The sequence below is a fragment of the Vitis vinifera genome, chromosome 19, assembly GCF_030704535.1.
Source record: "Vitis vinifera cultivar Pinot Noir 40024 chromosome 19, ASM3070453v1".
Classification (NCBI taxonomy): domain Eukaryota; kingdom Viridiplantae; phylum Streptophyta; class Magnoliopsida; order Vitales; family Vitaceae; genus Vitis; species Vitis vinifera.
This window is the reverse complement of record NC_081823.1, coordinates 7916206-7980000: the sequence shown is the minus strand read 5'-3', so window position 1 is coordinate 7980000 and position 63795 is coordinate 7916206. Positions and strand designations below refer to the sequence as shown.

Sequence of the window (63795 nt, the reverse complement as noted above, 5' to 3'; positions counted from 1 at the left end):
TATTTGAAGATGTTTAAAAATATATTTTTTCTTAAATTTTACAACAATACAGGAGTTTTAATAATAGACGATTGAGATGTGATGATTTTATCATTCTCCTAATATGCTTGATGTCGAAGGTTATATAAATTTATATGATTGAGCATGCCTAGATATGGTGGACTCAAATTTTATGCAACACCACCCCTTCATGGATAATTAACCATGGTTTTAAAATTTTGATCGGATTAGCTGGTCTGACCGTCCGCTGGTCATGGTTCCAGTCTGATCCAGTCAATTAGCTCGGAAATAAGTTAAATCGGAATCGAACCGGTTGAACCAACGGTCCGACCAACGAACCGGACGGTTCAATTAATTTTTTTTTTTTTTAATATTTACAATATCAAAACGACGCCGTTTTGGAGGATATAAAATGTAATACCCCAAAATTTAATCTAGGGGCAAACTAGTAATTTATAAAGTAATTAAGTCATTAATTAAATTCATTAAAGGTGAAAGAGTCTTTTTACAATTAGAAATCTTAGGTATAAATTGGACTTTTCCTTTTGTCTTCTTCATTCAAAAAACCCTATCAACCAAAAGTAGAGAATTGGAGATCATAGTGATTACTACTCAAAAAGTGTTATTCCATAGTTTGTAATTAACTCTTTTAAACACTTTTGAGTAGTAGTTATCACCTTTTAACCCAATTAACATATTAAGGACCCTTGCAATCAATTCTAATCAAATTGTGTTAAGTTTTGGTGTTTTGATAGCTTTTTTATCACCAAAGCAATCCGAGTTTGAGGAGAGTTCTTTGGAATCCATGGCAAGGCAATGGAAAGCTCAGAAACATGAAGAACCGAAGCTTTGAAGTCCTTTGCCATAAGCAAATCCAGAATGCAAGGAGTATGGGATACGCACGCTTTCAACCAAGATTGAGTTCTGGTCAGTCTTCCCTACAAAAGATGTCCGGACAGAGCATCCGAACACACCATCGGAGGGTGGTGGAATGTGGGCTGTGGCAGGCTGTCAGAATGACGTAGCAAGGCTTGTGCACTTTAGTCAATGATCCGGACAACATATCCGGATAGGATATGCTATCGTCCGGGTGTGATGATCGCAAGTATCGTGTGCTTCTCCCTGAGGGAGTCCGGATAGGGGAGCGCGCCACGAGTCCTCTTGGGGAATCCGGATGGAGTTGCTTCGGATAGCGATGCGCGCTCCGTGTCATCAAGGGGAGGGGTCCCTACACCTTGCACACGCAGACGGTCCCCCTTGCGACGTTCCATCTTCTTCGGGTATCTCACATTCGGAATTCTGTCCGGGCGACGTTCCACCTTCTCCGGATATTTCACATCCAGCACCTTCTCCGGATATTTCACATCCGGCGCCTGACGCCAGATGGGAGAGGAGGGCGTTTCAATTTCCCCGATCAGACATATCCGAATCCTCTGATAGCGCTTACCCAGAGAGTTTCACAACCATTTTGCACAGTGTCGCGATGTTCTCCTGAAGCTTCTCGATATGTGCGACCGACATTTTGAGACATTTTTCTTTAGATATTTGATTTCAAAATTCCCAAAGTCTCTTTCTAACCCACCTATCATAGGATTCCTTAGTCTTTAAGTAAGAACAAAGGGTGAATAACCCCTTATATATAGTTTTGTAATTTTCTTTACAAATCATCTCGGGAGCTTGTTCTCAGAGATCAATCCTTTGTACAGTTTTGCAAGGAAGTAAAATACAGAGCCTTTGCTCTGCCTTACCTTCTCGTTTTGATTGTATTGTATATTATTTACTTTTTCTTTTTAGCCAACCAAACTCTGAGGATTTTTCCTCAGAGAATAAGAGGCTAGGCTCTTCATCTCTTGGAGTGAAGAAAGCCGGGTAAGTTTCCACATGCATAAATTGGAAGTTTTGTTGTTTTAGTTTTTAATGAAGAGAAAGTGTGACCCGTTAATAGTTTTTATCTTTTTAGTTAACTTAAAACGCCTTTAAATCACCTGGGCCAACACTTGGTAAGGCAAGTGTTCTTCGTCCATTGAGATGCACTAGTTTATCTCTTGCGAGCCTTTGGGAGGTGGTTTGAAGGTAGGATTTTCTAGAATAGCCAACACTTGGTAAGCTTTTGGACTCTAAGGAGACATCCATTAGTTATCTCTTGCGAGCTTTTGACGGGTAATCCAAGGTTAAAGATCACCTTGAATGGCAAATGCTAGGTGAGAGGCACGAGCCATTGCAAGATGTATCAGTGAGAGGGATTTAGTGTTTGAACCCATTAATGGGGAGCATCTGTACCACACCGGTTGGAGAATGAACTATATGTTAATTCTCTAATGCAAGGAAAAGAAACAAGTGATCGGAACTCCCTTTTTGTATGAGGAATCTGAGCCTAGTGATCTAAAACTCCAAGAAACACTTTTCTTTGTAAGTAAAATCAGTTACTATTTTTGGTTAGTTTAAAACCAAACCTTTTTCATTCAAACATCTTTATGTTTTCTTTTAAAGCTAACCTTGAAATGAAAAGGCACCAATTCAACTTTGAATTGATATCAATTGTGGAGTGAAAACCCATCCCAGTGAACGATCCTAGAGCCACTATGCTATAGTAGCTTTGTCTTTGCTACCCTAGTTCATGGTGTAATAGGTTATAAATTTTGTTGATTACTCCTTTCTGAGGACCAAAATCAAGGGACACTAGCTGGACATGAATCAAATGGCACCACTGTCAGGGACCATTGAGAGGATATGAATCAACTGAGACACCAATTGGGAATGAATCACATAGGGTTCAAGGGTTATAGATTCAGAGTTGAAGTTCAGGTTTTTTTTTCCAAGTAAGATTCTAACTTTAAATTAATATATTATATTCGTTAATTAGTTCTGAACACGCTAGTTATTCTTTCAAAAAAAAATTAATCTAGATTAGGGTTAGTTTATTTTTTTAATTCATTTTAATATCAAAATATTAGAAATTTAGGATTATTGGTGGTTTTTATTGTTAGAAATTGGGAAATCTTAGGTTTTAAAAAAAATTATTCTCTAGAAGATTTCGATTTAGGCTAGGGTTAACTTATATAAAACTTTTAGGTCAAAATATTGAAATTAGAAATATAGATTATTCTAATGATGAAAATAGGGAAATTCAAAATTTCTTAGATGAATAGATCTAAGTAATGATTTTTTTTAAAAAAATAATAATAAATGAGTAAATAAATATATTGTTATATGTGGCTAAAGGGATTAGAAATATTAGGGAAAAAAAAAAAAGAAAGAAAGAGAACGCATGTGCACTAGAGGAAGTGTACGGATGGTGTTTGGCGGTTAATATATATATATATTATGTTAGCAATAATGGAGAATTGTTAGGGATACAGTTTATGTTTACTGAAAAAAAAAAAAAAACTGAAAGTGAGAGAATAGAAGTTATCAATATTATTATACTAATGATGAGTGTAAGTTAACAAGTAGCATAAAATTTAATTAGTAGAATAAATTGTAGTTTAATTAAATTATGTTGTGTCCTAAGAAATAAATTGAAAATAAAATTCAAGTTTTATATGAATTAGAAATTTATTAATTTTTCTAAAATAGGAATAGATTAAATTATCTTTCATAATTAAAAACATTAATTTGAATACCTAAAATTTTAGGATTGTTAAACCTATAATTTTAGATAAATGTAATGGCTATTTCTCTTATACTTTGTTAGGTGAAGAGTAGATTTTCCAGAATTATTTTTCTTCCAAGTTTTTGAGGACTTCTTTTGAGGTAAGGAAAATTAATACAAATTTTGTAAAAGAAAATATATATTTAAATGTGTAATTGTTAATTTTGCTTTTAAGCATGGATCAAATATATTTTTGTATGGAAAAATGTGTTATAACATTTATTTTGTTTATATCGAAATACTTGGGAATTTTCTGCATTTGTAAGTTAGAATAAATAAAATAAAGAATTTGACTCTAGTTTGTTTAGCCCTTGTCAACGGGATATAATAGTTGACCTTTACATTTTCGTGGTGGGAAATGTAATTGATTTGAACCCCACCTTCTAGGGGTTTGGTTAAAGGTTACTAGTACTAGTAGTGTTTGGTTCCGTCCACCTTAAAAGGAACATTTGAAGCTAGCCACCTATTTGTAAAGTCCCACTTAAATGGACACTATTTGTTATTTGATAACCAGAGTGAAGACAATTGAAATGTATTTGATTTGAAATGGATATGAAATGATTTTGATATATAGGAAAATGTTTGGTTAAACACCTTAAAATGTATTAGCATATTTGTACTCAAATGTTCTTATGAAAATGATTTTACACTAAATCTCCTATTTGTAAGCATAATTGAAACTATTTGATCTATGAAACTATATTAATATTCTTTATTGGGCTTTGAGCTCATTCTCCTTTGTTGATTACTTTTCAGGTACCCTTAATTTGGGCGAGGAGTGATGGCTAGGTTGGGGAATGGTCATCATTAGGATTTTGCTTAGAATGTTATTTTCGGACATTGTTAGCTTATAAGTTTATATTCATTTGGATTATTTGGTTTTTGGAAGTTATTTAGATATTGAACTTGTAAATTTTTTTTATGATAGTTTGAAGTTGAGATTTGGAGATTATGAAAGTTTTGTTAGCACTTGAATTGTTTGAGTTTGCAATTTATTTGAATAATGGATTTTGGTTTATGTGTTTAGTTTTAAAGTTAAGTTTTGAATATTTTAGAATTTTGTTCTACTACCCTAAACAGGTATTTGGTAATTGGTAACTTCTAGTTACAAGATAATTATTTGGGTAAGGTTACACTTTAACCCTTCGGATTTGAGGTGTGAAATGACCGTCACGCCCTTGGAGTGGGTCTTGGGGTGTGACAGTGTGGTATCAAAGCACCAAGTTATGATCTTGATGAGAACTTGTTTAGTTTACCTTTGGAAATAGATGAGTGACACATTAGTTTAAGTTTCAACTTCATCTAGTATGATTCCTTTTATTCCTTAAATTTTTAATTTGCTTATTTGGCTTCTTAGTGACTAATTTAGTTATACGTATTGCTTTATAGGACACCATGCCACCAAGGAGACTTGCATCTTCCCAAAATAGTCAGCCTAATGATGATATACCTTCTCCACTTGAGGCTTTGCCCACTATGAGTATTGAAGGTCTTTATAGATATTTAGGGACTTTGGCTGGCTTGGTTGAGCGTCAGGCTAGAGCTACTGGAAGTAATGGTTAAGGACAATCCTCATCTACTAGAGGTAGCTCCTTTGATGACTTTAAGAAGTAGGGTCTCCCTTACTTTTCTAGTCCTTTAGATCCAACTGAGGCAAAGACTTAGATTATGAAGATACAAAAATTCTTTGATGTCATTGATTGTTCTGATGTGCAAAAAGCCTCTTATACAGCATTTATGTTAGACAAAGAGGCAGACCATTGATGGCGTATGACTAATAGGCTTTTGGAGGATCAGGGGCCTATTGTTTGGAGTCAGTTTAGAGAGGCTTTTTATAAGAAGTACTTTCCTGACAGTGTTCGACGACAAAAGGTGGGATAGTTTGTCCGTTTGGAATACAGAAATTTGATGGTGGCCTAGTATGAGGCTAAGTTTACTGAACTATCACGTTTTGTCCCACAGTTGATTGCTATAGAGGAGAAAAAAGCATTAAAGTTTCAAGATGCACTGAAGCCTTATCTGAAGAATAAGATATCAATTATGAAGCTTAGTGTTTATTCACAGGTGGTAGACAAAGCCCTTATTGCAGAGAAGGATAATGAAAAGCTTCACCAGTATAGGGAACAACAAAGGAAGTGGAATAGAAATGATGGTGCTCATGGTAACCAAGCACAGAAAAAGTCTGCTCTAAGTAGAAATCAGAATAAAGGAAAAGCAGCACAAAATTTAGATGGGATTTGTCCTACTTATGGTAAGAAGCATGGGGGTAGGCCATACTTCAGAGAGACAGAGGCTTGCTTTAGGTGTGGAAAATAGGGACATATGGTTCGGGATTGTCTAAAGAATAAGAAGTTTGCATTTGGGAAGCCTAAGGAGGAGAATAAAAATGATAGACAGAAACCTAGGGCTCAAGGGCGGGTATTTACTATGACTCATAGAAATGCCCAGGCTACTTCTGATGTGGTAATAGGTACTCTTCGAATTCATACCTTATTTTCTAGAGCCTTGATTGATCCTGGTTCAACGCACTTTTTTGTTTCCGTATTTTTTGCTGGTTTGTTGGGTATGTTGATTGATAACATGGACTTTGATTTATTTGTTGCTACTCCTTTGGAGATTTTGTTGTGGTTAATAAAATACTTAGAGATTGTAGTGTGATGATTGGGTATAGAGAGATAACATTTGACTTAGTACTTTTTGACCTCGAGGATTTTGATGTGATTTTGGGGATGGATTGGTTAGCTTCATACCATGCATCTATTGATTGTTTTAGGAAAAGAGTGACGTTTAGCATTCCTGGTTAGGCTGATTTTAGTTTTGAGGGGAAGCATGTGAACAAACCATTGCATATGATCTCAACCTTGCGAGCTAGTTCTTTGCTCAGGAAAGGTTGTCAAGGCTTTTTGGCTTATGTTATGAATGGGAAAAATGATTTAAAGTTGGAAGACATACCCATTATAAGGGACCATCTTGATGTCTTTCCAAAGGATCTACCTGGCTTGGCACTAGAGAGAGAGATGGAGTTCACCATTGCTTTGGCACCAAGGACAACTCCTATCTCTAAGACCCCTTACAGGAAAATACCTATGGAGCTTAAGGAGTTGAAGATTCAACTTCAGGAGTTGTTAGATAAGGGCTTCATTAGGCCTAGTATTTCACCTTGGGGAGCTCCTATTTTATTTGTAAAGAAGAATGATGGATCTATGAGACTCTGCATTGATTATAGAGAGTTGAATAATGTGACGGTGAGGAACAAGTATCCCCTTCGTCGGATTGATGATTTGTTTAATCAACTTTAGGGTGCATGTGTGTTCTCTAATATTGATCTTCGGTTTGGTTATCATCGGTTAAGGATTAGAAGTGAAGATGTATCCAAAACTGCTTTTCAAACTAGATATGGGCATTTTGAGTTTTTGCTTATGCTTTTTGGTTTGACTAAGGCACCTACTACTTTTATGGACTTAATGAACAGGGTATTCAAGCCCTATTTAGATTAGTTTGTGGTGGTTTTTATATATGATATTTTGGTGTACTTAAGGAGTAGGGGGGAGCATGAGCGCCATTTGAGTTTTGTATTGCAGACTCTCAGAGATAAGCAATTGTATGTTAAATTAAAGAAGTGTGAGTTCTGGTTAAACAAAGTCTCTTTCCTTGGGCATGTGGTGACCAAGGATGGCATCTTTATTAACCTTGGAAAGGTAAATGTTGTGTCAAATTAGAGGAGACATAATACTGTGATCGAAATTCGAAGTTTCCTAGGACTGGCTGGTTATTATAGGCAGTTTGTTGAGGGGTTCTCTAAGATCGCCCTACCTCTGACCAGATTGACTCAGAAAAGGGTTAAGTTTGAGTGGTTTAATGATTGTGAACATAGTTTCCAAGAGTTAAAGAATAGATTAATGACAACTCCTATTTTAACTATCCCTTCAAGCTTAGGAGGGTTTGTGGTGTATAGTGATGTCTCTCGTCAGGGTTTGGGTTGTGTTCTTATGGAACATGGGAAATTTGTAGTTTATGCTTCTAGACAGTTGAAGCCTTATGAACGAAATTATCCTACTCATGAATTGGAGTTAGCTATAGTGGTTTTTGCACTTAAGATCTGGAGACATTTTCTTTTTGGTGAAACTTGTGAGATATTCACAGATCATAAGAGTTTGAAGTATTTATTTTCCCAAAAGGAATTGAACATGAGACAGAGAAGGTGGATTGAACTACTTAAAGACTATGACTGCATTATTCAGTATCACCCAGGGAAGGCGAATGTTGTGGCTAACGCCTTGAGCAAGAAATCTGTTGGTTCCTTAGCAGCTATTAGAGGTTGTCGGAGGCAATTATTGGAATATTTGAGGAGTTTACAACTCCATATAAGGGTTTTGGACTCTAGAGCTCTTGTGGAAAACTTTAGAGTGCAACCAGACTTGGTTGGGAAAATTAAGACCCTATAAAAGAATGATATGCAATTAGTGCAGCTTATGGAGGAAGTTAAGAGGGGTAGTAAGCCTGACTTTGTCTGATCAGATGATGGGATTTTGAGATTTGTGACTAGACTTTGTGTCCCAAATTATGGAGATTTAAGGAGAGAGCTATTGGAAGAAGCTCATTGTTCTAAGTTTGCAATCCACCCAAGAGGGATGAAGATGTATAGAGATTTGAAGCAAAATTATTGGTGGCCAAGTATGAAGTGGGATATTGCAAGATTTGTGACTCAGTGTTTGGTGTGCCAATAGGTGAAAGCTGAGCATCAATGACCAGCAGGATCATTACAACCACTTTCTATTCCTGAATGGAAATGGGAACATATTACCATGGACTTTGTAACAGGGTTGCCAAGAACCTTAGGGGGTAATAATGCTATTTGGGTAATTGTGGATCAATTGACAAAGTTTGCTCATTTTCTGCCTATGAAAGTAAATTTTTCTATGGATCGTTTGGCTTCTCTTTATATTAAGGAGATTGTGAGAATGCATGGTGTACCTGTTTCTATAGTACTTGACAAAGATCCTCATTTCACTTCTAGATTTTGGCATAGTTTACAAAAACCATTAGGTACTAAGTTGAGTTTTAGTACTACTTTTCATCCGCAGACTGATGGTCAATCAGAGAGGGTAATTCAGGTCTTGGAAGATTTGTTGAGAGCTTATGCTTTAGACCTAAAAGGTAATTGGGATGATTATTTGCCCCTAGTGGAGTTTGCCTATAATAATAGCTTTCAAGCTACCATTGGGATGACACCTTTTGAGGCTTTATATGGTAGGAGATGTTGGTTTCCTGTTTGTTGGGATGATGTTGGAGAGAAGAAACTTTTGGGGCCTGAACTTGTGCAGTTGACTGTTGAAAAGGTCTCTTTAATTAAAGAAATATTGAAAACAGCACAAAGTAGACAGAAAAGTTATGCTGATAATCGCAGACGAGATTTGGAGTTTGAGGTGGGTGATCATGTTTTCTTGAAAGTTTCACCTATGAAGTCTATAATGAGATTTGGAAGAAAAGGGAAATACGGTCCTCGTTTTGTGAGACCATTTAAGGTATTAGAAAGAGTAGGCAATTTGGCTTATAAAGTGGCCTTGCCCCCAAGTCTATCTAAGATTCATAATGTATTCCATGTTTCGACTTTGAGGAAATATATTTATGATCCTTCTCATGTTGTGGAGTTGGAGCCTATTCAAATTTCTAAGGACTTGACCTATGAAGAGGTGCCCGTTCAGATTATGGATGTGATGGACAAGGTACTATGTCATGCTGTTGTCAAGTTAGTAAAAATCCAATGGAGCAATCACAATATTCGAGAAGCCACTTGGGTATTAGAAGAGGAGATAAGAAAAAAGCACCCACATCTTTTTCAAGACCCAAGTATGTCAAGTTTAGAGGACTAAACTTTTTTAAGGAAGGGAGGATGTAACACCCCAAAATTTAATCTAGGGGCAAACTAGTAATTTATAAAGTAATTAAGTAATTAATTAAATTCATTAAAGTGAAAGAGTCCTTTTACAATTAAAAATCCTAGGTATAAATTGGACTTTTTCTCTTGTTTTCTTCATTTAGAAAACTCTATCAACCAGAAGTAGAGAGTTGGAGATCATAGGGCTCAAGGGTTAGAGATTCAGAGTTGAAGTTCAAGTTTTTTTTCCTGGTAAGATTCTAACCCTAAATTAATATATTATATTCGTTATTTATATTTGAACACGCTAGTTATTCTTTGAATTTTTTTTTATTTAGATTAGGGTTAGTTTATTTTTTTAATTCGTTTTAATATCAAAATATTGGAAATTTAGGATTATTGCTGGTTTTATTGTCAGAAATTGGGAAATCTTAAGTTAAAAAAAAAATGATTATCTAGAAGATCTCGATTCAGGTTAAGGTTGACCTATTTAAAACTTTTAGGTCAAAATATTGAAATTAGGAATATAAATTGTTCTATTGATGAAAATAGGGAAATTCAAAATTTCTTAGATGAATAGATCTAAGTAATGATTTTTTTTAAAAAAAAATATAAAAATAAATGAGCACATAAATATATTGTTATATGTGGCTTAAGGGATTAGAAAATATTAGGGCAAAAAAGAAAGAAAGAAAAAGAACGTGTGTGCACTAGAGGAAGTTTTTTTTTAAAAAAAAAAAAGAAGAATGTGTGCTTGTGGAAGATGGAGAATGGTGAAAAGAAAAAAATATATAGTAATATTAATAATAAAGGAAGATGTGTACGGATGGTGTTTGGTGGTTAATATATATATATTATGTTAGCAATAATGGAGAATTGTTGGGGATACAATTTATGTTTAGTGAAAAAAAAAAACTGAAAGTGAGAGAATAGAAGTTATCAATATTATATACTAATGATGAGTGCAAGTTAATAAGTAGCATAAAATTTAATTAGTAGAATAAATTGTAATTTAATTAAATTATGTTATGTCCTAAGAAATAAATTGAAAATAAAATTTAAGTTTTATATGAATTAGATTTATTAATTTTTTTAAAATAAAAATAGATTAAATTATCTTTCATAATTAAAAACATTAATTTGAATACCTAAAATTTTAGGATTGTCAAACCTATAATTTTAGATAAATAGTAATGGTTATTTCTCTTATCTTTTATTAGCTGAAGAGCAAATTTTCTAGAATTATTTTTCTTCCAACTTTTTTAGGACTTCTTTTGAGGTAAGGGAAATTAATACAGATTTTGCAAAAGAAAATAATTATATATATATATATATATATATATATATATGTGTGTGTGTGTGTGTGTGTGTGTGTATGTGTGTGTGTGTGTGTGTGTGTGTTTGTTTGTTTGTGTTATTTGAAATGTGTAATTGTTAATTTTGCTTTTAAGCATGAATCAAATATATTTTTGTATGGAAAAATGTGTTATAACATTTATTTTGTTTATATTGAAATACTTGGAGATTTTCTGCATTTGTAAGTTGAAATAAATAAATTAAAGAATTTGACTTTGGTTTATTTAGCCTTTGTCAACGGGATAAAATAGTTGACTTTTTTGCCATTGTCAACGGGATATAATAGTTGATCTTTACATTTTCGTGGTGGGAAATGTAATTGGTTTGAACCCCATCCTCTAAGGGTTTGGTTTGAACCCCACCCTGTAAGGGTTTGGTTAGAGGTTACTAGTACTAGTAGTGTTTGGTTCCATCCACCTTAAAATGAACATTTGAGGCTAGCCACCTATTTGTAAAGTCCCACTTAAATGGGCACTATTTGTTATTTGTTAACCAGAGTGAAAACAATTGAAATGTATTTGATTTAAAATGAATATAAAATGATTTTGATATATAGGAAAATGTTTGGTTAAACACCTTAAAATGTATTAGCATATTTGTACTCAAATGTTCTTATGAAAAGGATTTTACACTAAATCTCCTATTTGTAAGCATAATTGAAACTATTTGATCCATGAAACTATATTAATATTCCTTATTGGGCTTTGAGCTCATTCCCCTTTATTGATTACTTTTCAGGTACCCTTAGTTCGGACAAGAAGTGATGGTTGGGTCAGGGAATGGTCATCATTAGGATTTTGCTTAGGATGTTATTTTTGGACATTGTTAGCTTATAAGTTTATGTTCATTTGGATTATTTGGTTTTTGGAAGCTATTTAGATATTGAACTTTTAAATTTTTTTTTTATGATAGTTTGAAGTTGAGATTTGGAGATTATGAAAGTTTTGTTAGAACTTGAATTGTTTGAGTTTGCAATCTATTTGGATAATGGATTTTGGTTGATGGATGCTTAGTTTTAAAGTTGAGTTTTGAAGATTTTAGAATTTTGTTCCGCTACTCTGAACAAGTATTTGGTAATTGGTAACTTCTAGTTACAAGATAATTGTTTGGGTCAAGTTACACTTTAACCCTCCGAGTTTGAGGTGTGAAATGACCGTCACGCCCTTGGAGTGGGTCTTGGGGCGTGACATAAAAACACCTTAACCCTTCTTTCTCCATCTGAATTGAAGGTAAAGAAGCTATCGCCCCCCAACACGCTGCGACACCTACGCCAGCTTCCACCAGTGGTTTCCCCAGTCGTTACATCGCTTGCCCGCCCTCTTGACCGCCCCGATGCAAAACCCGTTGCAACCATCCCCCCGATCAAAGTTCCTCTCCGGAAAACCCGATTGTGTGCGCCTTCCGACTCTGCCCAGTAGCTGCAAGTTGATATTTTCAAAATTATTTTTTATGTTTTATATTTAATAATTTTTATGTGTTTTTTTACTATGATATTATGTTTAATATTCAATTTTTATAAATTTTTCTTTTTTGGTTTATTTATTAGTCTTCACAGCAACAGTGTTGTGGAGATTGAAAGCTCAAATTGATAAAGTAAAAAATGCCTTTTATATGGATTTACATGGATGGTATGAGATATGGTTTGATGGTAAAATTAAAAACATTACAATTTTAAATAAATTTTTGATTTTAAAATAAGTTTTTTATTTAAAAATAAATATTAAAATTTTAAATTTTAAATTAAAATTATGATTTTAATTTAAATTTCTAATTTGAAACTAATTTTATGATTTTTAAATAAAATTTTAATTTTTAAATAATATATAAAATATTATTTTTATTTTTATAATTATTTTAAATTTTAATCATTTATAAATTGTATATTTATGACATCATCGATTCGATCGCGGTTCAACCGTCGGTCCGACCAATGAATCGTGAACCAGTAATTTTTTCAATTCAATAACCGATCCGATTCTGAAAACATTATAATTAACCATAAATCTAATTTTTAATCTTTACCCTAACTATCTTAATCATATCATCACTTCCTTATTTTAAAATTTCCCCTTGAAGTTCTTCTCCAACATTTCAGAACTTCAATTCCTTTTAAGTGTAAATCACTAAAAGTGAACCCATTTTTAACTTTTAGAAACTTACACGATACATACATCAAAAGAAAATAATTCCACAATAATTATTCAATAGTCAAACACGTGGCTAGAAAATCAGTGGCATCATAAATAGGGAATTGGTTATATGTCATTGTTGCATATAAAGTCATGTGAGTGGCCCTAATTTTCAAGGCTTTGTGGTCCTGTGAATCCCGACCCTCCTGTGGTCCGCCAAAGTGGGACTTTCCAGCCAGATGGTGGAGCAGAAAGTATTTTGTCTTTCATGGATATCCACATGCTCTACCCCAAAAAGATAAATATATACATATATAAAACCAATATTTTGGAATCTCCACATTTTGTGTAGCCTATTTTTAAGGTTATTTTTTGACCGGTTGTTTAGAAGCAAAACACAAGATGACAAGATGAACTGCCAATTATGACTCCTACTATAATTTTGACTTTTAATAAATATAGTCATTGTGATGATGAAAGGGGGATTCAATTCATTTTCTACTTAAAAAGAAATGAAATTTCATAATTGAATTTAAATTTCAATAAATAATGATAATTAAAATTAAAGTGCTAAATAAATTTTTTTATTTTATCATGGTTGTTTGAAATTTGTCTCTAAGAAATATTATAGAAAATAAAATAATAGAAAAAAATTTCTCAAATATTTATAACCTTGAGGGATTGTTCAATTAGTCCCATCTTAAGTTTGTTTCCCGTCATCAATTCGAGTTCTCTCAAAGCCACGGGAAATTTACTAGACTCGTAAACTGGTCCGAACATCGATGATTATAAATAAATAAAAATCCTAAATATTTATGACACCAGTAAGTAGTTGGTTAGAATGAAATCTAAATGTGTTTGGGTTTTGGAAATAAAAATTCTACAAAAAGGATAATCAATAAAAAAAAAAAATAGAAACAATAAAATTGTCTCGATCTCCTTAAAGTTCTCTCTCTTCGTGCCTGCCACGCTTCCTCACTATCTCCGTCAACTGAAGCTTGGCTGCCAAGTTATCCCGCGCCCAAGGAAATATCCTTTGACTGACTTACTTTGTGGAATACGCTCTTAAAACCGGGGACCTACCGTCTTTTTTTTCGTATATAAAGCACCAGAAATCATCCCTTTCCATTCATAAGCACACCTCCAAAATACCCTTTTAGCAGAGGCCAAAGATTCTCAAAAAATGGTGGGATTCGAAGCCATGGTTACGTATTCAGGTACTGGTTTTCTGCTAAACCCCGTCTTTTTACGTGCATTTTCTGCCTCATTGCATCTAGTTTTGTTGCTTCTCCTATTTGTATCATGGGTGTGCAAGAGAATCAAGGGGGGTGCTCCTGAAAATTGTAAGAGGACTAGGTTTTTGTACTATAAGCAAACGTTTGCTTGCTGTCAGGGTCTGTCGCTGTTGAATTTGTTGTTGTGTTTTTTGAACTACTTTTATTGGTATAGAAATGGCTGGTCTGATGAAAGGCTGGTGACCCTTTTGGATTTAGTGCTCAGAACACTTGCCTGGGGAGCAGTTTGTGTATATTTGCACACTCAATTCATTGGTTCTGTTGAACCAAAGTTCCCATTTTTGTTAAGAGTTTGGTGGGGATTTTACTTCTCCATCTCATGTTATTGCCTTGTTCTAGATATTGTCAAGAGACACCAGTCCCTACGAATTCAATATTTGGTGCCCGATATTGTCTACGTCATAACTGGTCTGTTCTTGTGCTATTCGGGATTTTTGGGAAAGAATCAAGGCGAGGAATCGATTCTTAGGGAACCCCTTTTGAATGGTAGTACCAGTATAAGTAGAGTGGAGTCTAATAAATCCAAGGGGGAAGCAACTGTGACCCCCTTTTCAAAAGCTAGTTTTTTTAGCCTTCTTACTTTCTCTTGGATCGGTCCCTTGATTGCTGAGGGTAACAAGAAAACATTAGACCTTGAGGATGTTCCTCAGCTTGATACCAGCAACAGCGTTGCGGGGGTCTTTCCAGCATTTAGTAATAAGCTCCAGTGTGATAGTGGTGGAAGTAGTGGAGTGACCACGCTTAAGCTGGTGAAAGCATTGATCTTTGCATGCTGGGCAGAAATCCTATTGACGGCTTTCTTGGTACTTGTAAACACATTAGCATCTTATGTTGGGCCCTATCTTATTGATACCTTCGTTCAATATCTCAATGGGCGAAGGGAATTCAAAAATGAAGGCTATCTTTTGGCTATGGCTTTTTTTGTTGCGAAGCTTGTTGAGTGCCTTTCAGTGAGGCACTGGTTCTTTAGATTGCAGCAGGTTGGAATTAGGATCAGAGCAGTACTGATCACAATGATCTACAACAAGGGTTTGACTCTTTCCTGCCAGTCAAAGCAGGGTCATTCTACTGGGGAGATCATTAATTTTATGTCTGTTGATGCGGAGAGAATTGGGGATTTCAGTTGGTATATGCATGATCCATGGATGGTGATTGTGCAAGTTACTTTAGCCTTGCTAATCTTGTATAAAAACCTGGGCCTTGCTTCAGTTGCAGCTTTCTTTGCAACTGTAATTGTTATGTTGACAAATGTTCCACTGGGGAAATGGCAAGAGAAGTTTCAGGACAAGTTGATGGAATCAAAAGATAAAAGGATGAAGGCAACATCCGAGATCTTAAGAAACATGAGGATTCTCAAGCTTCAGGGATGGGAGATGAAGTTTTTGTCTAAAATTGTAGACCTTCGGAAGAATGAGACAGGGTGGTTGAAAAAATATCTTTACACTTCAGCCGTGACCACTTTTGTTTTCTGGGGAGCCCCAACATTTGTGTCTGTGGCCACCTTTGGAACTTGCATGCTTCTAGGGATCCCGCTTGAATCAGGGAAGATCTTATCTTCACTTGCAACATTCAGGATACTTCAAGAACCCATCTACAGTCTTCCTGACCTAATCTCAATGATAGCTCAGACTAAAGTTTCCCTTGACAGAATTGCATCCTTTCTTCGTCTGGATGACCTGCCGAGTGATGTTATCGAGAGGCTTCCAAAAGGTAGTTCTGATACAGCAATTGAGATAGTGGATGGGAATTTCTCTTGGGATTTATCTTCCCCTAATCCAACACTGAAGGATATTAATTTGCGGGTGTGCCGTGGCATGAGGGTTGCTGTTTGTGGTACTGTAGGCTCAGGCAAGTCAAGCTTACTATCTTGTATGTTGGGAGAAGTGCCTAAGATATCTGGTATCCTTAAGCTGTGTGGAACAAAGGCCTATGTTGCTCAGTCTCCTTGGATACAGAGTGGCAAGATAGAAGAGAACATCTTGTTTGGTAAGGAGATGGACAGAGAAAGGTATGAAAGGGTCCTTGATGCATGTTCCTTAAAGAAGGACCTGGAGTTTCTCTCATTTGGTGATCAGACAATAATAGGTGAGCGGGGAATCAATATGAGTGGTGGCCAGAAGCAAAGAATACAGATTGCACGTGCGCTCTACCAAAATGCTGATATTTATCTGTTTGATGATCCCTTCAGTGCCGTGGATGCTCATACAGGAACCCATCTCTTTAAGGTAATTTTTTTCTCTTATAAAAGCCTGAGTTTGATCTATATATATATATATATATGAAGTAAAACAACATATTATCTATACAATGCCATTGCATTAAGTAGAAAATGAGCTATCCTTGTATGTTTTAATATGCACTGCTATGGGCTATATAAGATTTGGTTCTTGGTCTGGCTGAGGTAATTAGGGACCCTTGCTATGCCATTGCCCTTTGTTTTGTTTCCTTTCCCTTTTATTATATATATTAAATGAAAAAAAAAAAATCTTTCATTGATCGTATTTGTAAGTAATCTTCATATAACAGGAATGTTTGCTGGGTCTCTTGGGTTCGAAAACAGTGATTTATGTTACACATCAAGTAGAGTTCTTACCTGCTGCTGATCTCATACTGGTGAGTAATTACAGTGTTTTTTCTTCCTTGCCTTTGTTTTAGATAAACTTAAGAAATGTAGCATACCTGCAGGTCATGAAAGATGGAAGGGTTACACAAGCAGGAAAGTACAATGAAATTCTCAACTCTGGAACTGATTTTATGGAACTTGTTGGTGCACATAAGAAAGCTTTGTTAGCACTCAATTCTGTAGAGGCAGGGTCACTTTCAGAAAAATTAAGTATCCATGAGGATAGTGATAATATTGGTGGTACTTCTGAAGTAGTTGAAAAAGAAGAAAACAGAGGTGGCCAAAATGGTAAAGCAGAGGAGATAGATGGGACAAAAGGTCAGCTTGTTCAAGAAGAGGAGAGAGAGAAAGGTAAAGTTGGGCTATGGGTTTATTGGAAATACATCAGGACAGCATATGGAGGAGCTCTTGTGCCCTTTATATTGTTGTCACAGATTCTCTTTCAGCTGCTTCAGATTGGAAGCAATTATTGGATGGCTTGGGCAAGTCCCGTGTCAGATGATGTGAAACCTGCAGTTAGAGGTTCTACTCTCATAATTGTTTATGTAGCTTTGGCCGTTGGAAGTTCTTTTTGCGTCCTTTCCAGAGCCATGCTTCTTGTAACAGCTGGTTACAAGACAGCTACTATACTCTTCAATAAAATGCATTTGTGCGTCTTCCGTGCCCCAATGTCATTCTTTGATGCCACCCCAAGTGGGCGAATTCTAAACAGAGTAAGTGAAAATATGAATATATATCTATTTCTGCCTTGCACTTTTCCCCATTTACCAAAGCTAGTGTTAGAATATCACTTAATTGATCCTTCCCTTTTTTACAGGCTTCTACAGACCAAAGTACGATCGATACAACCATGCCAATGCAAGTTGGGGCATTTGCCTTCCAATTGATTCAGCTCCTGGGAATTATTGCAGTTATGTCACAGGTTGCATGGCAGGTTTTCATTGTCTTTATTCCTGTGATTGCAACCTGCATCTGGTATCAGGTAACCATTGTGAACTTATTAGGACCTCTTCTTGTTAGTTAATGCCAACACATGGCTTTGTCACATGACATCTCATGCTCTGTAGTTGAGATCACCTTATGTTTCTCATATTACATTATTTATTTTCTTTGCTTACATATGCCATGTACTCTTCCACATTAGATTATCAATCATATGTCCATGAAAATGCCAGTAGGCTCAAAACCATTTTGGGTATAAACTAAGCTTTACTCCAAAATGTTGCTTAGAAAAAAAATTGGAGTAGTGCATTGCTTACTGAGAAATTTGATTCGTTTTAAACCAACTGCATTAAAATGGAATCCTAATTCAGGATAACTCTTACAATTCATGACATGTTCATGTTCCTTTCTGATCCAGCTGAGCTGGGGCTCAGTCACAAGCATTGCATATTAAGGAGGTGCAAATATGAATGTGCCATGCCAATTAATATGGCCTCAGAATGAAAGTTTCTTTAGTGTTGATATGGTGGTTTTTGAGTGCCAATTCACTTTTCAGATAAGAGTAATGAAATTGGCTGCAAGATAGACTGCAGGTTTTTCTGTTTAGATGCAATGTTTAACTAATGTATTTCTATTTTTTTATCATTTCCAAAACCATTTTCTCCCTTTTTTTCAATACCCCTTAAAGCTTAGATTTATATCATATATGAGCAAAAGGTTCTTACAACATTATAATTATGCAGCAATATTACATACCTTCAGCACGAGAACTGTCAAGATTGGCCGGAGTATGCAAAGCTCCAGTAATTCAACATTTTTCTGAAACTATAGCAGGATCTATGACCATCAGAAGCTTTGATCAAGAATCTAGATTCAGGGATACAAACATGAAATTGGTAGATGGGTATATACGGCCCAAGTTCAACATTGCTGGTGCAATGGAATGGCTGTGCTTCCGCTTGGATATGCTATCTTCTGCTACATTTGCCTTCTCTTTGGTTTTCTTAATCTCTGTTCCAGAGGGAGTAATTGATCCTGGTAAGTATCTCTGTTCTGGTATATTCACTGATTATCTATTTCACTCTCAATAGCAAATGGCATAGGAGAATTACTAACACTCTTTTCCACTTCCATTAAAGGTATTGCAGGCCTAGCAGTGACATATGGACTTAATTTGAACATGATACAAGCTTGGGTAATATGGAATCTTTGCAATATGGAGAATAAAATTATATCAGTTGAGAGAATACTTCAATACACTTCCATTCCAAGCGAGCCTCCTCTTGTCACAGAAGAAAACAGGCTAGCATGTTCTTGGCCTTCACATGGAGAAGTTGATATTCAGGATTTGCAGGTAATTTCTATTTATATACATGCTAGAGGGTTATTCATGGCTTCCTCTGGTCAGAGGAATTTCCATATGTTTGATGACGGTGAGTGTGGATGTAGGTCCGCTATGCCCCACACATGCCACTTGTATTGAGAGGTCTCACATGCACTTTCCTGGGAGGAATGAAGACTGGCATTGTAGGGCGAACTGGCAGTGGTAAATCAACCCTCATACAGACCCTCTTTCGAATTGTTGAACCTGCCGCTGGTCAGATTATGATAGATGGTACCAACATCTCTTCTATTGGACTACATGATTTGCGGTCTAGACTAAGCATTATCCCTCAGGATCCAACCATGTTTGAAGGGACTGTACGGAGCAACCTTGACCCACTTGAAGAGTACTCAGATGAACAGATTTGGGAGGTAGGCTTTGTTTATTCTATTGATATACTCAAAAAGTAAGGTGGACATGTGGTTTTCCTCTACTATGTTTTCTTAAGACAGTAGAAAAATAGTTTTCTTTTGCTTCATTTCTTAATATTGTACAAATGAATTATTGCTTTCCTAACTCATTGGTTCAGGCTCTGGATAAGTGCCAGCTTGGAGATGAAGTCAGGAAGAAAGAAGGAAAGCTAGATTCTGCAGGTTATTTCTCCCGCCATGCTAACATAAAATCTAAATAGTAACCTCATATAAGACTCCTAATGTTGGCATGCATTTGGCAGTTATTGAGAATGGAGAGAATTGGAGCATGGGTCAGAGGCAACTGGTTTGTCTTGGCCGAGTTCTACTGAAGAAAAGCAAGGTCTTAGTGCTTGATGAAGCCACTGCATCAGTTGATACAGCCACGGATAATCTGATTCAGCAAACCCTTAGACAACACTTTGTCGATTCCACAGTCATAACCATTGCACATCGAATTACTTCTGTTCTTGATAGTGACAAGGTTCTACTTCTGGATCATGGTTAGTACTATCAACATGAACTAATGGCACTCTTAACTTCATCTGCATTCTTCTTGATTTATTTCCCTGGAAATGTCGATGCAGGGCTTATTGAGGAATACGATACCCCCACCAGATTGCTAGAGAACAAGTCGTCATCTTTTGCAAAGCTTGTAGCAGAGTACACTGTGAGGTCACATTCTAATCTTGAAAATGCGGGTGATATCTGAACCAGCAAGCACGCCTGTTGCACCGGTCAAAAACTTCAACTTAAAATCTTGCTTGACAATGACGACAACTAAACTGCAGTTACAATCCAAAATGCAGTAGTTGATAAGCACTCAAAACTGATATTTTTCCATATATAAAAATAGGCTTTTAAATAACTTTTGAGTGCAAATCATTATCTTGTAACTTAAATATTTGCAAAGCCTCAAATTGAGGATTAATATGCACATCTAGTGAAGAATGCAAGGAAAAAGAGGAATTTTGATGCATAAGAGTTGATTTCAAAATCACTTCTAAAAAACTGTAGTCCGATAAGGTGACATCAAAGGGATGAATGGGTGTAATTAAAAATTATAATATAAGGATTAAGAATTAATTACTCAATTTAACTTAATTAACTTAATTAAATCTATAAGATAGTAGGGATTAACAAAATATCCAAAATATTAGAAAAAAAAAAAAGAAAGTAAATATGCATGCATAGGACACAAGAATTTTTATGTGAAAAACCCCAACACTATTATGGAGATAAAAAAAAAACATGGGGTTTAAAACCCTTAATCTAAATCTGTTATATGATATCAAATTACAGAGCCCTGAAGACTTACTTTTCGATAGCTACAACTTGATCCACACGACACAGCAATCTTCAATTGCTTTAATGAATACTCTTTAGCCTCGATGAAGGAATGTAGGTCTTCTAACAATCCAAGATTCAATCTTTGAAACTTTCTTGAGAGAATGGAAAGGGCAAGTTAGGTCAAATCTCTCTCAATAATGTCCAACCCCAAAATGTGTTAAGCCAGGGTTTATACATATAGGCGTAAAAGCTTAGAGACTTGGAAATGGAATTAAATCTCAACTTTCTAAAGATTAATTAAGAAAATAGTTTTCTTAAAAAAAAAAAAAGAATATCAACTTTCTAAAAATTAATTAAGAAAATAATTTTCTTAAAAATAAAATATCAACTTTCTAAAAATTAATTTGGAAAAAAAAAATTACCTTAAAAAAATAAAATATCAAATTTCTAATAAAAATAAAATTTCAAAGTTGTCAAAAATTAATTAAGAGATTTTAACTCAATTTTAAAACTTCCAATCCAACCTTACTTTATTAAAAAAAAAAAACTAATAATAATAACTTGCCTTCAACAAACCTTTTTAATTCATTAAAAAAATATACTGATCCACTTTATTCCCTTTGTTTACCTAACTTGCCGCAAGTGAAACCATTTTGGACGTACATGTGACTTTTCAATTGGACAAACAATAACCTCAGATCTTCCCGACAAAATTATCAACATACGATGAAGACTCATTATCCTAACAACTTCAATATAAAGGAGTAGAGTCAATTGGAACATAGTAAGTTTGGGGTGTTATTGGAATGCATTTTGATACTATGTGATACACAATTTGATGTGAGAACACCATTTCAATACAAGAAATGCATTTTGATATTGATTTTGATGCGATAAGAAGGCATAAAAAATCACCAACCTCAACCTTCCAAAGATCTAGTGAGTTCAGTTCAGGAGTTTATCAAAATGTATTTCGATACGAAAGATGAATTTTGATAAACATTTCAATATAGTGGAGGCATCCAAATTTTCCTAGAAAAGCATTCCAAAGATGTAAAAATTTCAAGGTTCATCAAAATGAATTTCGATACAAGGAGATGCAATTTTGATACAAAGTGCAACATTTCAATACGAAAAGATACATTGAGATACAATTTTGATATAAGGTGTCAATACAAAAAGATGCATTATGATACATGTTGTAATCAATCCAATACCACATTGGAAGCATGCCAAAGGTCTATAAGGTTTGGGCATTTATTGAAATGCAATCTAATACCACTATGGAGGTATCGAAATTTTTTCTACAAACTACAATTTCTAGAATTTCACTTCAAGGCTTTCCCTATTTGGCTCTTTTACATGTCTTCGGACATTTTAGCACTTTTATTTATGTTTTTAGCGTTAGGTTTTTATAAATACCATAAATTTCTTTAGGAACAAAGAGAGTAGAGAAGAAGAGAAACTTTTGAGTTTGGATACAACTTTTATAATTATTTAGTTTTCAATAAAATCTCTCATGATTCAATTTAATTCAATGTATGACATTAATCTGAGCATGAGTGGCTAAATCCTCTCATTGGAGATGTAACAATAAATCACGAATAATTCAAGACAAAGGGATGATAAGAAAATGTGATATCTTTTAATGGTAGTTAGTTTCTAATCTTTAAATCTTTGTATAAAAGTTTAATTATTTGCTAGTTCGTCCCTATTAGAGATACATAGGATACATGCTAGGGGTCCTTTGATGCATAAGGGATTATGATCAATAGTTGACCTAGTGTGATCATATGTTAATGTAATTGATGACTAAGGAGAATACACCAAATGAATATCGGGTTTTAAATGTCCTAAAGGATAAAACATTGTATCAAATTATTTGTTGGATGACTATTAGAGAATGGATTTTAAGTTTGAAAACATGGTTCCAAACTTGGATGGCCTATATTGTGGTCTAATCTATGAAGGCAAAAAATCCTTTAATCATTATTTATTATCCCTCAATCCTAGGTTTGAGATTGGATTTGTCAAAATCTTTAGATTGGTTTATCATTGTTTTCTTAATTTATCCATCAAATCATAATTTCAATCTAATCATTTTAAAAATAAAAATAAAAATCACTACTTTTAGATAAAATTAGTTAAAAAAAAATTATTCCCTCCGTATGATAACCTGAAATACTACAAGTTATGATAACTCTATCCCTCATTTTTCTTTACTAATTTTATCATGTATTTATGTTTTAATATTTTATTTGTAATAGAGATTTTCGGTCAAGAAAATGATGTCATTGCTAAGGAATTAGTATTAAGTTTTATCTAAGTCAATTAAGTAGTTTTTAATTTTTTTTGTTTTAAATAATTGGTTTTCTTTAATAATAGGAATTTTATTTATTTCTAGTTTTTTACTTTTCATCTTCTTCTTACTTTTTATGCTTGTTTAGAAAATGGATATTTTTACTAGACGCCAAAGACAAATTTAGCCAATTCAATCAAGTATAAATGACCTAAGAAATCAAAGCAACAACAACAATCAACAAGTTAGGCATTTCCAATCCTATAGGTTGATGAGGGATCATCTTAACCCTCCTAGGGTCAAGAAACCCTCATGCTTCATTGCCCCTTAAGAACATATCATGATCAAACCACAACCAGTGTCAATGTTACCTATTTTCAAAGGGAATGAAGGGGATAATCCTTTATAAAGCATAAAAGTTCAGAAAAAAAAAAAAAAAAAGAAGTTTACAAACCTTAAAGAATAAAAAAAAAAATAGAAATTATTTTCTAGGCTTTCTTTGTAGTAGACTAGTAGTTATTTTTAAGGTTATCTTTTGACCAGTTCTTCAGAAGCAAAACACATAATGACAAAATGATGAGCTGACAGTTGCGATGCCTACTATGATTTTGACTTTTAACAAATGTAGTCATTGTCTGGATCTATATGATTGTAAAAATATCAATGGTTCTACTATGAAATAAAAAAGGGATTAACTAAATTCCATAATTGAATTCTAATTTAAAATTAACTAAATAATGGTAATTAAATTAAATTGCTGAATAAAAAATATTATTTTTCTTTTTCTTTTGTGTGTGTGGTGTTTTTTTTTTTTTTTTTGGTCATCCGGGTAATTTGAAATTTGTTTCTAAATTTTTTTATGGAAAATAAGATAATAATGGGGAATTTGCCAAATATTTATGATACCATAGAGTAGTTTGTTGGAATGAAATGTGAATCAAAAAAATAAATCATAAATCTTTTGGATTTTGGAAATAAAAATATTTGGCAATGAAAATTCTAGTAAAAATATGATCAATAAAAAAAAGGGAAACAAGAAAATTGTCTCTATGTCCTTGAAGTTGTCTCTCTCTTCATGCCTGCCTAGCTTCTTTGCCATGTCCGTCAACATTCGATGGCTGCCAAGTTATCCGGCGCCCATGGAAGTATCCATTGACTGACCTTCTCATGTGGAATACACTCTTAAAAAACCAGTGACATCCCATCTTATTTCTCATATATGAAGTACCAAAAATCTTCACTGTCAAGTGCCAATTCATGAGCACACCTCCAAAATACCATTTTAGTGGAATCCAAAGGTTCTCAAAAAATGGTGGGGCTCGAAGCCATGGTTACGTACCCAGGTATTGGTTTTCTGCTAAACCCAGTCTTTTTACGTGCCTTTTCTGCCTCATTGCATCTAGTTTTGTTGCTTCTCCTGTTTGTATCATGGGTGTGCAAGAGAATCAACGGGGGTGCTCTTGAAAATTATAAGAGGACTAGGTTTTTGTACTATAAGCAAACGTTTGCATGCTGTCAGGGTCTGTCACTGTTGAATTTCTTCTTGTGTTTTTTGAACTACTTTTATTGGTATAGAAATGGCTGGTCTGGTGAAAAGCTGGTCACACTTTTGGATTTAGTGCTCAGAACACTTTCCTGGGGAGCAGTTTCTGTATATTTGCACACTCAATTCCATGGTTCTGTTGAACCAAAGTTCCCATTTTTGTTAAGAGTTTGGTGGGGATTTTACTTCTCCATCTCTTGTTATTGCCTTGTTATAGACATTGTTAAGAAAGACCAGTCCCTACAAGTTCAATTTTTGGTGCCCGACATTGTCTACGTCATAACTGGTCTGTTCTTGTGCTATTCCGGGTTTTTGGGAAATAATCAAGGTGAGGAATCAATTCTTAGGGAACCACTTTTGAATGGTGGCACCAGTATAAGTATAGTAGAGTCTGATGAATCCAAGGGGGAAGAAACTGTGACCCCCTTTTCAAAAGCTGGTTTTTTTAGCCTTCTTACTTTCTCTTGGATCGGTCCCTTGATTGCTGAGGGTAACAAGAAAACATTAGACCTTGGGGATGTTCCTCAGCTTGATACCAGCAACAGCGTTGTAGCGGTCTTTCCAGCATTTAGAAATAAGCTCCAGTGTGATTGTGGTGGAAGTAATGGAGTGACCACGCTTAAGCTGGTGAAAGCATTGATCTTTGCATTTTGGGCAGAAATCCTATTGACGGCTTTATTCCTACTTTTGGACATTTTAGCTTCTTATGTTGGGCCCTATCTTATTGACACCTTCGTTCAATATCTCAATGGGCGGAGGGAATTCAAAAATGAAGGCTATGTTTTGGTTATGGTCTTTTTTCTTGCGAAGCTTGTTGAGTGCCTTTCACTGAGGCAGTGTTCCTTTAGATTGCAGCAGGTTGGTTTTAGGATCAGAGCAGTAATGATCACAATGATCTACAACAAGGGTTTGACTCTTTCCTGCCAGTCAAAGCAGGGCCATACTACTGGGGAGATCATTAATTTTATGTCTGTTGATGCGGAGAGAATTGGGGATTTCATTTGGTATATGCATGGACCATGGATGGTTATTGTGCAAGTTACTTTAGCCTTGCTAATCTTGTATAAAAACGTCGGCCTTGCTTCAGTTGCAGCTTTCTTTGCAACTATAATTGTTATGTTGGCAAATGTTCCACTGGGGAAATGGGAAGAGAAGTTTCAGGGCAAGTTAATGGAATCAAAAGATAAAAGGATGAAGGCAACATCTGAGATTTTAAGAAACATGAGGATTCTCAAGCTTCAGGGATGGGAGATGAAGTTTTTGTCTAAAATTGTAGACCTTCGGAAGAATGAGACGGGGTGGTTGAAAAAATATCTTTACACTTCAGCCATGACCACTTTTTTTTTCTGGGTTGCCCCAACATTTGTGTCCGTGGTCACCTTTGGAACTTGCATGCTTATAGGAATCCCGCTTGAATCAGGGAAGATCTTATCTTCACTTGCAACATTCAGGATACTTCAACAACCCATCTACCTTCTTCCTGACCTAATCTCAATGATAGTTCAGACTAAAGTATCCCTTGACAGAATTACATCCTTTCTTCGTCTAGTTGACCTGCAGAGTGATGTTATCGAGAGGCTTCCAAAAGGTAGTTCTGATACAGCAATTGAGATAGTGGATGGGAATTTCTCTTGGGATTTATCTTCCCCTAATCCAACACTGAAGGATATTAATTTGCGGGTGTGCCGTGGCATGAGGGTTGCTGTTTGTGGTACTGTAGGCTCAGGCAAGTCAAGCTTACTCTCCTGTATGTTGGGAGAGGTGCCTAAGATATCTGGTATCCTTAAGCTGTGTGGAACAAAGGCATATGTTGCTCAGTCTCCTTGGATACAGAGTGGCAAGATAGAAGAGAACATCTTGTTTGGTAAGGAGATGGACAGAGAAAGGTATGAAAGGGTCCTTGATGCATGTTCCTTGAAGAAGGACCTGGAGGTTCTCTCATTTGGTGATCAGACGGTTATAGGTGAGCGGGGAATCAATTTGAGTGGTGGCCAGAAGCAAAGAATACAGATTGCACGTGCACTTTACCAAAACGCTGATATTTATCTGTTTGATGATCCTTTCAGTGCTGTGGATGCTCATACAGGAACCCATCTCTTTAAGGTAATTTCTTTCTCTTATAAAAGCCTGAGTTTGATCAATATACATATATATGAAATAAAACATGTCATCTATACAATGCCATTGCATCAAGTAGAAATTGAGCTATCCTTGTATGTTTAAATATGCACTGCTATGGGCTATATGAGATTTGGTTCTTGGTCTGGCTGAGGTAATTAGGGACCCTTGCTAACCCATTGGCCTTTGTTTTGTTTCCTTTCCCTTTTATTATATATAATAAATGAAATAAAAATAAAAATAAAATCTTTCATTGATCTTATTTGTAAGTAATCTTCATATAACAGGAATGTTTGCTGGGTCTCTTGGGTTCGAAAACTGTGATCTATGTTACACATCAAGTAGAGTTCTTACCTGCTGCTGATCTCATACTGGTGAGTAATTACCATTTTTTTTCTTCTCTGCCTTTGTTTCCATTAGATAAACTGAAGAAATGTAGCATACCCGCAGGTCATGAAAGATGGAAGAATTACACAAGCTGGAAAGTACAATGAAATTCTCAACTCTGGAACTGATTTTATGGAACTTGTTGGTGCACATAAGAAAGCTTTGTCAGCACTCAATTCTGTAGAGACAGGGTCACTTTCAGAAAAATTAAGTATCCATGAGGATAGTGATAATATTGGTGGTACTTCTGAAGTAGTTGAAAAAGAAGAAAACAGCGGTGGCCAAAATGGTAAAGCAGAGGAGATAGATGGGCCAAAAGGTCAGCTTGTTCAAGAAGAGGAGAGAGAGAAAGGTAAAGTTGGGCTATGGGTTTATTGGAATTACATGAGGACAGCATATGGAGGGGCTCTTGTGCCCTTTATACTGTTGTCACAGATTCTCTTTCAGCTGCTTCAAATTGGAAGCAATTATTGGATGGCTTGGGCAAGTCCCGTGTCAGATGATGTGAAACCTGCAGTTAGAGGTTCTACTCTCATAATTGTTTATGTAGCTTTGGCTGTTGGAAGTTCCTTTTGCGTCCTTTCTAGAGCCATGCTTCTTGTAACAGCCGGTTACAAGACAGCTACTATACTCTTCAATAAAATGCATTTGTGCGTCTTCCGTGCCCCAATGTCATTCTTTGATGCCACCCCAAGTGGACGGATTCTAAACAGAGTAAGTGCAAATATGAATGTATATCTATTGCTGCCTTGCATTTTTCCCCATTGACCAAACTGAAGTGTTAGAATAGCACTTAATTGATCCTTCATTTTTTTTTTCAGGCTTCTACAGACCAAAGTACGATTGATACAAACATTGCAACGCAAGTTGGGGCATGTGCCTTCCAATTGATTCAGCTCCTGGGAATTATTGCAGTAATGTCACAGGTTGCATGGCAGGTTTTCATTGTCTTTATTCCTGTGGCTGCAACCTGCATCTGGTATCAGGTAACCATTGTGAACCTGTTAGGACCTCTGCTCGTTCTTTAATGCCAACACATGGCTTGTCACATGGCATCTCATGCTCTGCAGTTAACATCACCTCATGTTTCTCATATTACATTATTTATTTTCTTCGCTTACATATGCCATGTACTCTTCCAGATTAGACTATCAATCATATCTGGCTGTAATGCCAGTAGGTTCAAAATCATTTTGCCTATAAACTGAGCTTTACTCCAAAATGTTGCTTAGGAAAAATCTGGAGTAGTGCATTGCTTACTGAGAAATTTGATTCGTTTTAAACCAACTGCATTAAAATGGAATCATAATTCAGGATAACTCTTACAATTCATGGCATGTTCAACTTTCCTTTCTGATCGAGCTGAGCTGGGGCTGAATCACAAGCATTGCATATGAAGGTGCCAATATGAATGTACCATGCCAATTAATATGGCCTCAAAATGAAAGTTTCTTTAGTTTTGATATGGTGGCTTTTTAGTGCCAATTCATTTTTCAGATAAGGATAATGAAATTGGCTGCAAGATAGACTGCAGGTTTTTCTGTTTAGATGGATGTTTAAGTAATGTATTTTTTTCTTTTTTAATCATTTCCAAAACCATTTTTCTCCCTCAGTACTCCTTTAAGCTTAGATTTATATCATATATGAGCAAAAGGTTCTTTCAACGTTATAATTATGCAGCAATATTACATACCTTCAGCACGAGAACTATCAAGATTGGCCGGAGTATGCAAAGCTCCAATAATACAACATTTTTCCGAAACTATATCAGGATCTATGACCATCAGGAGCTTTGATCAAGAATCTAGATTCAGGGACACAAACATGAAATTGATAGATGGGTATATACGGCCCAAGTTTAGCATTGCTGGTGCAATAGAATGGCTGTGCTTCCGCTTGGATATGCTATCTTCTGTTACATTTGCCTTCTCTTTGGTTTTCTTAATCTCTGTTCCAGAGGGAGTAATTGATCCTGGTAAGTAGCTCTGATCTGGTTTATTCACTGATTATCCATTTTACTCTCAGTAGCAAATGGCATAGGAGAATTACTAATACTCTTTCCCACTTCCATTAAAGGTCTTGCAGGCCTAACAGTGACATATGGACTTAATTTGAACATGATACTAGCTTGGGTAATATGGAATTTTTGCAATATGGAGAATATAATTATATCAGTTGAGAGAATACTTCAATACACTTCCATTCCAAGTGAGCCGCCTCTTGTCATAGAAGAAAACAGGCCAGCATGTTCTTGGCCTTCACATGGACAAGTTGATATTCAGGATTTGCAGGTAATTTCAATTTGAATATATGCTAGAGGGTTATTCATGGCTTGCTCTGGCCAGAGGAATTTCCATATGTTTGATGACGGTGAGTGTGGATGTAGGTCCGCTATGCCCCACACATGCCACTTGTATTGAGAGGTCTCACATGCACTTTCCTGGGAGGAATGAAGACTGGCATTGTAGGGAGAACTGGCAGTGGTAAATCAACCCTCATACAGACCCTCTTTCGAATTGTTGAACCTGCCGCTGGTCAGATTACGATAGATGGTACCAACATCTCTTCCATTGGACTACATGATTTGCGGTCCAGACTAAGCATTATCCCTCAGGATCCAACCATGTTTGAAGGGACTGTACGGAGCAACCTTGACCCACTTGAAGAGTACTCAGATGAACAGATTTGGGAGGTAGGCTTTGTTTATTCTATTGATATACTCAAAAAGTAAGGTGGACATGTGGTTTTCCTCTACTATGTTTTCTTAATACAGTAGGAATATAGTTTCCTTTGCTGCATTTCTTATTACTGTAGAAATGCAATGTTGTTAATTAACTTATTGGTTCAGGCTCTGGATAAGTGCCAGCTTGGAGATGAAGTCAGGAAGAAAGAAGGAAAGCTAGATTCTGCAGGTTATTTCTCCCGCTTTGCTAACATAAAATTTAAAGAGGAACCTCATACAAGTCTCCTAATATTGATGTGAATTTGGCAGTTACTGAGAATGGAGAGAATTGGAGCATGGGTCAGAGGCAGCTGGTTTGTCTTGGCCGAGTGCTACTCAAGAAAAGCAAGGTCTTGGTGCTTGATGAAGCTACCGCATCAGTTGATACAGCCACTGATAATCTGATTCAGCAAACCCTTAGACAACACTTTGTCGACTCTACAGTCATAACCATTGCACATCGAATTACTTCTGTCCTCGATAGTGACATGGTTCTACTTCTGGATCATGGTTAGTACTGTCAACACGATCTCACTCTAACTTCATCTGCATTCGTCTTGATTTATTTCCCTGGAACTGCTGGTGCAGGGCTTGTTGAGGAATATGATACCCCCACCAGATTGCTAGAGAACAAGTCGTCGTCTTTTGCAAAGCTTGTAGCAGAGTACACTGTGAGGTCAAATTCTAGTCTTGAAAACGTGGCTGATACCTGAATCAGAAAGCCCGCTTGCTTCACCCTTCAACCACTTCAACTTAAAATCTTACTTGACAATGACAACAACTGAAATGCAATTACAATCCCATATGCAGTAGTCTTTTTCTTCCCCTCTATTTTCCATATAAGAGTCATTCATCACATGATGGGTATCGTAGAAGCAGATTATCAATGGTTTGAAGGTCGCATTCAACTGTATGCCACTTAACACAGAAAGTTTCTTCAGTCCCAAGTAGAGAGAGACTTCTTCCTTTGTTCCTTTAATTTATATTTTTGTATTATGATCATATGAATGAGATGATCAGTCGTCTATCAGTGATCCTTTGCTTTCTCCTCCTTATCCTTGATATGTTATTAATGGATCAAGAGTTTTCATTGTTCCAAAATTACACTTCTTCATTCATAACTTTATGTTGAAAGCATATTGAAAACTTTTCCTAATTCAGAACTTATTCCCCACTTTGAATTATGTTCTATGTATCCAACATATATTATAAACCTAATTGTGGACCCCGTATTTCGCACGATGCGTTCCCACTCGATAACGAAACTCGCTTTTTATTTATTTGGTGAAAAATATGATTTTTTTAGAAAAAATTTGGAGTCGCCACTTATTTTTGTTTTATTTTTTTAAGGGAAAAACAAAATAAGAAAGAAAAAAACCCTAAATGTGACTCTTGAAGGAAAAACAGGTCTGCGAAAAACCGATTTGGGTCCGAGGGTCAGGTTACTTATTGGGAAGGTATTGTAAAAGACCGAAAAACCCCTCCAAGTCCCTAAAAACAGGTTTCTACTAAATAAGGTGAGACAGATGTAACAATTGATAAAGAAATTAATGGATACCAATGAAATGATCGAATAATAAAACGAATCGAGCATGATAACAAATAAATAAATGAAGTAGGATTGAGAACATACCTTAGCAACAAGTAATAATGCGCTATCATGGAAATAAGGTTAACTCAAGTATAAAATTATCACATGCATATCAAAGAACAAAACAATGATCGAGTAATATTCATTAAGCATAATAATTGGCAATCAAAAAAGAAAACTTATATGTAGAGCCCCCACCGAAGCTCAATTTATTTTGCATGAATTAATATCACAAATTTAATTATTTTGGAATTATGAAAAATTCATTCATGCTTATTAAAAAAACTCTAGGAAAACAAAAGATTATTTGAAAATCGAAGAAAATTTGTGAATTAAAAAAATATTTGAAATATGGAGTGGAATTAAAACTATTTGAAAGAAAACTGGAGTTTTAAAATTTATTTGAAAATTGAAGTCTCAAAAACTATTTAAAAATTGGAGTTTTGAAAATTAAATTTAAGAATTGGAATTTTGGAAATTAAATTTGAAAGAAATTGGAATTTTGAAAATTATTTAGCAGTTGGAATTTTTGAAAATTATTTGACAATTAGAATTTTGAAAATTAAATTAAGAATTAGAATGTTGGAAATTAAATTTTGAAAGAAATTAAAATTTTGAAAATTATCTAAAGATGGAATTTTTTTTTAAATAAATAAATAAATAGAATAATAATAATAACGAAAATAATAATGATTAAATAAATAAACGTGAAAATTGGAATTTTTGAAATTGGAAATTAAATTTGGAAATCGGAATTTTGAAGAATTATTTAAAGATGGAATTTTAATAAATAAATAAATAAATAGAATAATAATAATAACGGAAATAATAATGATTAAATAAAATAAATGTGAAAATTGGAATTTTGGAAATTGGAAATTGAATTTGGAAATCGTAAGTTTGAAAAAATTATTTAAAAATGGTACTTTAAAAAAATAAATAAATAGAATAGAATAATAATAATAACAAAAATAATAATGATTAGATAAATAAATGTGAAAATTGAAATTTTGGAAATCGGAAATTGTTAGAAAAATTAGGCTAATCCAACATATGGTAATCACTCTAGAGGAGGGGTGAATAGTGTGATGGTCTCTTTTTGCAAATTTAAACTATGTGAATGTAAGAGACAATTATATGCAAGTATATAATAAACAATATAAAGACAATTGCATATAAATTAAAAGAGTAGGAAAGAGAGAATGAAAACACAAGATTTTATAGTGGTTCTGTGCAACCCGGCCTACATCCACTCTCCTCTATCTTCAATTCCAAGTTTGAGGTTCCACTAATTCAAGGTTTCCAAACCAAGCCTTCAAGCAATACAATTGGATTATGGTTCCAATTCACCCTCTTGGACTTTTGACTCCAAGCACCCTTTACACTTTTCAATAGATATCCCACTCTTGAACAACCCTTCAAGTAATACCCCACACTTGAGAAACTTCCTCTCAAAGATTTACAAATAAATGATATCATAAAATCCTAGTACAAAAACTTTAAGCTCAAATGATACAAGAAAACTATGATTGAAAGGTGCACTAAGGATATGCAAGTTTTAGAATAATGGTACACTAAAAAACACTCTTCCAATGCTCAAATATATTCAAGAAAGGTTTGGGAAGGTTAAGCTTCTGAAACAATGAAGATTGGAGCCTTTTTATAGAAGAAAAAAAATGTCAAACTAGTCATTGGGAGTTCGATCGATCGAGCTGGGGGTCGACCCGGACCTCGACCGGTTGAGCTAGGGGTCGACCCAGACCTAGACCGGTTGGGCTGGCGGTCAACCGGTTCCTCATCCGATTCAACCGATTGAGCCATTTTTGGCTCAACAACCAACTTTTTTAACTTAAAACCTTTAAAACAAGTTTGAAAAACAATTAACACAAGGTTTTAGTTGAAAACATGAAATTATCCAAATTTTAAAATATTTAAAACAAAATAACTTTTGGATGATTTTGGTGCATAAGTAAAAAATGTAATGCATGAAAATCCTAGTGCACCAACAACCTTACAAAGAGATTTTATGAAGCTTAGGTCTTGAAAAACACTTCTCTTTGAGGTGGTCTTCTTCTTCATGATTTCTCATTGGCTTGATTTATTTTTGTGATTGTCACTTTGGAAATCATCTTGCCTAATCACACTTGAAATATAATCATTAGTTCTAAACCTTATTTTGTTATTATCAAAATCAAAATTAACCAAACCTTGGTTTCACAGAAATTGAATTTGGAAATTGGAATTTTGAAGAACTATTTAAAAATGGAGTTTTTTTTTAAAAAAAAAATTAAATTTGAGGATCGGAATTTTGAAAAATTATTTGAAAATGGAAATTTGAAAATTAAATTTAAGAAAATGGAATTTTGAAGAATTATTTGAGAATTGAATTTTTGAAAATTTGATTTGAAAGGAATTAGGGTTTCGAAAATTTATTTGAAGGTGGCATTTTAAAAATTAAATTTGGAATTGTGGAATTTTTAGAAATTTAAATTTAAAATTTTGAATCTCGGGAAATTAAATTTAACATTAGAATTTTAGAAATTGTTTCGAGAATTGAATTTTGAAGAATTAAATTTTAAAAATTGGAGTTTTGGAAAATTGAATTTAAGAATTGGAGTTTCGTAAACTAACTTTAAAATCAGATTTTACAAGATTATTTCAAAAATGATATTTTTTTTTTTAAAAAAAAGAATAGATAAATGAGTAGATAAAGAACTTTGGAATTTTAGGAGATTTTAAAGAGTTATTTGAGAATATATATATATATATAAAAAAAGAATAAACAAAATAAATAAATTAAGAAACAAAGATTTTAGCATTAAAAGTTTTTTTTTAAAAAAATTAATAAAAAAAAAAGCATGGCTATTGCATGTGCATTGTTTTTCCAATCACATCTAACTGTCAAGATTACCAATAGTAAAGTTTGAACAATAATTCCACTTGGCATTCCGGTTCAAATACCTTTAATGCCCGAAAAGAAACAACCATCCCAAGAGAAACCAAAAGTAATTGCAATCCCAACAAAAGCAACCTTGAGCTAATGAACCAAGAGCCAAGTAACAAAAACGTGGACCAAAAGAGCTAACCCAGAAACCCAAGCAATCACAGTAGCCCAACAACAAGGAATCCAAATCAATTCCACAATTAGGCCAAGCCCAAAAACCAACCCGAACTGATATCTACACATAACATCTCAAAATAACCCATTCAAGTCAACAATCCAGCCAAAAAAAGGTCCAAAACACATATTCAAAGAAGGAATAAATAAATAAGTAAAACCTCACATTTGAAACCCTAAATTGGAGATGGAATACAACAATACATGATAGAAGGAGTGGCAGTGATGATCGAAGCATCGGGAGGTGGAGGTCAACAGTGCTTGCATCTCCGACAACAAGATCTAGTAGGCGGAGACCGTAATAACCAAAGGAACGAAGAAAGGGAAAACAAGAGAGAGAAACAGAGGGAAGGACGTTGAGGGTGGAATGTGGTCAAATTAGTGGCTGACGGTGAGAAGAATGATGACGGTGATGAATAACGATGATGAATGGAAAGAATGAGAGTCATTGGTATGGTGTCGGTGAGGGAAGAGAAGGGGAAGAAGAATGATGCTCCCCAAAAAAATGGGTTGGCCGCCCAAAAACAAAGAAAAATGGGAGGAGGTGAAAATAGAAAGTGCCATGGAAAAAAAGAGGAGAGAAGAGAGTGGGGGAGTGAGGGGTACGGGAAATGGGGGGAGGTGAATATAGGAGTTTATGGCCGAAGTAGTATTTGTTTAGAAAAAAAAACCCAAACTAATCCCGTTTTCAAACTATTTGCCAAAATACTCTTTTGGATCCACGTCAGCCATCCACGTCAACAAACCATCTTCGTCAAAATTGTTTTTTTACTTTGGAGACCCAATTTTTTCCCGAAATCAACCAGAAAGTATTCTCCACTATCTGCGGCTCCACCATCTGCGGCTCCACCATCTGAGGCTCCATTTTCTCTCCTCACCGGCTGTGGCTCCCACCAGTGGCTCCCACCAGTGGCTCCCACCAGCAGCTCCACCAACAGCTAGGTAATATTTTTTCGGGTTCATGAATTTTTTCCCACTCATTTTCCTTAGCTTTCTCACCAACCAAACAGAGGAAAACAAGTTGTTTTGAAAATTTTAAAAATCTCAAGTTGTTTTCAATTTCATAGTTATCCAAAAAACTTGAAAAACCCTTTCCTCCACCTTGTATTCCTCTTATCCTGGAACCCGAAAAACCCTAACCTTTGCCTCATTTTCCTCTCATCTCGGAATCCTGATAGTTGTTGATCTGCCCCTAAATCATTTTCATTGTGATCCAAAATATGGATTTCGGATTGGATGAAGGTGGGGGAAAGAGAGATGACCATCCTTTTCCTCATTGAAATGAGACATGCGCAGGCCTACAAAAGACAGCAGAATTGGGGTTTTGAAAGGGATCTGAAGGGCGAATGTCTAAGAGAGAGACAGACAGAGAAAGAGAGAGAGTGGGGTACGTGGGCGCGTGAATTGGGTGTAGAATTTGAGCCAAATTTGTTAAGGGCGGGCTGAATTGGTGGGGTTAAAAATTTCATGCCAAAATAGTGAGTGGGAGTGGGCTGGCTCCGATTTTCACCCCATCCTCCTTCCCAACTTTTTTAATTAAAATTTATCTCAAAATTCTCTTCAAAGTTCACACCACCAAATGGTCAAACCCTTTTTATTTCTTTTTATATTTCTTTTGTTCCCTCATATTGCGTTGACTCTCTTTGTTAAATTGGACACCATATTTGCTAAGATATAAACATTGGATATGATTTTTTCTATAGAGGATTCATATACACTTATTATATGTGTCTATATATATATATATATATATATATAAATGATCAAAGTATTTGAAATTTATGAAATATTCGTTATTGGATTTTACAAAATAAATTTTAGGAGTGAGAAAATAAAATTTTGTGATGATTTTGTATGAAATTCTAATAAATTATCTAATAATGGGTATATTAAATTGTATTTTTTTTAAATATTTTAAATATGATATAGCATTATTCAACAATAAAAGCATATATATTGATATTATATCATATATATCATGAAATTAAATTTATATTATCGCATATGAGTATTTTGAATTCTTCATTTTCATTTTTTACACCGTGTTCAAGATATATATATATATATATATATATCACATCTATAAAAAATGATAGAAAATGCCGGTGAATTATTGATATCCCTTTATTGATATCAATTGTTAAAAATACAAAAGCTTCAATAATTGGCCTTCCGTAAAAAAACACTTTATATTAATTTGTTTATATATATACATATTGACATCGATATATATCATGAAATTTAATTTATATGATCCTATATTGGTATTTTGATTTATTCTTTTTCTTTCGTTATATTATGTTTGAAACATCGATCACATTTGTAAATAGGGATAAAAAGTATAAATGAATTATCATTACCTCTCAATTGATTTCAATTACTTAAAAATACAAAAGTTTCAATAATTGGGTCTCTGTCAAAAATGAGAGTTTACTGACTGAAACTAAAATATTTGCCTAGTGAGAATCTGGAACTAAAATTTATAGCCAAAAATTCAAAAAGCTTTGTTTTGTGGATTTTGTAAGACACCTATGCATTAAAGTAAAAAATTGGGGAAAATGACTCATTATTTTTTTGTAAGAATCTGCTTCTTCCAGGTTTAATACATATTTATGGGAATCTTCTTGACATAAGACATATGGAAGCAACTTCAAAAAGTTACAGAAAAAGAAAAGCGAAAGCCTCTACACTTCCTAATAAATATTTTATCTGTTATTTGTTATTTGATTATTGTTAATAACATACCCTATTATTGTTATTTGTTATTTCATTACAAATTCATGTTATTAGTGATGTTTTATATTGTGTAATTTTGTGATTAAAAATGAAATTAATTTGATTTTTTTGGCTTCTTCTATAGGTAAACTATGTCTAATTTATCGGTGGCAATAGTTTGTTTTTGTAATGGGAAAATGGTGAGAACACAGACTGATGTTGATTATGTTGGGGATAGAGTTGTGGTTGAACCTATTGATGTGCCTCTTGGGACAACATATGAACAACTGTTGGAAATGATATACTCAGTCACTGACATCAATAAAGAACATTTTCGATTAATACTTAGTTGTAAGTATCCTATGAAAAAAGGGAACAAATTCCAACCTTGCCCAGTAAAGAATGATAGTGGTGTAGCTCGAATGTTAGAAATGCATAACAGATTTGGGATGGATGAAGTTGAGTTATTTGTTGAACAAGTACCTATTGACTTACAAATGAATTCACCACTTGGTAATTGCATGCCTTTGTTACTTGGTGAAAATGATGGTACTAGTAATGTTCAAAATCCATTTACTGTTGAGCATAGATCAGAAGAGGATGAGGAAGAGGAAGAAGGAACACAATGTGATGATGACAGTGTAGGAGCCGAGGATATTCATAATGATGATAATCAAGATAGGGAAGGTAGCTCGCCTTTTTTAGCTGTTCGTGAGGCAATTGAAAGAGAACAAATGAGATATGTGGCTGTGGATGGGGAAGGATGTAACTTGTCAAACAATCCAGATACAGAGGATTTAGATGACCCAATTGAATTATCTCCAATGCAATATCATTTGGCACCATCACCACAGTTTGAAAATGTTGAAAACATTGGTCATGTTGTGTCAAGTGAATGGACCCCATGGGGAAACACTCTTATGGGACATCCAACTGGAGAGTTCATAGTTGGACAAATCTTTAATTCCAAAGGAGATTTGCAACATGCTGTAAAGATGTACTCTATTAATTCGCACCAAGAGTATATCGTTTTGTCATCCACAAAGAAATTGTTGGTCCTAAGATGCAAGAAAGCTGAACAGTCTCAATGTGCTTGGAGACTACGTGCTACAGTTGTTAAAGGGACATCTTTATTTGAGATCAACAAATATAGTGGCCCACACACATGTGTCAATCCTTGCATGAACCAAGATCATCATCAGTTAGACTCAAACCTGATAGCCGCCCATATAGAGGGAATGATTAAGACACAATTCACACTTTCAGTGGCTGCCATTCAAGCAAGTGTTGTAGAAAGATTCGGGTACCATATCTCATACACTAAGGCTTCGAAAGGCAAGCGTAAAGCATTAACTAATTTGTTTGGTGATTTCTATAAATCATACGCTAAACTGCCACATTTTTTTGGTGCCTTAGAGCAAGCCAATCCAGGATGTGTTGTAATTTCTAAAACATTCCCAGGAAATATGCGAAATGAAGAGGTTTTTCACCGAGTCTTTTGGGCATTTCATCCTTCCATAGAGGGCTTCAAGCATTGTCGTCCTGTGTTAACTATTGATGGTACACACTTGTATGGGAAGTATAAGGGCACTGTAATGATTGCCATGGGCTGTGATGGAAATAATCAATTGTTTCCTCTTGCTTTTGCATTAACTGAGGGTGAAAATGTTGATAGTTGGGGATGGTTTTTGGCATGTATTAGAAATCGAGTAACTCAAAGGAGGGGTCTTTGTGTTATCTCTGATCGTCATCCGGGCATTATGGCTGCGTTTGCTAATGTTTATCTTGGTTGGTCTGAGCCAAATGCATATCATCGAATTTGTATGCGCCATCTTGCTAGCAACTTTATGACTCACTTTAAGGACAAATGCTTGAAACAACTTTTATGTAGAGCTGCCTTAGAAACTAAGGTAGAAAAATTCAACATGCATATGGAGACAATTGGGAGAATCAATCAAGACGCACTCAGTTGGTTGGAGGCTATTCCCTTTGAGAAATGGGCACTATCACATGATGGAGGTCGACGATATGGCATAATGACTACAAACATGTCAGAAGTGTTCAATAGTGTGCTTAAAGGGGCACGAAGTTTCCCTATCACCGCATTTGTTCAATTGACATTCTATCGAGTTAATAGTTACTTTGCTGTAAGAAGAGAACATGGTGCTAGTCGACTTGCTTCAGGTGAACAATACACTCCTTATGTTGATGCTAAGATTAATGCAAATGTTGTTAAGGCAGGTTCTCATGAGGTTGTTTTGTATGATCACTTCCAAGGAGTGTTTCATGTGAAGGCCAGTAGGGGTAGTAAAAAGACATCATCTGGTGGAAGAACACATCGTGTTAACCTACGTGAGCATGTATGCACATGTGGCAAAACACTCATATATGGATTCCCATGTAGTCATATTCTAGCGGCATGTCATTTTCGTTCAATTGATTTTAGATCATTTGTTCAACATTATTACACTATACAATCGTACTTTAGCACTTGGGCACCACTGTTTAACCCGATACACAATGAGTACGAGTGGCCACCATATGTTGGTCCAGTTATTGTGCCTGCAGATTCAATGAAACGTGTGTCAGGTGGACGACCTAAATCTACTCGTTTGCACAATGAAATGGATGTTAGAGAAGGTAAAAACTCAGTTACATGTGGTTTGTGCAAACAAAGTGGTCACAATCGTCGTTCTTGTCCAAATAAGAACATGGGTGCTGGGCCTTCATGATGGGTGCTAGGATTTGGATGTTGATATTATGTTATTTGTATTTTGGACAATACTTATGTTATAAGAGAGACTTTGCTGTTAATTTCAAAATTGTAATATGAATATTTTGATGAATCAGGTTGTTTGTATTTTGGAGAATACCCTATTTATAGGGGAGACTCTATCGAAATTTTGAATATTTGGATGCGAACATCATATTATTACATTGTTTTTTCATTATTGTACTTGGATATTGATATTGGTTGTAGATGAATATTTTGATTAATCAGGTTTTTTTTTATTTTGGAGAATACCCTATTTATAGGGGATACTCTGCCGAATTTTTTAATATTTGGATGTGAACTTTAGTGTTTGATAATTTTTTTTAAATTATTGTACTTGGATATTGATATTGGTTGCAAATAAATATTTTGATTAATCAGGTTATTTGTATTTTGGAGAATACCCTATTTATAGGGGATACTCTGCCGAATTTTTTAATATTTGGATGTGAACTTTAGTGTTTGATAATTTTTTTTAAATTATTGTACTTGGATATTGATATTGGTTGCAAATAAATATTTTGATTAATCAGGTTATTTATATTTTGGAGAATACCCTATTTATAGGGGATACTCTGCCGAATTTTTTAATATTTGGATGTGAACTTTAGTGTTTGATAATTTTTTTTAAATTATTGTACTTGGATATTGATATTGGTTGCAAATAAATATTTTGATTAATCAGGTTATTTGTATTTTGGAGAATACCCTATTTATAGGGGATACTCTGCCGAATTTTTTAATATTTGGATGTGAACTTTAGTGTTTGATAATTTTTTTTAAATTATTGTACTTGGATATTGATATTGGTTGCAAATAAATATTTTGATTAATCAGGTTGTTTGTATTTTGGAGAATGCCTTATTTATAGGGGATACTCTGCCGAAATTTTTAAAAATTGGATGTGAACATTAATGTTTGACAATTTTTTTTTAAATTATTGTACTTGTTGGATATTGATATTGGTTGCAAATAAATAGTTTAAATTATAATATTAACATTATGTTATTATGACAATATAGTAATGGAGCATAGAGAGGGCAGATTCGATCCAGATCCATTAGATCGCTCTATTTTAGCGCTACAGGACAGACATAGGTCTCAATTAGTGGATTCTGGTCAGGTATATATGTATATATAAATATAGATGTATAGAAAAACATAATCATAAACCTTAATTAAGTTCTTATTTAATCGAAATGGTATCTTTTGTAGCTTAATCAGGTTTTGACATGTCGACAACGTTTATGGACATTCATGCGAGAGTGGGAGATGGACCCTCGTATTCGGCGATATGTGATGCAGTCTGGATTTTATGGTGTATATCGTGTCGGACACATTTCACTAGATTGGCCATTGATCACGAGTCTTGTTGAGCGATGGCGGCCCGAGACACACACATTTCATTTACCTATTGGAGAGATGACTGTTACTTTACAGGATGTAGCCATGATTCTTGGATTACGTATTCATGGGCCTCCTATCACTGGCACATGTGACATAGATTGGTCACTACTATGTTCTGAGCTTTTAGGTGTCGTCCCACCTCCATCTCAGATTAGAGGGTCATCTATATCAGCACGATGGTTGCGTGAGCAGTTCTCATATCCACCAGCAGGGGTCGATGATGTTATTTTACAGCGTTATGCGCGTGCTTTCATATTAGCACTATTGGGTGGAGCATTGTTCGCAGACAAGACTGGCACACATGTACAGTTATGTTACCTTCCACTGTTGAGAGACTTCACTGAGATTTCTCACTATAGTTGGGGCAGTGCAGTGTTGGCATACCTATATAGAGAGCTATGTCGTGCGAGTTTAGATAGTGCCACAGAGATTTCTGGACCTATCACACTATTACAGGTAATTCGACATAACTATCTATTATAATTAATTGACTCACATTATTGTTGTAAGTTGTCTAATTTTGATAATGTTATCTGATTTTGTAGTTGTGGTCATGGGAGAGACTTCATGTGGGTCGACCTGATTTTGGTCGTCCTCCAGTGCCTATAGTAGTCCCACATGTACATGATGATGTAGTTGATGGTTTACATGATCATCTATTGCCAGATGAGGCACTCCCAATCGATCCATTGGGCCATAGGTGGAGAGTACCCCTGTCTTGGTCTCATAACCCATCACCACATGTGTTGACATTCTATCGAGATCAATTGGATGCCCAGACACAGGATCAGGTAAAGTGTAGATGCGTAAGATTACCTTTGCAATATTTTCCACCAATGTGACTAATTATTTTTAAAAAAAATTACAGGTATTATGGGAACCATATACAGCAGATTTGATTGCACATCTTCCGGCTATATGTCAGGCTGATGAAGAAATTTGGCGAACTATGTCACCTCTAATTTGCTTTGATATTATTGAGTGGCATAGACCAGAGCGAGTTTTACGCCAGTTTCATATGCAACAAGGGATACCTCCACCTTGTTTGATAGATATGGAGCTACATTTAGTGGATAGGCGAGGACGACATCAGTACGATTGGGTCACATTCCATGCTCAGTATATTTCTCTTTGGGCTACTCGTTCTGAGCGTATTGCGACAGCACCACTTGCGATTACTACCATGTCTTTTTATGATCCATATATGCAGTGGTATCGACGTATCACGCGACGCCTGATCGCACCTGTTTTGCATAGAGATCATATGAGGTTCCATAGTACAGCTTCTGCCACTGAGTTATTGGTGAGAACATTTGAGATACAAAACCATTTTTTAATGAATGTTAAACTTAAATTATGTGCAAATGTCTCATGTTTTATTTTCTTATACAGATCACCGCCGTATCACAGATGGCTATTTCAAATGATTTGGAGGAAACTCACCGAATTGCTATTGATGTTTTACGTGCTATAGGAGAGGACCATCGCCTACACTCGACACATGAGCCATCCACATCTTCAGGGTCATCCATGAGACCACCATCATTGATTACGCCTGTTAGGGTACCACCCATTAGAGGTCGGGGGAGAGGTGGTCGTCGAGCTGGTCACCGACATGTACCTTTGGCATCTACTTTGGTACAACCCTCACATCCACCAGTCACATCTACCTTTCCTTTATTTCAGCCATCTGCATCATTAGAGTCGCCACTTTCTCCCCCTGATGTATCCATACCAGCCTATTCACCTCGACCCGAGACTACCATACCATCTACCCTTACCCCTGTTCAGCCATCTATATCATTAGATGCACCCCCACCTATTGCAGAGTCTATTGCACCCCCACCTGTTACAGAGTCTATTGCACCTCCACCTGTTACAGAGTCCATTGCACCTCTACCTTTTCTTCAGGGGATAGCTCATGCTGCACGATTACATGTACGGGTACCTAGAGGACATCGAGCTCCACGTGTACGTCGAGTTCTACCTCCATCAGTTCCATCTATCTCGACAGCTCATGTAGATGACGTGTCACAGTCTATAGAGATGGAGACTTTTCAGATAGCACAGATGGATACAACAAATATGGCCATCTACCGTAGATGTTCACAACGAAAGAGAAAGATTCCATCATGTGGGACACATTGAGATCTTTTTTCATGTTTGTAGAACTATTATACTTTGGTTTATACATTTAAGGTTATATAAAGTGTTAATTCAAATTAGTTATGTTATGTTTTTCACATGTTTCCTTGATAATTTAAACAAATAAAACTCAAATGCATCCTAAAGTCTAAATGAAAGAAATTCTAACTAAATAAATTATTACAACCATTACCTATTTTTCTTTCATATAATTAAAAAATTATACATTTTAACCAAGACATAAGTTCAAATCATACTTAATAATAAATAACCTAAAATCATAATCATTGGCATTAATTTTCATATGAAAATATAAAATTTTAAAATAATATAAACAATTTCTTTAGTTATTTTAAAATTTTAAAATAATATGAATAAATAATTTTCTTTAGTTCATATGTGAAAATATTTGTAAAACAAATAAATATTTTATTTACTATATATATATATAAATTTTTATGGGAATGCATGTAGACCAAATTATTTTCTCAAATTTTCAAGGAAAATATGAAAAAATAAAGATAATATATATATATTTAAAACAGTCGTAACAAAAAAATTTGTGAAAAGCAAAGTTCTAAAATCCCATACTTTTTTATACATGAGTTCCCCTTAAAAATATTTGTGAAAATTACAACATAATTGTAATTTTGATAAAAAAAATATTTTAAAAATAATATTAAAATTACAACACCATTAAAATATTGAAAATAATTGTAAAACCACAATTACTAAATGTGGTTTTATGGTTGTTTTGATAAAAAATATTTTTAAAATAATATTAAAATTACAATACTATGAAAAATAATTGTAAAACCACAGTTAGTAACTGTGGTTTTAAAGGAAATTGTAAAACCACAGTTTGTAAATGTGGTTTTAAGGCTACGATTGAAAATAATTGTAAAACCACAGTTAGAAACTGTGGTTTTATGGTTGTTTTGATAAAAAAATATTTTTAAAATAATATTAAAATTAGAATACTATTAAAATAGGTGTGTATTAAAAATAATTATAAAACCACAGTTAGTAACTGTGGTTTAAAGGAAAATTGTAAAACCACAGTTTGTAACTGTGGTTTTAAGTAAACTTCTTTTAAAACCGCAGTTAGTAACTGTGGTTCTAGGAGAAATTATAAAACCACAGTTTGTAACTGTGGTTTTAAGTAAACTTCTTTTAAAACCGCAGTTAGTAACTGTGGTTCTAGGAGAAATTATAAAACCACAGTTTGTAACTGTGGTTTTAAGGAAATTTCTGTAAGTTTTAAAACCACAGTCACCAACGGTGGTTTTTTACACTTAAAATCCATGTGGCTGCTTACGTGGACAAAGAAGACTACTTTGACAAATATTTTCAAATGTATACTATTCTTATCATTTTTTTTTACAAATATATTATTTTGGTCTTAAACTCTGAATATAGAAAGTGTCATGGACAAAAAGAGAGTTTAAGACCAAAATAATATATTTGTAAAAAAAAATGATAAGAATAGTATACATTTGAAAATATTTGTCAAAGTAGTCTTCTTTGTCCACGTAAGCAGCCACATGGATTTTAAGTGTAAAAAACCACCGTTGGTGACTGTGGTTTTAAAACTTACAGAAATTTCCTTAAAACCACAGTTACAAACTGTGGTTTTATAATTTCTCCTAGAACCACAGTTACTAACTGCGGTTTTAAAAGAAGTTTACTTAAAACCACAGTTACAAACTGTGGTTTTATAATTTCTCCTAGAACCACAGTTACTAACTGCGGTTTTAAAAGAAGTTTACTTAAAACCACAGTTACAAACTGTGGTTTTACAATTTTCCTTTAAACCACAGTTACTAACTGTGGTTTTATAATTATTTTTAATACACACCTATTTTAATAGTATTCTAATTTTAATATTATTTTAAAAATATTTTTTTATCAAAACAACCATAAAACCACAGTTTCTAACTGTGGTTTTACAATTATTTTCAATCGTAGCCTTAAAACCACATTTACAAACTGTGGTTTTACAATTTCCTTTAAAACCACAGTTACTAACTGTGGTTTTACAATTATTTTTCATAGTATTGTAATTTTAATATTATTTTAAAAATATTTTTTATCAAAACAACCATAAAACCACATTTAGTAATTGTGGTTTTACAATTATTTTCAATATTTTAATGGTGTTGTAATTTTAATATTATTTTTAAAATATTTTTTTTATCAAAATTACAATTATGTTGTAATTTTCACAAATATTTTTAAGGGGAACTCATGTATAAAAAAGTATGGGATTTTAGAACTTTGCTTTTCACAAATTTTTTTGTTACGACTGTTTTAAATATATATATATTATCTTTATTTTTTCATATTTTCCTTGAAAATTTGAGAAAATAATTTGGTCTACATGCATTCCCATAAAAATTTATATATATATATAGTAAATAAAATATTTATTTGTTTTACAAATATTTTCACATATGAACTAAAGAAAATTATTTATTCATATTATTTTAAAATTTTAAAATAACTAAAGAAATTGTTTATATTATTTTAAAATTTTATATTTTCATATGAAAATTAATGCCAATGATTATGATTTTAGGTTATTTATTATTAAGTATGATTTGAACTTATGTCTTGGTTAAAATGTATAATTTTTTAATTATATGAAAGAAAAATAGGTAATGGTTGTAATAATTTATTTAGTTAGAATTTCTTTCATTTAGACTTTAGGATGCATTTGAGTTTTATTTGTTTAAATTATCAAGGAAACATGTGAAAAACATAACATAACTAATTTGAATTAACACTTTATATAACCTTAAATGTATAAACCAAAGTATAATAGTTCTACAAACATGAAAAAAGATCTCAATGTGTCCCACATGATGGAATCTTTCTCTTTCGTTGTGAACATCTACGGTAGATGGCCATATTTGTTGTATCCATCTGTGCTATCTGAAAAGTCTCCATCTCTATAGACTGTGACACGTCATCTACATGAGCTGTCGAGATAGATGGAACTGATGGAGGTAGAACTCGACGTACACGTGGAGCTCGATGTCCTCTAGGTACCCGTACATGTAATCGTGCAGCATGAGCTATCCCCTGAAGAAAAGGTAGAGGTGCAATGGACTCTGTAACAGGTGGAGGTGCAATAGACTCTGTAACAGGTGGGGGTGCAATAGACTCTGCAATAGGTGGGGGTGCATCTAATGATATAGATGGCTGAACAGGGGTAAGGGTAGATGGTATGGTAGTCTCGGGTCGAGGTGAATAGGCTGGTATGGATACATCAAGGGGAGAAAGTGGCGACTCTAATGATGCAGATGGCTGAAATAAAGGAAAGGTAGATGTGACTGGTGGATGTGAGGGTTGTACCAAAGTAGATGCCAAAGGTACATGTCGGTGACCAGCTCGACGACCACCTCTCCCCCGACCTCTAATGGGTGGTACCCTAACAGGCGTAATCAATGATGGTGGTCTCATGGATGACCCTGAAGATGTGGATGGCTCATGTGTCGAGTGTAGGCGATGGTCCTCTCCTATAGCACGTAAAACATCAATAGCAATTCGGTGAGTTTCCTCCAAATCATTTGAAATAGCCATCTGTGATACGGCGGTGATCTGTATAAGAAAATAAAACATGAGACATTTGCACATAATTTAAGTTTAACATTCATTAAAAAATGGTTTTGTATCTCAAATGTTCTCACCAATAACTCAGTGGCAGAAGCTGTACTATGGAACCTCATATGATCTCTATGCAAAACAGGTGCGATCAGGCGTCGCGTGATACGTCGATACCACTGCATATATGGATCATAAAAAGACATGGTAGTAATCGCAAGTGGTGCTGTCGCAATACGCTCAGAACGAGTAGCCCAAAGAGAAATATACTGAGCATGGAATGTGACCCAATCGTACTGATGTCGTCCTCGCCTATCCACTAAATGTAGCTCCATATCTATCAAACAAGGTGGAGGTATCCCTTGTTGCATATGAAACTGGCGTAAAACTCGCTCTGGTCTATGCCACTCAATAATATCAAAGCAAATTAGAGGTGACATAGTTCGCCAAATTTCTTCATCAGCCTGACATATAGCCGGAAGATGTGCAATCAAATCTGCTGTATATGGTTCCCATAATACCTGTAATTTTTTTTAAAAATAATTAGTCACATTGGTGGAAAATATTGCAAAGGTAATCTTACGCATCTACACTTTACCTGATCCTGTGTCTGGGCATCCAATTGATCTCGATAGAATGTCAACACATGTGGTGATGGGTTATGAGACCAAGACAGGGGTACTCTCCACCTATGGCCCAATGGATCGATTGGGAGTGCCTCATCTGGCAATAGATGATCATGTAAACCATCAACTACATCATCATGTACATGTGGGACTACTATAGGCACTGGAGGACGACCAAAATCAGGTCGACCCACATGAAGTCTCTCCCATGACCACAACTACAAAATCAGATAACATTATCAAAATTAGACAACTTACAACAATAATGTGAGTCAATTAATTATAATAGATAGTTATGTCGAATTACCTGTAATAGTGTGATAGGTCCAGAAATCTCTGTGGCACTATCTAAACTCGCACGACATAGCTCTCTATATAGGTATGCCAACACTGCACTGCCCCAACTATAGTGAGAAATCTCAGTGAAGTCTCTCAACAGTGGAAGGTAACATAACTGTACATGTGTGCCAGTCTTGTCTGCGAACAATGCTCCACCCAATAGTGCTAATATGAAAGCACGCGCATAACGCTGTAAAATAACATCATCGACCCCTGCTGGTGGATATGAGAACTGCTCACGCAACCATCGTGCTGATATAGATGACCCTCTAATCTGAGATGGAGGTGGGACGACACCTAAAAGCTCAGAACATAGTAGTGACCAATCTATGTCACATGTGCCAGTGATAGGAGGCCCATGAATACGTAATCCAAGAATCATGGCTACATCCTGTAAAGTAACAGTCATCTCTCCAATAGGTAAATGAAATGTGTGTGTCTCGGGCCGCCATCGCTCAACAAGACTCGTGATCAATGGCCAATCTAGTGAAATGTGTCCGACACGATATACACCATAAAATCCAGACTGCATCACATATCGCCGAATACGAGGGTCCATCTCCCACTCTCGCATGAATGTCCATAAACGTTGTCGACATGTCAAAACCTGATTAAGCTACAAAAGATACCATTTCGATTAAATAAGAACTTAATTAAGGTTTATGATTATGTTTTTCTATACATCTATATTTATATATACATATATACCTGACCAGAATCCACTAATTGAGACCTATGTCTGTCCTGTAGCGCTAAAATAGAGCGATCTAATGGATCTGGATCGAATCTGCCCTCTCTATGCTCCATTACTATATTGTCATAATAACATAATGTTAATATTATAATTTAAACTATTTATTTGCAACCAATATCAATATCCAACAAGTACAATAATTTAAAAAAAAATTGTCAAACATTAATGTTCACATCCAATTTTTAAAAATTTCGGCAGAGTATCCCCTATAAATAAGGCATTCTCCAAAATACAAACAACCTGATTAATCAAAATATTTATTTGCAACCAATATCAATATCCAAGTACAATAATTTAAAAAAAATTATCAAACACTAAAGTTCACATCCAAATATTAAAAAATTCGGCAGAGTATCCCCTATAAATAGGGTATTCTCCAAAATACAAATAACCTGATTAATCAAAATATTTATTTGCAACCAATATCAATATCCAAGTACAATAATTTAAAAAAAATTATCAAACACTAAAGTTCACATCCAAATATTAAAAAATTCGGCAGAGTATCCCCTATAAATAGGGTATTCTCCAAAATATAAATAACCTGATTAATCAAAATATTTATTTGCAACCAATATCAATATCCAAGTACAATAATTTAAAAAAAATTATCAAACACTAAAGTTCACATCCAAATATTAAAAAATTCGGCAGAGTATCCCCTATAAATAGGGTATTCTCCAAAATACAAATAACCTGATTAATCAAAATATTTATTTGCAACCAATATCAATATCCAAGTACAATAATTTAAAAAAAATTATCAAACACTAAAGTTCACATCCAAATATTAAAAAATTCGGCAGAGTATCCCCTATAAATAGGGTATTCTCCAAAATAAAAAAAAACCTGATTAATCAAAATATTCATCTACAACCAATATCAATATCCAAGTACAATAATGAAAAAACAATGTAATAATATGATGTTCGCATCCAAATATTCAAAATTTCGATAGAGTCTCCCCTATAAATAGGGTATTCTCCAAAATACAAACAACCTGATTCATCAAAATATTCATATTACAATTTTGAAATTAACAGCAAAGTCTCTCTTATAACATAAGTATTGTCCAAAATACAAATAACATAATATCAACATCCAAATCCTAGCACCCATCATGAAGGCCCAGCACCCATGTTCTTATTTGGACAAGAACGACGATTGTGACCACTTTGTTTGCACAAACCACATGTAACTGAGTTTTTACCTTCTCTAACATCCATTTCATTGTGCAAACGAGTAGATTTAGGTCGTCCACCTGACACACGTTTCATTGAATCTGCAGGCACAATAACTGGACCAACATATGGTGGCCACTCGTACTCATTGTGTATCGGGTTAAACAGTGGTGCCCAAGTGCTAAAGTACGATTGTATAGTGTAATAATGTTGAACAAATGATCTAAAATCAATTGAACGAAAATGACATGCCGCTAAAATATGACTACATGGGAATCCATATATGAGTGTTTTGCCACATGTGCATACATGCTCACGTAGGTTAACACGATGTGTTCTTCCACCAGATGATGTCTTTTTACTACCCCTACTGGCCTTCACATGAAACACTCCTTGGAAGTGATCATACAAAACAACCTCATGAGAACCTGCCTTAACAACATTTGCATTAATCTTAGCATCAACATAAGGAGTGTATTGTTCACCTGAAGCAAGTCGACTAGCACCATGTTCTCTTCTTACAGCAAAGTAACTATTAACTCGATAGAATGTCAATTGAACAAATGCGGTGATAGGGAAACTTCGTGCCCCTTTAAGCACACTATTGAACACTTCTGACATGTTTGTAGTCATTATGCCATATCGTCGACCTCCATCATGTGATAGTGCCCATTTCTCAAAGGGAATAGCCTCCAACCAACTGAGTGCGTCTTGATTGATTCTCCCAATTGTCTCCATATGCATGTTGAATTTTTCTACCTTAGTTTCTAAGGCAGCTCTACATAAAAGTTGTTTCAAGCATTTGTCCTTAAAGTGAGTCATAAAGTTGCTAGCAAGATGGCGCATACAAATTCGATGATATGCATTTGGCTCAGACCAACCAAGATAAACATTAGCAAACGCAGCCATAATGCCCGGATGACGATCAGAGATAACACAAAGACCCCTCCTTTGAGTTACTCGATTTCTAATACATGCCAAAAACCATCCCCAACTATCAACATTTTCACCCTCAGTTAATGCAAAAGCAAGAGGAAACAATTGATTATTTCCATCACAGCCCATGGCAATCATTACAGTGCCCTTATACTTCCCATACAAGTGTGTACCATCAATAGTTAACACAGGACGACAATGCTTGAAGCCCTCTATGGAAGGATGAAATGCCCAAAAGACTCGGTGAAAAACCTCTTCATTTCGCATATTTCCTGGGAATGTTTTAGAAATTACAACACATCCTGGATTGGCTTGCTCTAAGGCACCAAAAAAATGTGGCAGTTTAGCGTATGATTTATAGAAATCACCAAACAAATTAGTTAATGCTTTACGCTTGCCTTTCGAAGCCTTAGTGTATGAGATATGGTACCCGAATCTTTCTACAACACTTGCTTGAATGGCAGCCACTGAAAGTGTGAATTGTGTCTTAATCATTCCCTCTATATGGGCGGCTATCAGGTTTGAGTCTAACTGATGATGATCTTGGTTCATGCAAGGATTGACACATGTGTGTGGGCCACTATATTTGTTGATCTCAAATAAAGATGTCCCTTTAACAACTGTAGCACGTAGTCTCCAAGCACATTGAGACTGTTCAGCTTTCTTGCATCTTAGGACCAACAATTTCTTTGTGGATGACAAAACGATATACTCTTGGTGCGAATTAATAGAGTACATCTTTACAGCATGTTGCAAATCTCCTTTGGAATTAAAGATTTGTCCAACTATGAACTCTCCAGTTGGATGTCCCATAAGAGTGTTTCCCCATGGGGTCCATTCACTTGACACAACATGACCAATGTTTTCAACATTTTCAAACTGTGGTGATGGTGCCAAATGATATTGCATTGGAGATAATTCAATTGGGTCACTAAATCCTCTGTATCTGGATTGTTTGACAAGTTACATCCTTCCCCATCCACAGCCACATATCTCATTTGTTCTCTTTCAATTGCCTCACGAACAGCTAAAAAAGGCGAGCTACCTTCCCTATCTTGATTATCATCATTATGAATATCCTCGGCTCCTACACTGTCATCATCACATTGTGTTCCTTCTTCCTCTTCCTCATCCTCTTCTGATCTATGCTCAACAGTAAATGGATTTTGAACATTACTAGTACCATCATTTTCACCAAGTAACAAAGGCATGCAATTACCAAGTGGTGAATTCATTTGTAAGTCAATAGGTACTTGTTCAACAAATAACTCAACTTCATCCATCCCAAATCTGTTATGCATTTCTAACATTCGAGCTACACCACTATCATTCTTTACTGGGCAAGGTTGGAATTTGTTCCCTTTTTTCATAGGATACTTACAACTAAGTATTAATCGAAAATGTTCTTTATTGATGTCAGTGACTGAGTATATCATTTCCAACAGTTGTTCATATGTTGTCCCAAGAGGCACATCAATAGGTTCAACCACAACTCTATCCCCAACATAATCAACATCAGTCTGTGTTCTCACCATTTTCCCATTACAAAAACAAACTATTGCCACCGATAAATTAGACATAGTTTACCTATAGAAGAAGCCAAAAAAATCAAATTAATTTCATTTTTAATCACAAAATTACACAATATAAAACATCACTAATAACATGAATTTGTAATGAAATAACAAATAACAATAATAGGGTATGTTATTAACAATAATCAAATAACAAATAACAGATAAAATATTTATTAGGAAGTGTAGAGGCTTTCGCTTTTCTTTTTCTGTAACTTTTTGAAGTTGCTTCCATATGTCTTATGTCAAGAAGATTCCCATAAATATGTATTAAACCTGGAAGAAGCAGATTCTTACAAAAAAATAATGAGTCATTTTCCCCAATTTTTTACTTTAATGCATAGGTGTCTTACAAAATCCACAAAACAAAGCTTTTTGAATTTTTGGCTATAAATTTTAGTTCCAGATTCTCACTAGGCAAATATTTTAGTTTCAGTCAGTAAACTCTCATTTTTGACAGAGACCCAATTATTGAAACTTTTGTATTTTTAAGTAATTGAAATCAATTGAGAGGTAATGATAATTCATTTATACTTTTTATCCCTATTTACAAATGTGATCGATGTTTCAAACATAATATAACGAAAGAAAAAGAATAAATCAAAATACCAATATAGGATCATATAAATTAAATTTCATGATATATATCGATGTCAATATGTATATATATAAACAAATTAATATAAAGTGTTTTTTTACGGAAGGCCAATTATTGAAGCTTTTGTATTTTTAACAATTGATATCAATAAAGGGATATCAATAATTCACCGGCATTTTCTATCATTTTTTATAGATGTGATATATATATATATATATATATATCTTGAACACGGTGTAAAAAATGAAAATGAAGAATTCAAAATACTCATATGCGATAATATAAATTTAATTTCATGATATATATGATATAATATCAATATATATGCTTTTATTGTTGAATAATGCTATATCATATTTAAAATATTTAAAAAAAATACAATTTAATATACCCATTATTAGATAATTTATTAGAATTTCATACAAAATCATCACAAAATTTTATTTTCTCACTCCTAAAATTTATTTTGTAAAATCCAATAACGAATATTTCATAAATTTCAAATACTTTGATCATTTATATATATATATATATATATATATAGACACATATAATAAGTGTATATGAATCCTCTATAGAAAAAATCATATCCAATGTTTATATCTTAGCAAATATGGTGTCCAATTTAACAAAGAGAGTCAACGCAATATGAGGGAACAAAAGAAATATAAAAAGAAATAAAAAGGGTTTGACCATTTGGTGGTGTGAACTTTGAAGAGAATTTTGAGATAAATTTTAATTAAAAAAGTTGGGAAGGAGGATGGGGTGAAAATCGGAGCCAGCCCACTCCCACTCACTATTTTGGCATGAAATTTTTAACCCCACCAATTCAGCCCGCCCTTAACAAATTTGGCTCAAATTCTACACCCAATTCACGCGCCCACGTACCCCACTCTCTCTCTTTCTCTGTCTGTCTCTCTCTTAGACATTCGCCCTTCAGATCCCTTTCAAAACCCCAATTCTGCTGTCTTTTGTAGGCCTGCGCATGTCTCATTTCAATGAGGAAAAGGATGGTCATCTCTCTTTCCCCCACCTTCATCCAATCCGAAATCCATATTTTGGATCACAATGAAAATGATTTAGGGGCAGATCAACAACTATCAGGATTCCGAGATGAGAGGAAAATGAGGCAAAGGTTAGGGTTTTTCGGGTTCCAGGATAAGAGGAATACAAGGTGGAGGAAAGGGTTTTTCAAGTTTTTTGGATAACTATGAAATTGAAAACAACTTGAGATTTTTAAAATTTTCAAAACAACTTGTTTTCCTCTGTTTGGTTGGTGAGAAAGCTAAGGAAAATGAGTGGGAAAAAATTCATGAACCCGAAAAAATATTACCTAGCTGTTGGTGGAGCTGCTGGTGGGAGCCACTGGTGGGAGCCACTGGTGGGAGCCACTGGTGGGAGCCACAGCCGGTGAGGAGAGAAAATGGAGCCTCAGATGGTGGAGCCGCAGATGGTGGAGCCGCAGATAGTGGAGAATACTTTCTGGTTGATTTCGGGAAAAAATTGGGTCTCCAAAGTAAAAAAACAATTTTGACGAAGATGGTTTGTTGACGTGGATGGCTGACGTGGATCCAAAAGAGTATTTTGGCAAATAGTTTGAAAACGGGATTAGTTTGGGTTTTTTTTTCTAAACAAATACTACTTCGGCCATAAACTCACAAAAAGATAAGAGAGAAGAGAGTGGGGGAGTGTGGTGATGTGAGGGGTACGGAGGGTAGGTGGAGAAAGAGAAAAGAGAGGAGAGAGAAAATGAAATAAATAAATAAAATATAAATATATAAAAATATAATATAATATAATATAATATAATAATAATAATAACAAATACAAATAAAAATAAAGCAATTTACAAAGTAATAAAAACTAAGAATTAAAAGGTAAATGAGTAAAAATATATATATAATCGGGATTTAAAATTGGACTCAAAATTAATGTAAAAATTAAATTTGGACAAATTTTGGGGTTTACACTAATATTTTCTTTTCTTTTCTTTTTTGGCCTTACCTTATTTTTACATTCATAGCAAGAGGTATGAATAGAAAATGTATTACCATATATTCTCATAGCTAGAAATGATGTAAGGAAAAAATATATATATTAATTAAATCTTATTACATTGTTATATTATCTTATTGTCTGTATTTTTATAAAAAATCAAAGTTGATGATTATAGTTTTAGCTTTTTATTTATGGATTAAATTTGATCAACTGTTTTAACTTTTTTCTTAATTAAAATGTTTCATACTTTTAATTAAAGAAGATAAGTCACGGTTTTAACATTTTTCTTTGTTAAATTTTTTTTTTATTTTTTATTTATACAAAATAAAAGTAAAATAAATGTTTTCATAAAAAAAATTACATTGGATCATTTATATTCATTTTCTCTTAATTTTATTAAAAATTAAATTTTTTTCATACATCAATAAATAATTGCATTTTTTAATTAAAAAAATAACAATAATTGCATTACAAAGAAAAGTGGTACATTTTTATCATCTTCCCACCACAGTTGCATTACAAAGAAGAGTGATACATCCTTCTTTCTTAGTATGATGATATTTTTAATATCTTTAATATCATTTTTTTTTTAAAAAATTAGTACTCTCTTTTGGGATTAATGTATAACTTCAATATGTAAAAATTTTAATTTTAAATAAAATTAAGAAAAAAATTAATATAAATCATCATATTACTAATTTTTATGAAAAAAATTATTTTATTTTTTATTTATATAAATAAAAAATAAAAATTATTAATAAAGAAAAATATTACAATTAAAACCAATTTTTTATCTTCTTTAATTAAAAATATTAAACATTTAACATACTTTCAATGTTATTTTTTCTCAAAAATTGTGTCAATCAATGCACGACTTTAATATATAAAAATTTTAATTTTTAATAAAATTGAAAGAAAATTAATATAAACAGTTAAATTACAAAAATTTTATGAAAATTTTTATTTTATTAAAAATTTTACTAAAGAAAAATGTTAAAATCACAATCACGCCTTTGTCATTTTTAATTAAAAATATTAAACATTTTAATTAAGAAAAAAGGTTAAAACAGATAGAAATTAAATTCATAAGTAAAAAAGTTAAATTTATTTATTATATATTTATTTTATATTGATTTTTTTAAATGATGAAAGAGTGAAAAAAAAATCAAAAACTAAAATGAAGAGAGTGGGAAAAAAAACAATGGCATGTTGGTTCCTCATGTGTTAAATAAAAAAAATCAGTAGGATGATTGGAAAAAAAAAAAAAAAATTCACGTGGCCCGGTGTTTAAGCGTTTGTTTTTTTGAAAAAAAAAAAAAAATCATGGTGAGTTTTTTTTTTTTTAAAAAAAAAAAAAAATTTTACTTATCACGTTAAAGGGCAAAAAAAAATACTAGTTGGCGGCTGCGGGCTGCGGCTGGTTGATAAGTCGAAGGTGTCTCTTTCCATCAGCTCAGGCTTGGCCGCCAAGTTTTTCCACGACCCCCCCTTTGAGTGTTGAATGATTTCTTTCTGTACAGTTTGAACCACCGACTCCCTATCTTGTCGATATATGCTATACAGTGCCCAAACATCTGTATTCTATTTATTAGCCCACCTCTAAAAAACTCTTTCAGCATAAGCGAAAAGGTTCCCACAAAAATGGCGGGTCTTGAAGCCATGGTCCCGTACTCAGGTATTGGATTTCTGCTAAACCCAACCTCTTTACGTGCCTTTTCCGCTTCTTTCCATCTTGTCTTGTTGCTTTTCCTATTTGTATCATGGGCGTGCAAGAAAATCAAGATGGGTGCTCTTGAGAATTGTAAGAGGACTGGGTTTTCGTACTATAAGCAAATATTTGTTTGTTGTCTGGGTCTGTCAGTGTTTAACCTTGCCTTGTTCTTTTTGAACTACTTTTATTGGTATAAGAATGGTTGGTCTGATGAACAGCTGGTGACCCTTTCGGATTTAGCGCTCAGAACATTTGCTTGGGCTACAGTTTGTGTATATTTGCACACTCAATTCCTTGGATCTGTTGAACCAAAGTTCCCGTTTTCGTTAAGAGTTTGGTGGGGATTTTACTTCTCCATCTCTTGTTATTGCCTTGTTATAGATATTGTTAAGCAACACCAGTCCCAACCAATTCAATTTTTGGTGCCTGATGCTGTCTACGTCATAACTGGTCTGTTCTTGTGCTATTTGGGTTTGTGGGGGAAGAATCAAGGTGAAGAATCAATTCTTAGGGAATCCCTTTTGCATGGTAGTGCCAGTATAAGTACTAGAGTGGCGTCAAATAAATCAAAGGGGGAAGAAACTGTGACCCCGTTCTCCAATGCTGGTGTTTTTAGTCTTCTTACTTTCTCTTGGATGGGTCCCTTGATCGCCCTTGGTAATAAGAAAACATTAGACCTTGAGGATGTTCCTCAGCTTGACGCTGTCAACAGTGTTGTTGGGGGCTTTCCAATTTTTAGAAGTAAGCTCGAGGGTGATGGTGGTGGCGGTAGTGGAGTGACCACGCTTAAGCTGGTGAAAGCAATGATCCTCTCAGCATGGGCAGAAATACTATTGTCGGCTTTATTCGCCCTTCTTTACACGTTAGCTTCTTATGTTGGTCCCTATCTTATTGACACCTTCGTTCAGTACCTCAATGGCCAGCGGCAATTCAAAAATGAAGGCTACTTTCTGGTTTCAGCTTTTCTTGTTGCAAAGCTTGTTGAATGCCTTTCAATGAGGCACTGGTTCTTTAGATTACAGCAGGTTGGAATTAGGATGAGAGCAGTACTGGTCACAAAGATCTACAACAAAGTTTTGGCTGTTTCATACCACTCAAAGCAGTGTCATACTAGTGGGGAGATCATCAATTTCATTTCTGTTGATGCTGAGAGAATTGGTGACTTTGGTTGGTACATGCACGATCCATGGATGGTGACTTTGCAAGTTGCTTTGGCATTGTTGATCTTGTATAAAAATCTTGGTCTTGCTTCAATTGCAGCTTTCTTTGCAACAGTAATTATTATGTTGGCAAATGTTCCACTGGCGAAATTCCAAGAGAAGTTCCAAGACAAGCTAATGGAATCGAAAGATAAAAGGATGAAGTCAACATCCGAGATCTTGAGGAACATGAGGATTCTCAAGCTTCAGGGATGGGAAATGAAGTTTTTATCTAAAATTGTTGACTTACGGAAGAATGAGACAGGGTGGTTGAAAAAATATGTTTACACTTTAGCCATCACCACTTTTGTTTTCTGGGTTGGCCCAATATTTGTGTCTGTGGTCTCCTTTGGAACTGCTATGCTTATGGGGATCCCACTTGAATCAGGGAAGATCTTATCTTCACTTGCAACATTCAGGATACTTCAAGAGCCCATTTACAATCTTCCTGACACTATCTCGATGATAGCTCAGACAAAAGTTTCCCTTGATAGAATTGCATCCTTTCTTCGTCTTGATGACTTGCAGCCTGATGTTGTCGAGAAGCTTCCAAAAGGTACTTCTAGCACAGCAATTGAGATAGTAAATGGGAATTTCTCTTGGGATTTATCTTCCCCTCATCCAACATTGAAGGATATTAATTTGCAAGTGCATCATGGCATGAGGGTTGCTGTTTGTGGTGCTGTTGGCTCAGGAAAGTCAAGCTTACTTTCTTGTATCCTGGGTGAAGTGCCCAAGATATCTGGTACCCTTAAGCTGAGTGGAACAAAGGCATATGTTGCACAGTCGCCTTGGATACAGGGTGGCAAGATAGAAGAAAACATCTTGTTTGGCAAGGAGATGGACAGAGAAAGGTATGAAAGGGTCCTGGATGCATGTACCTTGAAGAAGGACCTGGAGATCCTCCCATTTGGTGATCAGACGGTTATAGGTGAGCGAGGAATCAATTTGAGTGGTGGGCAGAAGCAAAGAATTCAGATCGCACGTGCACTTTACCAAGATGCGGATATTTATCTGTTTGATGATCCTTTTAGTGCTGTTGATGCTCATACAGGCACCCATCTTTTCAAGGTAATTCTGTTTTCAGTTCTAAATTTTTTATTTATTGAGCTATGAAGCATTAATAATTTTTATGAAATGAAAACATACTTTCTATGAACACTATTGCATTTAGTAGAATTGAGCTCTCCACACAATTTAGTCAGAAATAAGCACTTATATATGCATGTACCATTGGGCTTGGTGAGTTTGAGGTAATTGGGGACTCCTACCATTCCATTCCCTCTTAATTTTGTTGTGTTTCATTCAGTTTTGTTTCTCCATTTATCTGACTAAATAAATAAATGTATAGTCCTTGCATAAATGGCATTTTACTATTTTTAACAGGAATGTTTGCTGGGCCTCTTGGATTCAAAAACAGTGGTTTATGTCACTCATCAAGTGGAGTTCTTACCTGCTGCTGATCTCATATTGGTGAGCAATTAACTTATTTTCTCTTCCCTGCCTTTGTTTCTTTATCGCCCCACAAGTAATGAAATGTAGTGCTCCTTGTCAACAGGTCATGAAAGAAGGAAGAATTACACAGGCTGGAAAGTACAATGACATTCTCAACTATGGAAGTGATTTTGTGGAGCTTGTGGGTGCACATAAGAAAGCCTTATCAGCACTTGAATCCATAGAGGCAGAAAAATCAAGTATCATGAGTGAGAACAGTGTTGATACAGGAAGTACTTCTGAGGTTGTGCCAAAAGAAGAAAACAGAAATGGGCAAACTGGAAACATAGAAGGCACGGATGGGCCAAAAGCCCAGCTCGTTCAAGAAGAGGAGAGAGAGAAAGGTAAAGTTGGATTTTCAGTTTATTGGAAATATATCACAACAGCATATGGAGGAGCTCTTGTGCCCTTTATATTGCTGTCACAAATTCTCTTTCAGCTGCTTCAAATTGGAAGCAATTATTGGATGGCTTGGGCAACACCTGTGTCAGAGGATGTGAAACCTGCGGTTGGTGGCTCTACTCTTATACTTGTCTATGTAGCTTTGGCCATTGGAAGTTCTCTTTGTGTCCTTTCCAGAGCCATGCTTGTTGTAACAGCTGGTTACAGGACAGCTACTATACTCTTCAATAAAATGCATTTGAGCATTTTCCGTGCCCCAATGTCATTCTTTGATGCCACCCCAAGTGGACGAATCCTAAACAGAGTAAGCGAAAAAGAGTATATATCTATTGCTTTCTTTCATTTTTCCCCAAGAACCAAAGCATCACTTAATTGTGCTTTCCCTTTTCCTCTTACAGGCTTCTACAGACCAAAGTGCAGTGGACATGGATATTCCAATGGTAATATGGAAATGTGCTTTCTCATTCATACAGCTCCTGGGAATTATTGCAGTCATGTCCCAAGTCGTATGGCAGGTTTTCATTGTTTTTGTCCCCATGATTGCAACTTGCATCTGGTATCAGGTGACTCTCACCATCTTTACTTGCTGGGTTATTTGATTTTTTTCAAACCAACTGCATCAAAGCAGACTCACTGACAACTATTGCATGTTGTGGAGTATATGCTATCCTAATTTATATCGCTTCAGAAGTAGGGATGGCAACTGGGGGTAAGAGGGGTTTCAATCAAAATAATTTTCATCCTCATACCATTAAAAAAATTAAACGGGATTGGCGGGGCAAGTATGAGAAATTCCTATACTTGCCTTGCCCGGTTTAACTTTTTTTTTGAAAATTTTTTAATTTTTTTTAAAAATTATTTTCAATTTGTTTAATTACATTAAAATAAACATATTTTATAAATAATTAAATTAATATATTTTTTATAACTTATTTTATTGAAAAGTAGTTTATTATTATTATTATCTATATATTAAAAATAGAAAAATAAAAATTAAATAAACTCAAATTAATTTTATATATAATCGGAGCGAGGCGGGGCAAGGCATGGCGAGACAAGGAAATACCCAAATCCATCCCAAGTTTTAAAAACATCCCAAATTCATTTATTTAAATTTTAAACTCGTCCTATTAGGGGTGGGGTGAGTACACGGAAAAACCCACCCCATTGCCCATCCCTATTCGGAAGTAAAGATTTAGTTGTATGATTCTTTTAAGTGCCAATCATTTTTCAGATATAGTGTGGTGAAGTTTGCTGAAAGCTAGACTGCATGATTTTGCTGTCTAGATGCTATAGTCTTGATTATTGCATTAATATCATTTTCCACAACTCTTAGAAGCTCTAATTCCATTCAACCTACCTTCCATTGTGATATATGATGTAAATCTAAATTTTGGAATATTCATATGCAGCGATATTATATATCATCAGCCCGAGAACTGGCAAGATTGGTCGGAGTATGCAAAGCTCCAGTAATACAGCATTTTTCTGAAACCATCTCAGGATCCACAACCATCAGGAGCTTTGATCAAGAGTCAAGATTCAGGGACACAAACATGAAACTTATAGATGGGTATACCAGGCCCAAGTTCAACAGTGCTGCTGCAATGGAGTGGTTGTGCTTCCGCTTGGATGTGCTATCTTCTATTACATTTGCCTTCTCTTTGGTTTTCTTGATCTCTATTCCAGAGGGAGCAATTGATCCTGGTAAGTAGCTCGATCTGGAATCTGTATTGATTATCCATCTCACTCTCATCAGTAAATGGCATAGGAGCATGACTAATGCACTTTCCCTCCTTGCATTAAAGGCATTGCGGGCTTAGCAGTGACATATGGACTTAATTTAAACACGTTACAAGCTTGGGTGGTATGGAATCTTTGCAATATGGAGAATAAGATTATATCAGTTGAGAGAATGCTTCAATACACTTCCATTCCAAGTGAGCCTCCCCTTGTCATGGAAGGAAACAAGCCAGCATGTTCTTGGCCTTCACATGGAGAAGTTGATATTCGTGATTTGCAGGTAAGTTCAATTTTGCATTCTTACATTGTATTAGAGGGTTATTCATGGCTACCTCTGGTCAAAGGAATTTCTATATGTTTGATGATGGTGAGTGTGGATGTAGGTCCGCTATGCCCCACACCTGCCACTTGTATTGAGAGGTCTCACATGCAATTTCCCAGGAGGGATGAAGACCGGCATAGTAGGCCGAACCGGTAGCGGCAAATCAACCCTCATACAGACCCTCTTTCGAATTGTTGAACCTACCGCTGGTGAAATCATGATAGATGGTACCAACATCTCCTTGATTGGGCTACATGATTTGCGGTCCAGACTAAGCATTATCCCTCAGGATCCAACCATGTTTGAAGGGACTGTACGGAGCAACCTTGACCCACTGGAAGAGTATTCAGATGAACAGATTTGGGAGGTGGGTTTTGTTTATTCTTTTGATATAGTCAAGTATGGTAGACACGTAGTTTTCCTCTACCTTGTTTTCTTAATACAGTCGAAATATAGTTTTCCTTTGCTTCATTTCTTAATTCTGTAGAAATGCAATGTTGTTTACTTAACTAACTTATTGGTTCAGGCCCTGGATAAGTGTCAGCTTGGTGATGAAGTCAGGAAGAAAGAAGGAAAGCTTGATTCTGCAGGTAATATTAAATAGAAACCCCATATAAGAGCACAAAATTTAAGTCTCTTAAGGTTGATGTGCATTTGGCAGTTAATGAGAATGGAGAGAATTGGAGTATGGGTCAGAGGCAGCTGGTTTGTCTCGGACGAGTGCTACTCAAGAAAAGCAAGGTCTTGGTGCTTGATGAAGCTACTGCATCAGTTGATACAGCCACTGATAATCTGATTCAGCAAACCCTTAGACAACACTTTGTTGATTCTACGGTCATAACCATTGCGCATCGAATAACTTCTGTTCTAGATAGTGACATGGTTCTACTTCTAGATCATGGTTAGTACTATAAAGATCATCTACTCACACTCCTTTTAACTTCATCTGTATTCTTCCTGATTTGTTTCCCTGGAAATGTTGATGCAGGACTTATTGAGGAACATGATACCCCCGCAAGATTGCTAGAGAACAAGTCGTCATCTTTCGCAAAGCTTGTAGCAGAGTACACCGTGAGGTCAAAATCTAACTAGTCTTGAAAATCTGGCCGATATCTGAACCAGCAAGCCCGGGTCTTACACCCTTCAACAATTTCAACTGCAAATTTTGCTTGACAATGATGACAACTGAATTACAATTACAATCCCATAAACACAGAAGTGTTTTTCACCTCAATTACCCATATAAAAATCAGCCATCACATGATCAATGATTTGTAGAAGTAGATTAGACCTACTGTCAATGGTTTGAAACTGGCATTCAAATGTCATAGTCATGTGATAAGTAAAGGAACATTCCTACAAATATTTTAGACTTCTTTTGTTTTCATTTTTAAGCTAGGACTCAGTTGAGTCGCTTGGATGAGTTGGAGTTAGGTATCGAACTCAACTGTTCTGTTGGGAGTTATCTTGTTACTCAGCTGTTCTGTAAAGATCTTGTTCGATGTAGAAACTTATTTACACTATTCAATGTATTA

General features: G+C 34.8%; 4 protein-coding genes across 5 annotated transcripts in view; 3 read left to right on the top strand and 1 right to left on the bottom strand.

The window, feature by feature from the left end:
* The first annotated feature begins 13987 nt into the window (after positions 1-13987).
* On the top strand, positions 13988-20651 carry LOC132252542 (ABC transporter C family member 3-like). Its single transcript, XM_019217104.2, has 10 exons — positions 13988-16535; positions 16837-16923; positions 16996-17646; positions 17751-17915; positions 18619-18913; positions 19015-19229; positions 19325-19630; positions 19789-19852; positions 19933-20172; positions 20257-20651. Exons 1-10 carry the CDS (start codon positions 14199-14201, stop codon positions 20379-20381), a joined length of 4485 nt encoding a protein of 1494 aa, XP_019072649.2. The 5' UTR covers positions 13988-14198; the 3' UTR covers positions 20382-20651.
* Positions 20652-24398: 3747 nt separating this feature from the next.
* Positions 24399-31129, top strand: LOC132252543 (ABC transporter C family member 3-like). Its single transcript, XM_059735445.1, has 10 exons — positions 24399-26904; positions 27207-27293; positions 27370-28020; positions 28128-28292; positions 28987-29281; positions 29383-29597; positions 29693-29998; positions 30155-30218; positions 30299-30538; positions 30617-31129. Exons 1-10 carry the CDS (start codon positions 24568-24570, stop codon positions 30739-30741), a joined length of 4485 nt encoding a protein of 1494 aa, XP_059591428.1. The 5' UTR covers positions 24399-24567; the 3' UTR covers positions 30742-31129.
* A 19091-nt stretch (positions 31130-50220) lies between these two features.
* On the bottom strand, positions 50221-52754 carry LOC132253329 (uncharacterized). Its single transcript, XM_059735112.1, has 2 exons — positions 52152-52754; positions 50221-52098 (listed from the first exon to the last, which is right to left on the bottom strand). Exons 1-2 carry the CDS (start codon positions 52752-52754, stop codon positions 50221-50223), a joined length of 2481 nt encoding a protein of 826 aa, XP_059591095.1.
* A 4214-nt stretch (positions 52755-56968) lies between these two features.
* The window catches only part of LOC100252075 (ABC transporter C family member 3), a 6887-nt gene continuing 60 nt past the window's right edge, over positions 56969-63795 (top strand). The window contains exons 1-10 of one of the 2 annotated variants that reach the window (XM_002265569.5): positions 56970-59370; positions 59686-59772; positions 59858-60499; positions 60594-60758; positions 61608-61902; positions 62004-62218; positions 62322-62627; positions 62787-62850; positions 62922-63161; positions 63249-63795. The exon at positions 63249-63795 is cut by the window's right edge and continues 60 nt beyond it. In XM_002265569.5, coding sequence (XP_002265605.2) covers positions 57031-59370; positions 59686-59772; positions 59858-60499; positions 60594-60758; positions 61608-61902; positions 62004-62218; positions 62322-62627; positions 62787-62850; positions 62922-63161; positions 63249-63352 — 4458 coding nt within the window. In that variant the 5' untranslated portion in view covers positions 56970-57030 and the 3' untranslated portion in view covers positions 63353-63795. Of the gene's footprint in view, positions 59371-59685; positions 59773-59857; positions 60500-60593; positions 60759-61607; positions 61903-62003; positions 62219-62321; positions 62628-62786; positions 62851-62921; positions 63162-63248 lie in introns of both variants that reach the window. The other variant, XM_019217103.2, reaches the window with a different exon arrangement.

Bases quoted from the DNA above. Each gene is read 5' to 3' on its own strand.
- LOC132252542 (XM_019217104.2), top strand. From the start codon at position 14,199: ATGGTGGGATTCGAAGCCATGGTTACGTATTCAGGTACTGGTTTTCTG. The intron at 19,230-19,324 runs GTAATTTCTATT...GTGTGGATGTAG, and splicing joins TTGATATTCAGGATTTGCAG to GTCCGCTATGCCCCACACAT. The intron at 19,853-19,932 runs GTTATTTCTCCC...TGCATTTGGCAG, and splicing joins AGGAAAGCTAGATTCTGCAG to TTATTGAGAATGGAGAGAAT.
- LOC132252543 (XM_059735445.1), top strand. From the start codon at position 24,568: ATGGTGGGGCTCGAAGCCATGGTTACGTACCCAGGTATTGGTTTTCTG. The intron at 29,598-29,692 runs GTAATTTCAATT...GTGTGGATGTAG, and splicing joins TTGATATTCAGGATTTGCAG to GTCCGCTATGCCCCACACAT. The intron at 29,999-30,154 runs GTAGGCTTTGTT...TTATTGGTTCAG, and splicing joins CAGATGAACAGATTTGGGAG to GCTCTGGATAAGTGCCAGCT.
- LOC132253329 (XM_059735112.1), bottom strand. From the start codon at position 52,754: ATGGTGAGAACACAGACTGATGTTGATTATGTTGGGGATAGAGTTGTG. The intron at 52,099-52,151 runs GTGACCCAATTG...CCATCACCACAG, and splicing joins ATCCAGATACAGAGGATTTA to TTTGAAAATGTTGAAAACAT.